The sequence below is a fragment of the Diabrotica undecimpunctata genome, chromosome 11 (assembly GCF_040954645.1).
Source record: "Diabrotica undecimpunctata isolate CICGRU chromosome 11, icDiaUnde3, whole genome shotgun sequence".
In the NCBI taxonomy this organism is placed as follows: domain Eukaryota; kingdom Metazoa; phylum Arthropoda; class Insecta; order Coleoptera; family Chrysomelidae; genus Diabrotica; species Diabrotica undecimpunctata.
The window spans coordinates 9579327-9651415 of NC_092813.1; the positions used below are offsets into that span (position 1 = coordinate 9579327).

At 34.7% G+C, this 72089-nt stretch overlaps 2 protein-coding genes across 2 annotated transcripts; both read right to left on the bottom strand.

Moving 5' to 3' along the window:
* Positions 1–20305: 20305 nt before the first annotated feature.
* LOC140452648 (uncharacterized) lies at positions 20306–21295 on the bottom strand. Its single transcript, XM_072546968.1, has one exon. The coding sequence runs from the start codon at positions 21293–21295 to the stop codon at positions 20306–20308; it is 990 nt and encodes a 329-aa protein (XP_072403069.1).
* A 5337-nt stretch (positions 21296–26632) lies between these two features.
* On the bottom strand, positions 26633–43519 carry LOC140452649 (uncharacterized). Its single transcript, XM_072546969.1, has 3 exons — positions 43187–43519; positions 39076–39263; positions 26633–27221 (listed from the first exon to the last, which is right to left on the bottom strand). Exons 1-3 carry the CDS (start codon positions 43517–43519, stop codon positions 26633–26635), a joined length of 1110 nt encoding a protein of 369 aa, XP_072403070.1.
* Positions 43520–72089: the final 28570 nt, after the last annotated feature.

Genomic DNA, 72089 nt, shown 5'->3' on the forward strand with positions numbered 1-72089 from the left:
TCTGGTTCCTATCCGTTTCGGATGTTGGAAATCATATTGGCAATCATGACCTTGCTCGCTGCGGCTCGAAACAGCTCCGTTGAGGTTTTCTTAAACCATGTTCTTAAATTCCGCAGCCATGATATTCTCCTTCTACCGGGTCCTCGCTTACCTTTGACTTTACCTTGCAATATAGACTGCAGCAGGGAGTAACGGTGCTGATTTCTCATAACGTGTCCCAGATATTGCAATTTTATGCGTTTGATCGTAAACACAATCTCTGGTTCCTTCTTCACTTTTTCTAGAACTTCCTTGTTCGTGATCCTTGCTGTCCATGATATTCTCAGCATTCTTCTATCAACCCTTACCTTCAAATAAAAATACACATTTGAATTCTCACGAACCCCAAATAACTTCGAACAAAGCAACCGGAAAAAGAACCCTAGAAGAAGCAATCACGCCACCCTCCGAAGAAAACTTTAAAAAACCCAAGCTTCAATTAAAGAAAAAAAAAACAAAACTGATGACAAAAACTTAAGAGATGATATAACAAATCTGCAAACATTACTAGAACCAGTTAGAGAATATGTAGAAAGGTAAAAGAAATTGTTAAGCTTCGATCAAGTAGTGGATCTATTCGAAAATATACAAGGATCAAAAGACATAATCAGCGTAACAAAATTGTACTCAAAAGACTTTCATGCACGTATAAAGTTTCTATCGGAATTACATCCATACTACATCGACAAAAGAATGAAAACCAAAAGCACTAAATTAATACGAAAACTTGGCAAACACATAGGTTTTCTCCCTGCAGTGAAAACTTCATTGTCGGAAGAAGATTCCGACTCATTGATAAATAATTTCCCTAAAGAATAATTACATTCACTTCTCTGCTTCAATGGAACTTAAATGGGTTTTACACCCATTTTGAAAAACTAAAACATATTATCTCTGAAACACACCCATCTATTTATCTGTCTACAGGAAACAAATTTCAAAAATTCAAACCATGTATATAACTTTCGTAATTATTCATGTTTTTATAATAACAGATTAAACCAAAACATTGCCAGTGGAAGAGTAGCAATTTACGTGGATGAAAAATTCATGAGCACACAGTTACCAGTGACTTCAAATAATATTGATTTAATAACTATTGCAATAAATATACCTCAAAAGATTTATATATATATGTAATATGTATATCCCACCAAATTAAATTATATTCCAAGAAGATTTAACAGCTATTTTGGAACAAAATTTCTTCACCTAGAATTATCGTTGGAGATCTTAGCTGCCACAATCCGATGTGGGGTTCCACAGAACTCAACCCGAAAGGGCGAATTATAGAAGATGTTATAACATCCCAAAATCTCAATCTACTTAACGACGAAAGACCAACCAAATTCAACATACATAATGGCACATCATCGGCAATTGATATTTCTCTGTGTGACCCAGTTCTGTCCACTACGTTAACATGGGACGTTCTACCCTACTTATATGGTAGTGACCACTACCCCATTATAATCTCTTTAACGCATCAAAAAACCACAAATATCGAATCGCCTATCTCAAAATGGAATATAAAAATGCTGATTGGACTAATTTTACCAAACAGATCGAACAGGACATTAACCAAACCAACTTTACATCATCAAACGACATTGACAAGTTTTTAATTACATTTTTACAAACCATCACAGCAGCCGCAGAGACGTATGCAAGAAAAACAAAAATGTTAAAGAAACATAAATCTCTTCTTTGGTGGACATTTGAATGCAGCCAAGCTACAAGAGCATATAAGCAATCTTTCAATATACTAAAGCATCATAAAACAGACGAAAATATAACGGACTACAAAAAACGAAGAGCTGAGGCAAGATACATTCGAAAAAAGAATAGAAAAGAATCCTAGAGAAAATTTATCTCATCTCTAAATACCTCTTCAAGCATAAGTACAGTTTAGAGAAACTTAAGGAAAATCTCTGGCAAAAGCCAACCATATAAGATTCCTTTTCTAGCAAAAAATAACAAAATAATTAGTGATAGAAAAGAAATCGTAGATATGTTAGGAGACCAATACGAATTAAATTCCAGTGACGAAAATTACACTGATAATTTTAAAATACATAAAAATAACGTAGAAAAAAACGTATTGGGATTCGTTGGACATGAGATTCATAACCTTAACGTTCCTTTTTCCTTCATAGAACTTGCAACTCTTCCAAAGATTCAAGCCCAGGACCAGACGGTATCCCCTTAGCATTTCTACTACATCTACAAGACAATGGGAAAAATTTATTACTAGACTTTATAATTTTATCTGGAGTAACCAGGTTTTCCCATCAACTTGGTCCGAAGCAATATTACTACCACTTCTTAAACCTGAGAAATCCCGGACATCACCTGAGTCAATCGACCAATATCTTTAACCAATATTATATGTGAAGTGCTAGGGAAAATGGTGAATAAAAGGCTAAGATGGTATTTAAAACAATGAAAACTCCTTATTCCACAACAAAGAGGATTTAGGCAAAATAGATCCACTATAGATAACCTAATAGACTTAGAGTCAGGAATACATAAAGCATTTGCAAATAAGCAAGATTATTTCGCAGTTTTTTTTTGATATTAATAAAGGTTATGATACTGTCTGGCGATACAATATCATATCAAAATTGCATAATTAAAATATCAGAGGTAATATGTTAAAATTTATTTCCAATTTTCTTCATTCTCGCAGCTTCATAGTTCGATCAGACAACGTTAACTCAGATAAAAAGTTCAAGAGAACGGAGTACCACAAGGATCAGTTATAAGCTCAACCCTTTTTCTAATAGCCATAAACGACATACTTTAACAATGCTCACCGATTGTTAAAGGAAGATTATACGCTGATGGCTTAGTTTTATTTGCCAAAGGAAAAAACTCTACATCTATTCAAAAACATTTACAACAAACAATCAATCAGTTAGAATCATGGTCTAGGACTATCGGATTACAATTTTCACCGACAAAAACTAAATGTATTTTATTGACACGAAAACATAACACTCTAACTCCACATCTGAAGCTATATAATCAAACCCTTAGTTTCACAAATAATATCAGATTTTTAGGTATGATTTTCGACCAAAAGCTCTCCTGGAAAAAACATGCAGAAGAACTTAAAAAATCATGCCAAGCAGGACTAAATTTTATGAAAACTATTTCCAGCAAAAACTGGGGAGCAGATCAAAATACACTATTACATGTATATAAATCTTTAGTTAGATCCAAACTCGACTATGGTGCGATAGTTTATTCATCAAGCAAAGTATCAGTATTAAAAACATTAGAAACTGTTCAAAACACAGCTCTACGAATAGCTACAGGTGCGTTTCGAACGACACCAGTTAGAAGTTTACAATGTTTAACAGGAGAACCACCACTAAGTTTACGATGCAAATACCTTTCTCTCTCATATGCTTCTAAAATAGCTAGTAATAAAGGACATCGTACTTATACCAATACGTTCACAGATCGATTTCCAGACACTTTCTCTACAAAAGACTAGATCCACCATTTTACCAAAGAGTTAGAAGAAACCTTCATGACCTACATCTTAAATTTCCTGAAATTCTCCCAACAAATTTCCTAACTTCTCCACCTTGGTTAATACCAATTTCCAAGATTAATACTAACCTTAGTATATATAAAAAACGTGAGACTATAACAGACTTGATCAAACAATCATTCTTAACAGAAATGGAAACTTATAAAAATCACTATAAGATATACACTGACGCATCCAAATCTTTAGACGGTGTTGGTGCGGCCATCCCTACACGCAATACATCCTTAAAATTTAAATTCAATCCCATTACTTCGTCATACACTGCGGAGTTGTTTGCAACGTTACAAGCACTTATCCACATAAAAGAGTCGAAACAGTCCCCGTCTCTCATAATAACCGATTCAATAAGCTCACTTCACACTATCAAACGTTTATATACCAATAATCCAATTGCCTCACATATCAAATCAGAAATAGAGATTCTAAATAATAATAAGATCACTGTTGACTTTATGTTTGTTCCATCACATTCAGGTATACAAGGAAATGAAGAATCAGATGAACTAGCTCGCTTAGCATCCTTCAGCCAGGACTCCATTCTTATTAATGAGGTTTCTTCAGATGACTTTAAGTCAAAAATAAAACATAAAGTATTAAGTGCGTGGCAAAATAAGTGGAGTACATCACAAAATAAACTCAAGGAAATCAAACAATTAGTGAAACCGTGGCTCCAACCCACAGTGAATAGACACGACCAAGTGAGAATAACACGTTTGCGACTAGGACACAGTAACTGTACACATAAACACCTCTTTACGCGAACTGTGCCGCCAATGTGTGAAAATTGTCAAGTAACACTCTGTGTGAAGCATATACTAACTCAGTGCAAAACATATGAAGCAGCAAGAAAGAAGCACACTATCCCAAATAATATAAAGGAAGCTCTAGGATAAAACATGACCATTAAAAACACAATAAGTTGTCTTAAAGACTCAGGACTGTATCAATTATTGTAATTTTTTCTAACTTCACCTGTATTATATTTTTTAGGTCGCTAATAACCCTAGTGGTTACAGCGTAAATGAATAAATAAAAAAAATCATTATATTTACCTTATTTGAACTGGTTTCTATGAAACATGCAATATGAGTTCGATCAGATATATGAGTTGAACAATGGTTGGATCTCGAGAATTAAGTAATAGAAAAACTTACCGTAAACCGTAATCCAATTTATTAAAAATGATTAACCTTTTCACTGCGGCTAGTTATAAAAGTAGTATGGTTTCCGGTGCGGTTGTTTCATGCCTGTGCTGATCAACACGGTTGCCGCAGTCAGTCGATGAAGTACTTTGGCGTATAAATACGGCTCGCGAATTATAACTTTGTGTTTTGAAAAGGAGTTTTTAAAAATTATTGTATTTACTTTTTGAACATACAAATTTATAATAATTATATAACTATTATTATATTATATAAATATTAATATCGATATCAACTCTAACCTGGTTGGACGTCTGGTATATCATCTGTATCAGGGTCAAGACGATTATTGTCTTCATTTTGTTGAACCTGCAAAACGTTTCTTTAATTAGATCTGGGTTTGCGAACTGTGCTTTTATGATACAATCCTTTATCTATTATCACTATAGGAAGTGCTTTATTGCGATTTCCACTCTTAATGTGTTGAAATGACTTGAATTAGTTACACTGTTTTATCAAACTTAATTACAATTGAAATTAACATTTTAATACATGAAATAATAATGGACTGTACATGTCTTCAATGCGGGACGTCAGACGGCCGCTAGCAGAGAGAGGGCTTGTTGTAGTTGACTTCTCGCAGTTGGCTGGAACACCATGTTGCCATGTTGATTTAAGTTTTCTCCATATTCCCCGCCTTGAACGGTTGGTTCAGTAATACTGGTAGCGGACAGATCTTAGTGACAGCTCGTTTTAAAGTTCCCTTCGACGTCCTTACTGTAACGACTCGTACTACGCCGTCTGGACCTGGGTGAACTTCACTGATTCGTCCTAAAATCCATTGACATGGAGGAACATTCGCATTTCTGATGGTGACCAATGTACCCAAATTCTAAATTGGGTACCTTTTGTTTGCCTTTATATCTGCTTTAAAGGCTAGAAAGGTAAGAAGAGACCATTGCTTCCAAAAACTTTGCTGCAATTGTTGAAGCAGCTGAAATCTTGTTAACTGGTTCAGCTTTACCGTTTCACCAAAAGCTGGATCAGGAACAGCAGTATGCGATCTTCCAATCAAGAAGTGAGATAAGGTTAAGGGTGAAAAGTCATTAGGGTCTGAGGACATAGGGTAAACGGGACGGGAATTTACCGTAGCTTCAATTTGTGTCAGTATCGTTACAAATTCTTCATACGTCAATAAAACATTTTTAATTGTCCTTAGTAAGTGATGTTTTACACTTTTAATGTTAGATTCCCACAATTCTCCAAATGACGGAGAATTCGACGGAATAAAATGCCATTGAATATTTTTATTTGTGAAAAAGTTTGAAAATGTATCATAAGAGGTAGACAAAAACTTAAATAATATATTTAACTCATTTTTTGCACCTACAAAATTAGTCCGATTATCCGAATATATGTGAGATGGTTTACCGCTGCGAGCAACAAATCTTCGAAATGTTGCGATAAATGCTTCGGACGTAAGAGCAGTGACTAATTCTAAATGAACTGCCTTTGTACTGAAACAGATCAACAAACAGATATATGCTTTATACGTTTTACAACCACGACCTTTGCGATCTTTAAGGACAAAGGGTCCTCAATAATCAACACCAGTGTGATCAAATGGAAATGAAATAGTTACTCTAGATTGAGGTAAATCGGCCATAAATGGAGTAATTTGAGTTGGTTTAAATTTATGACATGTTATGCAATTTCTTACAACAGATTTGACTGCATTCATGCCTCCTGTTGGCCAATATTGCTGTCTTACAGTATACAATAATCATTCGGGACCTGCATGAAATAAATTTAAATGTTCATCCTCAATAAGCAACTGAGTAAGCCGATGCTTACCATTTAATAAAAAAGGATGTTTGTGGTTACAATCTAACCCAGAAGGGGTTAATCGACCACCTAGTCGTAACAAATTATTACCATCAATAAATGGCGACAAAGCTAAGAGTTTGTGATTTCGTTTGACTTCTTTATTAGCTTTGATTAATTGTATTTCTTCCTGAAAACATTCATTTTGAGCTAATTTAATTAAACTTAATCGACCTTTTTCTAATTCATCTTGTGATAACAAGGGGATGTACTGGTTTTTGCGAGAGACATGATTGCTGGATGTTGCATCTGGTAGTTTTCTATTTTTGCTAGAATTAAGTGAGTTCCTTAAGTATCTTAAACAATAACTGTGTACTCGCAACAGTTTACGAAAAGTAGAAAATTTATTAAAAATAATAAAGTGATCTGTTCTTGAAATTAAGGAGATTGATTTTTGTTTGATTTCTGGAATAATAATAGAATCTGACTGTTAAGATGGTGGAGGAATTAAAGAGCAATCCAGTAAAAATATAGGACTATTCCACCAAAGACGTTGATTAAGTAACTCATGGTGATAAGAGCCTCTTGAAGCAATATCAGCTGGGTTATCCTTTGATGCAACATAATGTCATGAATGACTTTGTGAGAGACGTTGAATTTCACTAACTCTATTGCCTACAAACACTTGAAGATTACTTGGATCTGAGTTTAACCAATGTAGCACAATTTGTAAATCACACCAATAAATTGGAAGTATAGAAACCCTTATTGCTTCTATAACTGACTTCATTAATTTTGCCAATAATACAGCTCCACATAATTCTAATCTTGGAATTTTTTTTTTTATTAACAAAATCGCATCAGCCAAATTGGCTATTAGCGAAACAATGATAGTGAACAATAATTTGTATTACATTTATAATGTTAGTTTAGATAGCATTTAAAATGTTAATTGAGCTTAAGAAACTTTTTATGTTTGAAATATTGTACTGTAGACCTAAAATATCACTAAGTTTGTTTGGTATATTGTACAACATGCGCTTTGGCGTTAGTGCTGGACATTTCTCTAATATATGTTTGGTTGTTAATTTTTGATCACAGTTGTCACATCTTGGTTCTTGTTTGTTGGAGAACACGTAGCTATTAGTTAATCGCGTATGACCCAGTCGGAGTCGCGTTAATATTACCTGGTCTCTCCGACTTGTTGGTAATGTGGGCGAGGGTTTTATCGATTTTTTAACATCGCGTAGCTTGGCCGATGACACTTTCCACTTTTCTTCCCACATATATCGCACTTTATATTTAACCGCCGCTTTCACGTCCGCACTCGTAAATGTTTTAGTACACTCCGCACTATCACTACTTGCAGCTTCTTTTGCAGCATTGTCTGCCTGTTCATTTCCTGGGATTCCAATATGGGATGGTATCCAGAATAATATAATGTTTTTTCCATTCAGTTGGGCGGTGTGGATTTCTTCTTTTATCTTGATGACTAAAGGATTACTTGGATAGACATATTGGATTGACTGTACGGAACTTAGAGAGTCTGTGAGTATAATATAATTGGTATTATTGGATGTGTTGACAGCAATGGTGGCCTGGTATAGAGCATATAGTTCAGCAGAGTAAATGGAGTACTCTGAAGGGAGTTTATATTTATTTGTCGATGTTGGGGTTATGACTGCAGCACCAATACCTTCATTTGATTTAGATGCGTCTGTGTATATATGTGTATAATCCTTGTAGTTGTGAAGCATATCGTTGAACGCAGATTTGATTAACTGTGGGTTTGTTGAGTGTTTGTCGAAAGAAATGATGCGGGTTAGGCACTGAGGGTTCTTTATTTGCCATGGAGGAATTGAGGACGATTGGGAGGAAAAGCATTCTGGGAACGTGTAGTTTAATTGGTTTAAATAGCTTCTAATCCTTGCGTAGAAAGGTTTGGCAGTTCTTGGCTTATTTATGAAGAGATTTGGGAATTTTTCTGTAAAACAATTGTGAATAGTAGGGTTTTTTGGGTTAGACCTAATTTTTGCGGCGTATGCTACACTTAGATAAAGTCTTCTGTCTTCTAAGGACGGTTCACCAACTTCGCAATAAATACTTTCGATTGGTGTTGTGCGAAAAGCTCCAGTTATTATACGTAAAGATAGGTTGTGAAGACTGTCAAGTTTTTTTAGCAGTGTCTTAGTGGCTGTAGAATACACAGTAGATCCATAATCTAATTTTGATCTGATTAATGTTCTGTATAACATTAAAAGTGTTTGGCGATCCGCACCCCATTCTTTATTGGCCAGAGTTTTTAGAAGATTTAATCGCTTGTGACAAGATAAGATCAAATTTGTTATATGAAGTTTCCAGCTTAGAGTTTCTTCGAATGTCATGCCCAAGAATTTTATTGACGTTACACGTTTTAGGTTCTCATCACATAGTCTTAGGTTGGGGGTGTTCGTGATATTTTTCTTAGAAAACAGGATGAAACGAGTTTTTTCAGTGGAAAAACAGAAACCTGTTTTTTGTGACCAGAGTTCTAAGTGTTGTATAAAGTTCTGTGTGTGACAAAATATATTTTGTATGTTTTTACCTTTGCAAAAAACTACAAGATCATCCGCGTAGACGCGTGCTTTTATAGGCGATTTTAGATTTTTGAGAATATCATTGACTGCCACTATAAAGAGCGTAGGACTTATAACCGAGCCTTGAGGAATGCCATTTTCTGGATACATTATATCTGATGTTGTGTTGTTTGTCCTAACTCTGAAAGCTCTATTTTGAAGAAAGTTTTTAATAAAGAAAAAACAGTGACCTTGGATGTTCCAACTATGTAATTTTTTTATTATATAATCGTGCCAGGCTGTATCGAAAGCTCTTGATATGTCAAAGAAAACCGCTAGACATTTATTTCTTAGTGCGAATGCTTCAGAAATGTCACTTTCTAAATCTATGATATTATCTATGGTTGACCTTTGCTCTCTAAAACCACTTTGTTCTGGAATAATTAAATCTTGTCTCTCCAGGTGCCATCTTAGTCTATTATTAATAATTTTTTCTAGTAACTTACACATGGCGCATGTTAAAGATATCGGTCGGTATGACTCGGAACTTGTTTTAATACTATTAGGTTTTTGTATAGGTATAACAGTGGATTCATGCCATTTTTCTGGAAATTTGTGCTGTAGCCAAATAATATTAAACATATTTAGAAGTTGTTTGTGAGCGCTATCTGGAAGGTGTTTGATAAAAATACTAGGAATATCGTCGGGACCAGCGCTAGTTTCTTTGAGATTTGATAATGCTTCTGTATACTCTAATTGAGAAATGGGTAAATTTAACGGTTCACCTGTGTTAGGTATAATGCTGATTTCCTTATTTTCTTCTTGCTGTTTGTAATTAATAAAATATTTTTTATAATTAGTATTACTGGATCGGTTTTTGTATGTGTTAGCAAGGATTTTGACAATCTCAGTATTACTAGTAACTGCCTTTCCATTTATTTCGAGGCTTTTAATATTCTGATTGCTATTTAATCCGGATATTCTTCGGACTTTGTTCCATACTTCAGTCATGGGAGTGTTTGCATTTAACGTTGATACATTGAGTCCATGACTGGCGTTTAGCATTTCTAATTGTCTTTTTGGCTATAGCACGTTGTTTTCTGTATTCAATTTTATTCTCAACAGTTTTGTAGCGCTTGTATTGGTTAAAAGCTCTTTTGCTACATTCAACCGCTGTTTTGCATTCGTGATTCCACCATGGGACAGGGTTGCGTTGTTTTATGCATGTGGTCTTTCCTATTGCTTTTTCTGCTGCTTTTGTGATAATGGTAACAAGGTTCTCTAGTGTCTCTTCTATATTTGGGGTACTTTTAAATGTGGTCATACTGCTTTCGATTAAATTGGAAAAAAGATTCCAGTTAGGATTTTTTAAATTCCATTTTGGAGTAAATGTCTGTCTACCTTGGTTTTTGTTATTATGAATAAAAAGTGGATAGTGATCACTATTGTATAAAAAGTCGAGCCTATCCCAGGTGAGCTGTGGGGTCAGACCTGGTTCGCATATCGTAAGGTCTATACATGAAGATTCACCGTTCTGTATATTGAATCTAGTGGGCCTGCCGTCGTTTAAGACTGAAAGGTTGGACTGTTCAAATATCTCTTCTAGCAGTCTTCCCCTAGTATTTATAGTAGAGGAGCCCCATAAAAAGTTGTGGGCATTAAAATCGCCCAAAATAAGTCTGGGTTGGGGAATTTGTTGTAACAGTTCAGTTAATGCTTCTGAGTCGACTTGCGTTGATGAAGGTAGGTATAAGTTACAAACGTGAATATTTGGACTTGAGTTAAGTTTAATGCAAATTGCTTCTAGATTAGTTTGGAGAGAAATTTCAGTGGTTTCAATTGACTTTTTTACAAAGATAGCTACTCCGCCGCTGGCTTTTTCTTGGCTAGTTCGATTTTTGCAGTAACTTTTAAATTGTTTTAAAGCTTGTATTTTTTCATTTTTGAAGTTAGTTTCCTGAAGACAAATTATGTCTGGATTGTATCTACCCAGAATTATTTGGAGCATCGGAAGATTATTGTAAAAACCGTTAATGTTCCATTGCAAAATTGAAGAGAAGCCCGTGTATAATAAATAAAAACTGAAACTTGGGATTGTTACAGAAGTTTATGACTCGATCCCTGAGATAACTCACTTTCAGTCTCTGATGTCTCACTATCCGAGTAGGTCATCTGTAAATGTATCAGTAGTTTCTTTCTTATTTTTGTACATCTAGATTTAATGGATCTTTGTTTGAAGTAAGGGTATATTGCTGTTAGCATTTTCACTAAAGCTTCTAAATCGTTAGTGTAGTTTTTTATGACGCTGACTGGATCCTGTGCACCATAAACATTTTCAAATAGATCGGAAATTTGATTAAAATCAAGAATACATGGAGGGTTTTGCTCTGAGATGAATGCCTTGGCCGGTTCCATGAGTATGTGAGTTGGTGTCTTTTCCTTGCTTTTTTTTTGGTTTTTTGGATGGAGCATCATTTGGTTTAACAAACGGGTCTAGACTTGGCTTTTCTGAATCAGCATCTTGCGCTGGAGGAGGTGTGATTATTTCTTCCAAACTGCGTTTTGAGCTATTTTGTATAGACTGGGTTGTATCTATATTGATGATTGGTTGTACGGTTGGAGTTTTTGAGGGGTTAGTTGGAAGTATTTGGGTAGGTGTGGATTGCGAAGATGTTTGGGAGCGAGGAGTTTGGTTATAATTTTCAGAAACTGATTCTTGGGTTGTTTTGCAATTTGCTGCAGTATGGCCTTGCCTTTTACATGAAAAACATACCAAGGAATCTTGTGACAAAAAAATCCTATAGTTGGTGTTATCATAATTTATTAATATGGATTCAGGTATTGAGGAAGGTGGTGGTGTGATAAAAATTTGTCGTCTAAAACTATAAACGTGGCTGAATTCCGGCAAACCGGCACTTATCTTGAGAAATGACATGGGAGACATGGTTTTAAGGCCCAATTTTTCAATTTCTTGAGTTAGTAAAGCATGCGGAATGGTGGGACAAACGTTTGACAGAATTAGTCTTTCTGCTGGAGTGACGAGTTTGCGTGCTTGGACTCGTTGATTATTAATTTCGATAAACCCTCCATAATTATTTATAAAATGTTCAACAATGTTTTTGTTTGCAAGGTACATACACACTCTGTTGTTAGAAAGCCGTGAGGAAAATAGAATATTTTTGGGCTCGATCAACATTCCTAGTGGAATCAAGTAATCTTGAAGTTTTAGGTTTTCAATAGCTGGGAATGTGATAGCTTGATCTTTGGTAGGAAATTGTTGTTCAATCACAGCAGATGAATAAGTTTTAGTATGGTTTTCCTTTTGGGAGCTTCTGTAGTCAAAAGTCCCGTCAGTTGGATTTAACATCTTTTCTTTAAATTTAAAATTTAATTTAGACCTGAAATACGGACCTGTTTTACAACAGGTAATTTTATCATGTCGTTATAGATAACGAATAAACTTGTTTGGAGTTTTTATATCGACGAAGTCGACTTATGATAAATACAATAAATTCCTGTGGAATGACTCTGTTTTATATAATTTTAAAGAGTACTTACAGGATGGAAGAGAACACACTCTTATGCACTTATATTGATAAAATAAAAAAATTTTTAATCAATAACTACTATATAAATAACAGTTTTTGTTTGGAGCTGACAAATTCGCACTAATTAGTATACCTGTCAGGACCGAACTCTCTAATCTTGGAATTGTAAGTAGTTTTATAGGAGACACCTTTGTTTTAGAACATAGTAAACGAACTGTAATTTTTCCAGAGTTGTCGAAGCACCTGATACACAACTGCACTGTAAGCATTAAACGATGCATCGCTAAATCCGTGTATCTCGTATCGTTGATGCGATTCAGTTAAAATAAATCTCTTCAATTGAAATTTATTTACCAAATGTAATTTGAACTTAAATCGATTCCAGTCCTCTACTAATTCTGTGGGAATTTGATCATCCCAATTCAGTTTTTGTTTCCATAACTTTTGTAATAATATTTTGACCAAAATGATACATGGACTAAAAGTCCTAATGGATCATAAACTTTTGCAATCTCTGACAAGATCTGCCTTTTTGTATTTATTGTTTTTTGTTGTTCTGGAAGATTGTAACATAAAATATCGAGTTTAGGAAGCCATTGTATTCCTAGTGTCTTTACAGGATTTGAATTTCCCAAGTTTAAGACGCTAAGTTCATCGGCACACACACACACACACGCAGTGATCAACCCTGCCCCTAGGAACATGTGTATACCAATGTAAGAATGGGATCCACATGTCCGAAGATCAAACCGGTCACACCTCGCTAGTCGAAGTGGTACCTATCTGACCCCCAGGCTTTTTCACCACCCCTCCTCATCGTGTGACTTACGTGAGGAGGCTTATGATCTGAAATTTACTTAAGATGCCCTGGGTAATAGGACATCCTCGGTTTTTAGTGAATGTGGTTATGCCACCTAACTGTAGGGGTAGCCACATCTTGGCTTTTCTCCCAATTTACTTTACTGACTCTATTGATTTTACTCTAGCTTTACGTCGGGACTTGAGTCCCTAAAAAAAAAAGAAAAAAGAGCGTGTATTCCGACCATAGAGCCATCAGCCTGAGCTGATGACTCTATGTCCGGAAAAGAGTGTGGGCTCGGTCACTCAGCCGCCGATTTGACAAAATAAATTTTGTTCTCCTCGCCGGCTGAGCACTCGAGAGGGGTCCGGCCACCAAGCCCATGTATGCCGCACATGACCTCAGTGCTCGGATTTCGCGAGTAGATCTTTCATTCGATCTGCCTTAAGGGCCTAGTCCGCGGAGCGGTATATAGCCCTTCTATATTTGCTATATAAGGTAAATTTACGTTAAACGGTTTAATGAAAAGTATGAATATAACAATATGAATTTACGTTATTTTTTTTTTTTTTTGTGGACTTCCTTGTGGCTTCGGGACTATAACATGCCTGGGCAACAATTCTTTCCTTTTTTCCTTAATCCTATTTGTGTGCGTGTATTGGGGTGTGCATTCCCAAGTGTATAATGCTCTCACACACCCCGGTGTATAATGGACTTATAATTAACTAACAACCTAAAAACCTAAAAAGATAAGCGTACCCTCTCGCCAAAGTTTTTTTGGTGTGTTTTCTGATTGACTGCATTTCTTTGTTTGTTCTTCTTGCAACCATCTCATTCTTTATTTATTCGTTCGGGTTCTCCCTATATCGAGCTATCTGTTGTTTTGGTCTTCTGTGTACCGTCCTTATGTTTTCATTGTAGTTAGTCAGCTCTCTTAACATTCTGCTTGGGTGGTTTCTTAGTCCGTTGAAAATTTCATATGCTCTCTCGTCTAGCGTGCATAGGATTCTTGTTTGTCCTGAGTCTCTATATACGTATCTCAAGGGTACGTACCTTGGTATCTTGAGGGCATCTCTGACTATTTGATTCTGAGTGGTCTGTATCTTTTTCCTGTTTGTTTTACAGGTGTGTCCCCTTGCTGCGGATGCATATGTTAGGACTGGCAGGATAATACTATTCGCAACCCTGATTTTGGTTTTAAATCGTAGTTTACTTTTCCTTCCAATAAGTGTTGAGAGCTGACTTTTCAACGCTTTGGCTTTGCGTATTTGCTGATTGATGTGCTCAGTGAACGTTAGCTTCTTGTCTAGATGTACCCCTAGGTATTTAGCCTGGTTGGTCCAGTCTACTGGGGTGTTTTCAATTGTAATTTCGCGATTTGGTACACTTCTTCTGTGACTAAACATTATAGCCTGTGTTTTGTCTGGATTTAGGGCTATTTTCCATTTTATGCACCATCTTTGGAATCTGTTTAGTGCTTTTTACAGATGATTAGCTGCATGATCCGGATTTCTCCAGCTAACAGCTATTGCTGTGTCGTCAGCGTAAAGACTCAACAGAGCGCTTGGCTCTTTTGGCGTGTCGGCCGTATAGATGGTGTACAGGTAAGGAGACAGCACCGCTCCCTGAGGCACACCCGCCTCCAGGGTCCCGACTTCGGATAGGGTTGCCCCTATTCGAACTCTGAACGTTCTGTTGGCAAGATATGACGCAAGAAGGCATGTCATCGCCTCAGTGTAACCAAATTCATTTATTTTATTGATGAGTCCATAGTGCCAGACTCTGTCGAAGGCTTTGCTGACGTCCAGAAAAGCTGTAGCTGTGTACATTTTTCATTAAATCTTTTGGTGATAAATTCTGTAAGTCGTAGTACTTGTAATTCACAGGAGTGTTCGCTTCTGAACCCGAATTGAGCCTCTGGTATGGTTCCTACCATTTGTGATTCTTCATTGAGTCTTCTTAGTATGACTCTTTCCGCTATCTTGCTTATAGATGATAATAAGCTGATAGGTCTGTAATTTTGCGGAAATGTGCCGTTTTTACCAGGTTTTGCAATCATTATTACGTGTGCCTCTTTCCACCTATCTGGGAAATATCGTAGTTTTAGCATGCTGTTTATTATGTTAGTGATATAAACAATAGCTTTTGTTGGTAGATTTTTCAGCGCCCTGTTTGTGATGTTGTCGGGTCCTGGGGCTTTTTTGGCATTTGTCATTTTTATAAGTTCCTTTATTTCTTCGGGAGATGTGTGTGTAATACCTATTCTGCCCTTTTTCCTTCTAAGTCTTCTCGCTGCTCTTTCTACCTTTTCTTCAATGTCTATGTCATCGTCGGGGTGTTCGTTGTTTCTACACGCCCTTTCTAATTCGTCCTTCATGATTTCGGCTTTGTCGATTTCCGTATGGACAATCCCGTTTACTCTGTGTAGGGGAGGTATGGGTTTCTTGTCCTTTCGGAGGATTTTAGATAACTTCCAGAAGGCGGATTTGTTAGGATTTAGCTCATCGATATAGGAGTCCCAGCTTTCATTTCTATGATTTTGAAGTTGTTTTTTCACTTCCCCGTCTAGCTCATTTGCAATCCTTTTGTCTTCTACCGTTCTTGTGCGGTAGGCTCTTCTTCTTTTCCGGTTTTTCTCTTTGATTAGGTTTTGAAGTTCTATACTTATATCCCTGAATCTTCCTTTTTGTCTTGTGATTGTTTCGGTTTTGGAGCTGGCATCGATAGCATTGTTTATTGCTTGTTCTAGTTTTATTACACTATCTTCTAGTTTTGTAATATTATTAATTGTTGGGATGTCACCGATGTTCTCGCTCACAATTCTTCTGAAGTTTGGTCAACTTGTCTTCTTTCTGTTGTGGGGCTGCAAATAGTTCAATTCTAATGCACCCAGGGTCAGGACGATTAGATTATGTGTCGAATCGCCTTCATTTAGAGAGTGTATCTCGTATTGTTGACCCACGTTGTGTAGGATTGCAATGTCAAGATACGTAGGGAGTTCTCCGTGGAAACATGTCAGTTCTGTTGGTCCGATGACATGTATGTTCGGTCTGTTCTCGAGATGGTTGCAGAGATATCTTCCGTTTCGGTTGGTCGTCCTGTCAAACCAATTGGGAGATCTAGCATTTAGGTCTCCAATAATTATAGTTGGCTCTTCTGAGTTCAGTATTAGGCTTAAATCTTCGTTAAAAATCGGATCGTGTGGTCTGACGTAAGCTGACACTATTTTTAGTGTTTCGTTGTTGGCCTTAAGTCGAATAATTGTGGCTTCCATTGTCACCAGTCCGTCTGGTGTTGGGATGTGCTCGTGTTCGAGTCCCTTTTTGACTAATATAGCTGTTCCTCCTGATAATGCTCTATGATCCGTTCTATAGATATCGTAGCCTGGAAATTTTGTTTTTTTTTCTTTCCACTAGTTTGGTTTCTTGAAGGGCTACAATATCGAGCTCTAATCTGTTTATTATTTCATCCAGAAGGTTGATCTTTTTGAATATTCCGCCGGAATTCCATGACACAATGCGTAGATCTTCGTTTTGGTTTGCTAACATTTTCGGACGGCTTCTCCAAATTCAGTCATCATTTTTGTTGCTTTGTCCATCATGGACATCATTTCCATCATTTTGTTATTATACTCTGTATGGAAGTTTGCGATGAGGGTAGCTGCGTCCTGTACCGACACTTCTTGTGGTTGTGCTGGAGCTTCTGTGATGGTTTCAGCGGATTTTTTCGCTGCCTGTGCGTAGCTGACTCCTTTGTTGATTGGAGCGCTGTTTATGGGTCTTCCTACCGGTCTTGTTGGGGCAGGCGTTTTCTTTTTGGGGGCCTTTGAGCATCCTCTATAATTTGCTGTGTGCGCTTCACCACAGTTTGCACATTTGGGGTCGGTTTCCCGGCTTTTCTCACAGTCGTTACTGATGTGGTTTTCTCCGCATTTTACACATCTGGATCCGCAATGGCAAGCCTTTGAGCTGTGATAGAACCCTTGACAGTTATAACACTGTAGGGTGTCTTTTGTGATTTTGAATTTATCCTCCACATAGATGCGCATATAGCATATATCAAATATTTTTTTAATTTTTGCAACGTCTTCCTCTTTGAGGGTGACGATGAAATGTGGCAGTAATTTTTTATCAGCTTTTTTGGAGATCATATTGATCACCCTTGTTGCTGCTATTCCTTTATTGTATAGTTCGTCTTTAATTGCTACTGTGCTAGTAGTAGCAGATAGCCCTTTTATAATGACTCTTTTTAGTTTATCGCTATCTATGGGATATGCGATGAATTCTACTTTTGGAGTGTGTTCTTCTAGGATGTGTACCATTCCTAGGTAATCTTTTCTAGTTTTTGTGTTAATAACAATAGATCTGCCTGATCGTGTGCAAACTTATTGACTGATATTATGCCTTGGTTGGCTGCTCTCTGCAGGATTTTTTGGTGTTCTCCTACAGTTTTTAGGATTATCGCCGGTGGTTTCGGCTCTTTTACTATTGGCTCTTTTACTGTAGGCTCCTCGCTTGTTTGCGGTGAGTCTTTTGCTACGTCGTTTTCTTTTTCAACTTGGCTATTTTTGCTCAAGGTATTTTGGGCAGTTTTCTTTTTCTGGCTTCTTTCATGAGCCTCTTTCGCAGCCTTGTTAAATTCATTTTCTTTCCGCTGATTTATTATCTGCGTCTGCTTTTCGGCGACGCCTATTTTTGTTTTCACACTACTGTCTGATTTCTCAGTAGTAGTGCCTGTCTTTTTTCCTTTTTTGTTTTGGACTTGTGTCCAACCTGCAGGTTCTTTGGTTGTTATGATTCTTTCCGGCTCTTTAGGCTTGTCTTTGCTACCGGATGGCTTTGCGGGGGGCGGTGAACCGATTCCTAGTTCAACTAGCTTTACAACGTCGTTATCGAGGGAGGCTTTCCACGGGTCGATCTCCATTATTGACTCTTCTTTGTCCTTGGCTGCTGTTAATGCCATTATATGTTGTACAAGTTTTTGTATCTCCTTATCCTTTTCCTTATTTTCGTTTCTCAGCTCAGTCATCTGAGCGAGAAGGTCTTGGATTTGTTTATTCGCCTTTTCCTCGCGGATACGGCTTTATTCTTTTAGAGATTTGATCTGTTTCGTCAGTACATTGACCGACCTTAAAAGCTCATTGGCCTTTTCCCTTTCCGCCATTTCTCTGGCCTTTTTCTTTACTTCTTCGTCTTCCGGAGAGTCTTCTTTGGGCCTTAGCCTTTTCATTTTCTTGCCGATTTCGGGCTCGGCTTCATTTTTGGAGACGTTGTCCACGACGGGTGGTGTCTCCACTACAGTTGGAAGTTCATCGGCATTATTTTTCAAATGTGCTATAATGGCAGGATCATTGGAGACCCATTTTCGTAAATTAAAACCACTTGACTGCAGTATATTAGAAATGTTTCTGCAGGTTTGTTTCGCAACGTCACAATCATCAAAACCTGTAATCAAATCATCGACATAAAAATCCTCATGAATTAATTTGGATTCTAATGAAAAATTATCTTGACAATCATAAGAAATTTGTCTTAAACATCTCATTGCGAGATATGGAGCCCTCGTGGTACCTTATGTCACGGTATTTAAGGTCATAATTGAAATAGGATGATCTACGTCTTCTCTCCAAAATATTTTTTGTAAATGTCTATCGTCTGGATGGACATCAATACACCGATACATCTTTTCGATGTCTGAAATAAATACATATTTATGAAAACGAAACCTTAACAATATTGCAAAAATATCATCAGTTTGAATAGCTGTTCCTGCGTACTAAATAGAATTAAGAGATTTCCCAGTTGTTGTATTAGCAGAACCATTGAAAACAACCCTTAAACGTGTGCTAAGGCTTTCATTACGAAGCCCCCGTGATGAGGCAGGAAATATGAACAGATGTTGTCATCAAAATATGTGTCAATTGGCATATGGTTCAGTGCCTGGTATTCTTGCATAAATGAAACATAAAGTTTCTTTAATTTAATATCTTTTTCAAATTGTCTTTCAAGATTTAGAAATCTCCTCACAGCTAAGTTCTTTGAATCTCCTAACTGTTCTCTACTTTCTTTTAATGGAATCTTGACAAGGAATTTACCAGTTGAATCTTTAGAATATGTATTCTTGAAATGTTCTTCACATATGTAGTCTTCTTGAGAAATTAACTTTGTATTTGAAACTTGTTCTATTGACCAAAATTTTTCAAGATCCTTCTGTACTTGATCACTCTGTACAAAAAAACATTGGACCTTATCAACATTTTGTGACCACAACCCGGCAACTACATAACCAAATTATGTGTTTTGTAAGACAGGGAGATTTTTTCCAAGAGAAATTTTTCCATTTCCAAAGTATATCCCAGAATAAATCGGAACCAATAAGCATATCAACTGATTGTGATCTATGAAAAGAAGGATCTGCCAAAGAAATGGTTTTAGGAATATTTAATTTAGAACCTTCAATGTTATAAATAGGTAAATTTTCTGTAATTTTAGGTAGGACAAAACATGTTAAATTGAAGATATCTGAATCATAAGTAGATCCAATAGAAACATTGCATTTATAACGTAGGGTGGAAGTGACACGATTGATCCCTACAATTGAAAGATTTGCATCTATTTGCTTTAGGTTAAGTTTTTTGCATAATTTTTCTGTCAGAAATGAAGTCTGGCTACCACTGTCAAAACAGTTCTTACCTGTTGAACTTGACTATTATCATTCCATATATTAATGATGGCAGTAGACAGTAAAACATATGTATTATTAGCTTTTGAGAAATTAGACACAGCTAGCTCTGTAGCGTTATGTGATTCATGACAATTGGTGTCATTATTTGTTACTTATAATGACTGAGCTTGAGCTGGTCGCATATTTGAGCTTGTAATGTAATTAATTGAATCAGTTCCTTGATCCTGATAATGATGCAATAGAGTATTATGTTTACCTTTACAAACTTTACAGGACACATGTCTACAATCTTTACTAAAATGTCCCTTGCATAGGCAATTTGTGCATAATTTCATACCTTTAATCCGTGTCCATCTTTGAGAAACACCTAATTGTAAAAATTGAGGACAATAGTAAATAAGATGATCACTTTTACATAAATGACATATTTGCTTGGCATTAGAAAGATTATTTGACACTAAAGATACATGTTTTTTAAATGGTTTTCTCTGTTGAGAACGTTGTTGAACTTGAGAGTTGGCCTTTATTCCCCTCTCTTCAAGCTTTTCTAATTGATTTGCTTTATTATCAAGAAATTTAAATAAATCATTGACTTCTGGTAAAGTATCCTTATCGTATTTTTGCTCCCATTCTTTTAAAGTAACTTTGTCTAATTTGTCTGAAATAATGTGAATCAAGATAGCACTAGATAATGGATTTTCATAAGACAAGTTTAAATTCTTTAAAATAAGCAAATGTTGATTAACTGTATCTACTAATTCCCTTACAGCACTAGCAGTTTCTTGTGTGACTGATTTTAAATTAAACAATGCTTTAATATGACTATTGACAAGCAAATGAGGATTGTCAAACCGTTTGCATAAAGCTTGCCATGCTAAGATATAATTTTGTTTAGAAAATTCTAAATGCTTAACAATTTGTTGCACTTTGATGCCTAAAGAAGTTCTTAAGTAATGGAATTTTTGAATGTCATACAATGAAGAGTTTTGGTGAACTAGTAAGTCAAATGTCTCTTTGAATTCTATCCATTTGCAAAACTCTCCATTAAAGGAAGGAATCGTGACTGGAGGAAGCTTGACAAATTCTACTTTATTTTCAAATAACTCACTGTGAGTTGTATTATTTGTTTCAGAACTACTCATTTCATTTAATTTGGATACCAAACATAAAGCACTTGCTGTGAAAGTTGCATGGTCATTTGTAAAGTTTATTCGTTCAGCATATTCATTTTCTAAGTGTTCATCATCACATTCTTGTTCAATGTCGGTTTGTAAATCATTAAACTCATCATATAATGAACCTAATTTTGCAGATCTTTGTCGTAAATCAACCTATATTAAATTACCTATTGATCCGTAATGAAAATAGTAATTAATTTTTTGAATTGTGTATAAATATTTTAAATTCAGAGATGTTAAACTAATCGGCAACGCTGCACAAATATACTTTATGAACTGAGATTTTACCACAGCATAGGAAACTGGTTTAACAACAAATTTCGGCTACCGGTATGGTATAAGCAAGGTGAAGAAACACGTTTTGTAAATTTATGAGGTTAGGAAGTTCAATAATGAAAATAGGACTCACTTGTTTTTGCATGGCCAACAAGAACAATAATGTGGAACAGGAGGCAAATATAAACACAAACGTGCTGAATGAAAAACTAATTGCTACCTTCCAGGAGCAAATAAACCACGTCTCAACAATGTTTGAGAAATTAACAACCGTTATGAGCGCCTTGAGCAGTTTCGGGACAAACCAATAATGCCAGTACAATTGGACGATCTACAAAAAATTAACGATCTGGATGAGTTTACCAACAGGCTCAATCTAGACGTTGTAGCCTTACAAGAGACTCATCTGACGGAAAGGGTGAAAACCAAATTTCCGGGTTACAGCGTCTACAGGAATGACCATAGATCATGTTCTGGAGGCACGGCCATTATGGTGAAAAAAGGAATAGAACACCAATCAATTCCTACACCAGGTGGTCTGGTCACTATGGAAGCCACCATAGTTCGGATCATTACGGCCAACGACACGCTGAAGATTGTCTCAGCTTATGTCCGGCCGAATGAGCCGATCCAGGGCGAGGATCTGGACGCCATTCTTGATACAGAAGAACCATCCGTCATAATTGGTGACCTAAATGCGAGATCGCCCAATTGGTTTGACAGAACTAGTAATAGAAACAGGAGATTCTTGTGTGAATATCTGGAAAACCAAATAAATACAGTTGTCACAGGTCCTATGGAGCCCACATGCTTCCATGGAGGGGACAGACTACCTACCTATTTGGACATTGCAATTCTTCACAACGTGGGACAACAACACGATATAATCTCACTCAATGAAGGAGACTCCATCCACAACCTAATCGTGCTAACTCTAGGCGCCGTAGAAACAAACTACGTGCAGCCATACAAGAAAAAGAGGACAAGCTGGCCCAACTTCAAACGTATCGTCTCTGAAACAATAGAAATAGTTCCTGACATCAACAGCAAACGGAAACTAGAAGAGTATGTGTTGAAAATCGAAAGAACCATACAAAATGCGCTGGAAACCAGCACAAAAGAAGAAACCTCAACAACACCCAGAGGAAGATTCAGAGACATCAGCAACGAATTAAAAACTCTCATAAGAGAGAAAAACAGACAGCGAAGAAGGGCAAACAGGACTAGGAACATAGAAGATTAAAGAATTGCCAATGAACTAAATAGGGAGGTTAAAAAACAGCTAGAAATCCACAGAAATAACAGCTGGGACGACTTCATCCAACAGCTAGACCCTAATAAATCAGGTTTCTGGAAGCTTTCTAAAGTCTTGCGAAAGGATAAAAAGCCAATACCCACCTTACATGGGAAAAACGGCCTAGTTTATTCTGAACAAGACAAAGCGGAGGTCATGAAAGATACACTAAAAAGAGGATGCAGAAACAACTACCATCCCGATGAAGATCCAGACTTCGAAGATGAAGTAGAAAGAAGGAGCAGACGTCTAAAGAGAAGTAGAGGCGACATAGCTCTCAGGCATACCACCCCCGAGGAAATCCAGCAGTTTATCAAAATGACCAACGCTAAGAAGGCTCCAGGCCCAGATAACATCACAAACAGGGCCTTAAAAAATCTGCCAGTGAAAGCAATCGTTCATCTAACGAACATAATCAATCATATCATAAGATTAAGATACTTTCCTGACAGGTGGAAGGAGGCCCATGTTATAATGATAGAGAAACCGGGTAAAGACGGAACTTTTCCACAGAACTACCGACCCATTAGCCTACTATCATCAGTAAGCAAAATTGCTGAGCGAGTCATCTTGGCAAGATTAAGAGAAGAATCTGAGGTAATGGATGCAATCCCTGAAGCGCAGTTCGGATTCAGGAGCAATCACTCCTGCGAACTGCAAATACTAAGATTGACAGAGTACATCACTAAGGGGTATAATTAAAGAAAATATACAGCAATTGCCTTCTTAGATGTCAGTAAAGCCTTTGACAGAGTATGGCACGACGGATTGCTGTATAAAATGAACGAAATGGGGTACAGTGAAGCGATGACATGTCTCCTCTCCTCGTACCTAGCCAACAGAAGATTCAGAGTTCGAATAGGGCCCACCCTATCCGAAGTCGGAATCATGGAGGCTGGAGTGCCACAGGGAGCCGTGCTGTCGCCTTACCTGTACACCATATACACTTCAGATACCCCTGGTGGTGATCAACATACTATGCTCAGCCTTTACGCAGATGACACTGCTATAGCTGCTAGCAGCAGAAATCCTGATCTGGCCACTAGATACTTGCAAACGGCACTAGACCATTTGCAATCTTGGTGTGTTACGTGGAAAATTGCCGTCAACCCGGACAAAACTCAGGCAGTCATGTACAAAAGACGGCACGGAATCCCCAACAAGGAACTATCTTTCTTCGATACTCCGGTCGAATGGCAAGACGACGCCAAATATCTCGGAGTAACGCTAGATAAACGTCTCACCTTTACTAAACACATAAACAGAACAGTTCAAAAGGCAAAAATCCTTAAAAGTCAACTCTCCTCGCTTATAGGGAGGAAAAGTAATCTGAAAAATAAGAATGGCAAATGCCATCATTCTGCCAACCCTCACATACGCCTCAGCAGCGTGGGGGCATGCATGTGAAACAAACAGAAAGAAAATCCAAACTGTACAGAACTACATGATCAGAGAGGCTTTTAAAATTCCTAAATATGTGCCACTAAGGTACGTATATAGGAATTCGCAGCAAAAGAGCGTCCTGAACATGATGGTCGAACATGCATATGAGCTTTTTGAAAACCTCAGAAACCATCCGAACCGTTCGCTAAGAGAGTTGACAAACTACGATCCTAATATAAGGACAGATATTCACATGAGAAGCCCTAATCTATGGCTTAGCAGATTTGGCCCACAAAAACACAAAAACACAAAACAAAAATCAAAAAACAAAAAAGAGCTTAGCTCACCAAAAAATAACCCCAAATCCCAACCCAATCCCCCAAATTTTTTTTTTTGTTAATTCAGTTATACTTATTTCACTAACCAGTTAAAAACAAAACCAAAAAAACCCAAAAACATATACACGGGATGTGTGAGAGCATTATACACTTGGGAATGCACATCCCACCTACCCATTAAAACCCCTACCCCTATTATTATTTCACCCAAAAACCCACTAACAAAAATCTGTATAGGCCAATAAAGTAAAATCAATAAACAGGACAAAATCCTAATAAGTAAAGCCACAAGGCTGAGGCCCCTCAGGCACGCCCCTAAGGAAAAAGACCCTTCAGGAATAGCCCTTCAGGACTAAGTTGCCACAGGCAACTCGCGAAAACTGAGCATCGAGGTCGTGTGCGACAAACACAGGCTCGATGGCCAGGCCTATCGATCGCCCAGTCGGCAAGGAGACCAAAACTTGTTTTGCCAAATTGACGACTGTGTGACCGAGCACACAACAACCGAACAGGGGGCCCACAGTTTGCTGTCGATCCCCTGATCGGACACACATTTTTTTTTAGGGTCACAGAGCCCAAAGTAAAGCCATAGTAAACTCGGTAAAGTAAATAGGGAGAAAAGCTACACTAAGCTACCCCTACAGATAGGTGGCTTGACCACAAGTCATGGAAAACGGAGGGTGTTTCTTTTCCCAAATCTATCGACGTAACAGTTCAAGCCTCCTCTGCGTATGTTAGACGTAGAGGAGGGGTGGTGGAAAAACCTGGGGGTCAGATAGGTACCGAGCCAAAATGACTTGCTCTTTTGGAACGAGACCGGTCTGACCTTCGGACATGGGGGTCCCACTGTCTAGCAGTGGTACACTCATGTTCCATAGGGTTTGGGATAAACTCATGTGTGTGTGTGTGTGTGTGTTGTTTTTGCATCAATATTATCGCAATCTTCTATCCATGGGGCTCGGACGGACCAAAAATATATGTTGAAATGACTTGAATTAGTTACACTGTTTTATTGAACTTAATTACAATTGAAATTAACATTTTAATACATGAAATAATAATGGACTGTAATGTCTTCAATGCGGGACGTCAGACGGCCGCTAGCAGAGAGAGGGCTTCTTGTAGTTGACTTCTCGCAGTTGGCTGGAACACCATGTGGCCATGTTGATTTAAGTTTTCTCCACTTGGTTTAATTACCGTAATATGTTAAAGCAAAAAAGCATAAAATTCTTCAAATTTTGAATTATCAGATGTGTATGAGTTGGTGTTATTGCAATTTGAGAGAGTTCTAAAAGCGTCACAAAGTAGAGGAGAATTTTTGTGGATCCAATATTTATTTGTTAAATCTGCATTATTAAGTTTGGTAATACTGCAATAAAGAGAGAGGTTTCTATGACGAATATCAATCAGAAATTTTTGACTATGATATTCTCTTCTATATTTAAGTGGAAATTCTAGTGCTTCAACATATAACGAATTAGTTGAAGTTGATTTCATAGTACCTAGGCAAATACGTAATATTGTATTTTGAAATACGTCTATTTTCCTCAAGATATACTTAGCTGCTGAACCATACAAAACACATCCATAATCTATGATTGATCTTATGTACGATCGATAAAAAAGTAACGCAGTTTCTGCATCGGCTCCCCACCAAGTTTTAGAAATTGCTTTAAGGAAATTTAATCCCTTATTACATCTATTTAACATGAAGTCAATGTGTAACTTCCAAGTTAATTTACGGTCAAGAATCATCCCTAAGTATTTAATTGAAGAACAGAAATTATATTTCCGACTGTTCACTGTTAACATCAGCATATTGTATTATATTAAGACTGTTATTTACTAGGGAGACATTTTGCAAATCAGATGTATATAGATTAAATAATAAAGGGCTGAAAACTGACTCTTGTGGAAGTCCTAGGTTGTTATATCGAGGACCTATAAGTTTATTGTTATTTGATATCAAATAAATTTTTCTGCAGGTGTAAAAGTTGATAATGGTTTTCACTAATTCACACTTTTTTCCATAAGGATGTCCAGACAAACGTTATTATAAGCACCTTGTATGTCCAAACATATTGTGGGTAGGTATGTATTATTGGAAAATGTATCCTGAATGTCCGTTACTAATGTAGCAAGAGCATCTGTAGTACCACATCCTTTTTTGTATCCAAATTGAAGGTCTGGAAGTAATTTCTTCTTATCTAAGTACCATTCCAGTCTATGTTTGATCATTCGTTCTAATGTTTTTAGTAAACAAGACATCAGGGAAATGGGTCTGTATGACTCAGATAAATTGGGATTTTTTCCTGGTTTGAGAATAGGAATAATAATTACATCTTTAAATGCATGAATAACTGAATTATTGATAATAATGTCATTGAATATATCCAATAAAAATAGTTTAGCAATTTTTGGAAGAAACTGAATCATAGGATATTTAATATTATCCAATCCTGGACTTGAATTATTTCTGTTTTTGAGTGCATACTCTAATTCGGTAATATTTAATGGTTCTAGTAAAAATTCCTTTTCATTATTTGTAGAATGTATTGTAATTTCCCGTGGTATAACAGATGGTGGTGTTATTTGACACCTAAAAAGTCTCTAGGCATTTCAAGTAATTTTCAAAATTCGAATTATGTTAATATATTGGGAGAGACGGTCCTGCAAGTGACACAGTAGTTTCGTTGATTTTCACTTCGTAATAAACTTCAAATAATTGGGGAATTACAAGTTAGACAATTCAACAAAGTTCAAAAATAAGAGTTAAAAGTTAAGTGCATACAGGTGATAGTAGTAAATAAAAGAAATACCATCAGACAAGTAAGATATAACCATTTTAAATAATTTTAACAAGTTTTGAGCAAATAAATAATTGTGTGAAAGATTAAAAAAACTGGTTTTGGCGAATGTTTTAAGTCAGAGGGGTCGACCTGCTTAGGCATTTCTACGCGTTTTTTGGTTTCTTGCCTTAGAATAAATTAGTTTAAAGTTACGATTAGAATTAAATTAAATTAAAATAATAAAATTAATTGCTATTGTAATAAAAAAGTTTAATTAATATAGGAAAATACTGTATTAGTGTATATTAATATAGAAAATATATATTAATATAGAAGGTAACAAAATCGAATGAACAGCAAAAGAAATAAACCAGAACACGATAACTCATCCGACGTGGAGGAAGCCTTCAAAAGAATCAAAGATACGTTAAGAACACCTCCAAAGGATAACATAAAAAATCGCGAAATGAAAGAACTAAAGAAACTACTAGAAGAAATAAATAAAGAGATTAAAACGGAAATAAAAGAGCTGAAAACAGAAATGAAGGAAGAAAATAAGGAGATCAGAAGATATATAAATGAAGTTAAAGAAGAGATAAAACTAAATCATGAAGAAATAAAAATCATAAAGCTGGAAATAGAAAGGGTGAAGGAAGAATGGACAAAAGAGAAAGAAGAACTGAAAAGAGAAAACGAACTAACCAAAACCGATAACAAAAAGATAACGGAAGAATTAAATGATCTAAAACACTCATTGGAAAGATTAGATACAGAAAACAGAAAGAAGAATATAATCATTAGTGGAGCAATAATAGACAATGAAGACCAAAAAACATTGAAAGAAGGAATGACTACTATGTTAGAAAATCATCTTAAAGTCAAAACTAATATTAAAAGAGCACAAAAAATAGGCACAAAACATGCTTAATTGAACTAGAAAGCGAAGAAGAAAAAACAACAATCTTAAGAAACAAATACAAACTTAAGAATGTGAAGACCAAAAAAATATTGATTACAGAGGACCTCACAAAAGGAGAGAGAGAGAGAGAAAATGAAAGCTTTAAGAGATGAAGCAAGAGAAATGAGGGAAAATGGAAAAATGGTCAAAATAGGATACAATAAAATTACAGTAGATGGCAAGGAATGGAGATAGTGCTATAAAGAAGAAAAAGTAGTGGAAATAGAGAGTTCAAAAAACTACCAGAGCAACATAAAAAGAACAAAGGAGAGGCCAAGCAACGAATAGAGAAAGAAGAATTACAAAATAAACCAGACAATGATGATAAATGTTTAGTTTTAAGTAGTAATAGAAATAGGATTAGAAATGTAAATGATAAGTATCATTTTGGCTTTACAACCCTGTGTGGGTCCTAGCCTCCCCAAGAATTTTTCTCCAGTCGTCCCTATCCATCGCCTTCCTCCGCCAAGCACGTATTTCCATATTTCTCATGTCTTCATCGATGTTATCTAGGAATCTTGTTCTGGGTCTTCCTCTTCTTCTTTGACCAATAGGTCTATCAAGGAGCGTTTTTCTAGCTGGGTCGGTTTGCTCCATCCGCATAACATGGCCTACCCACCTTAGACGTCCTATCTTTATGTGTTTTACGATATCTGGTTCCTGGTATATCCTATAGAGTTCGAAGTTGTATCGTCTTCTCCAGACACCATTTTCATTTACCGCTCCATAGATGCGCCTTAGTATTTTTCTTTCGAAACATCCTAACATGTTTTCATTACTTTTTGTTAAAGTCCAGGTTTCTGAACCATATGTTAGGACTGGGCGTATTATTGTTTTGTAGAGTTTTACTTTTGTATTTCTTGATATAACTGTAGATTTAAAAAGGAGATTAAGCCCAAAATAGCATCTATTAGCCGTGCAAATTCTGCGGTTTATCTCTGCGGTAGTGTCATTTTCAGTATTGACGAGCGTTCCCAGGTATACAAATTCGTTAACTAAAAATAGAAATAGGATTAGAAATGTAAATGATAAGTATGCCATTAGGAAATATGACTTGTGATAGGAATATGGGTATTAAGCATACTAACAGTAGTGATAATATTATAGTTAGGGGGAATATCAAAAATGGGCATAGCATTAGTAATGAAGGTAGGGAAAAATTAAATATTAGTATTAAAAATCAAAACGGTAATAAAATAAATAACGGATATAATGTTAATACAAAAACCACGGAGCATGAAATCAACGTTAACACCAATAATGGAGAAGAAGAATACAGTAATAAGGAAATACATCTTAACAAGACAAATCATATAGGAATAGCGATATGGAATGTGACATCTCTGACCGGTAAGGAAATAGAAGCTACGAAAGAAATGGAAAAAATGAAGGTACAAATAATGGGAATAAGCGAGACAAAAAATATAGGGAAAGGACACATCAATATCAATGAGAAATATAGTCTATATTATTCTGGAGTACCACAGGGTCACAGAGCAAAAGAAAGAGTCGGTATAATAGTGAATAAAAGAATAGAATCAAGAATAACAAACTACGAAGCAGTATCATCTAGAATAATCACAGCCCAAATAGAACTAAAAGACAAGATAGGAATAATACAAATATACGGACCAACAGAAGGCAATGAAGAGGAGATAATGATAGAATTATACAACGAACTCCAAGACGCATTAGACAAATTAAGAGAGACAAGAGAAAAAATAATAATCTTGGCGATTGGAATTCAAGAGTAGGTAAGGATATTAACAGGGGATTAGGATGCATTGGACAATATGGGGAAAAAACATTAAATAGAAATGGAATTAAAATGCTGGAATTCTGCCAAACCAATGACCTGATAATTGGAAACACATTCAGTGAACAAACCATTAACGACAAATATAAATTTGTGGCTGAAGAAAGAAATCGACTATATAGTCTATACGAGAAACCTAGAACAAAATATAAAAAATATCTTTACGGAAAAGGAACCCGAACTATCTACACAACACAGGATGGTCACTGCAAAACTGGAGGATGAAAAAATGGAGGAAGTGGAAAGAAAAGAGTACAAGAAAGTAAATGTAAACAAACTAAAGATAAAAAGTGTGCGAGAATTTTACACGGAGGAAACTAACAAAAGACTGAGACAAATAGAGTGCCAAAAAGAAACATGGACAATGAAAGAAAAATGGAATACATACAGTGAAGTATTAAAGACAACAGCAACTGAAGTGTGTGGAATCAAAAAATATAATAAACAGTTGAAAAGGACAAGATGGTGGAATAAAGAAGTGAAGACAGATATAAAAAAGAAGAAAATAGCATGGAAAAAATACATCGAAACAGGATTAGAAGAGGATAAAAAAAATACTATATTCAGAGACGATTGGCAAAAAAGACAGTCACACAAGCAAAAGCAAAAACATGGAAAGAATTTGGAGAAGAAATTCAGGAAGAATATATACCAAATAATAGAAACTTTTGGACGACAGTACGATACATAAGGCAGGGAAAACGAAAGGAAATAAACGCAGTAAGAGATACTTCAAACCAAATACAAATAAGCCCAGAAAAAATAGCTAGGGTATGGAAAGAATATTATGAGAAAAAATTTGATACCGAAGTGATAAAGGAAGACAATATAATCAATGAAGGCGAAGAAAACACAGAGCCAGAGCAAATGAGTAGAGAAGAAGTAATAGAAGGATTATCAAATATAAAAATAGGCAAGGCAGGTGGAGATGATGAAATTGAACCGGAAATGGTAAAATACATGGGAGAAGAAGGAATAAACTGCCCATGGAAAATATATAAAGAGGCGTGGGAAAAACATACAATCCCTAAAGACTGGCAAAACAATATAATCGTGCCAATATACAAAAAAGGAGAACATGTGAACTGCGACAACTATAGAGCAATATGTCTGTCATCGGTATGCTTTAAAATATATACGAAAATAATAGAGAAGAGACTGAGACAAGAATTAGAAATGGTATTGGGAGAAGAACAAACGGCATTTAGACCGGGAAGACAGACAAATGACAACATATATATCATTAGAAACCTAATAGAAAGAAGCATAGATACGGGGGGGGGAACTAGTATTAGCATTCATAGACTTAAGTGCAGCATTTTACACGATAGAAAGACATATTATAGGGAAATGCTTGAGGAAAATAAACGTACCTAATGCATTGATTAAAATTATAGAAAGTACTTACAAAGAGGTAAAAGGAAGGGTACAAATAACAGAGGAAAAATCGGAAGTATTTAATTGGAAGAGAGGTATTAAACAAGGAGATAGTCTCAGCCCTTTGCTATTCATAATAGTAATGACCGAATTGATAAGAAACACTAGAGTCAGAACTAATCAACTACAGACAATAATAGGTTACCGCAGATTACAACCGGTAACAATAGAGTCCTTAATGTATGCAGACGACATAGTACTGTAACACTGCCGTGCTACAATGATATATACAAGCCAGAATCGCTCACTGTCGAAGAGAATTGGGCGGGGTTTTCTTAAACATATAGAAACTATATCGTATCATAAATTCAAGCACAATTAGATAATATGAAATTATAATTTATTATTGGACGCCACCCCTGGTTTATCCTCGAAGGGGAAAAGCAAAAAAAAAATTAGGATTTATTGAAAGTTTACAAGAAAACTATTCTTTATTATTTCTTAGTAATGAACAAAAAGAAAACATTAAAAGTTACGTCATCCCAAAGGGATTCCAAAATATTATTTTATGTTAACATTATCATAAACAAAAAATCTTTGTATCGTATTAAATTAAGAATTGGTTATAAAGAAAATGAATGTATATATATATATATTAACCCCAAATTTCGAAATTTGTTTACATTGAAAATAATATAGTTATTTATCAACTAGGAACAATGAAGAAAATAAACCTTTAAATTAAATTAGAACACTTCACTATATTTTCATTTTTTTGAGTTCATAATCATTTCTGTTGTCTTGAAAGTAGGTATATTAAAAATTGGTACAACCTTAATCTGCTCTGTTTCTCTTCTTATTTAATCAGTCACCAAATAAACCATTGATTCAGCTACGTACTATATCAAATCACCACCATCCTAGATAAGAGGGGTTAGGGATTCCATAAAAAGATACTGCTACTGGGCATTCCATGATCTGGAATAACTCCATAGCAATACTATCTTGCGACGAGTATTAGAAATAAAATATCAGCATTATAGCCTCTCCAATAAGGGTCTAAAAAAATAAATATCTATCTGAAATATGAACAAGAAAAGGATTGCTTAGCTCACCTCTGAAATTGAGAGAAAAGAGCAAAGCGCTATCATGGCGCCTGATTCTGGAAATTGGGCGTGAGTGACAAGTTGAAAAATATGCTCATCTACCGGATATATTTGGGAATTACAGAAGAATCCTTGTGTCGGCTACAGGTAGGTACTTGACAGATAGATGGGGTTAGAAGTTTTACCTATTTAAAAAAAATTATTGAAATTTATAATGATTTTCTTTTAAATCTTTTGAAACGGTTACACAGCCCTCCCCACGATTTCAACTGGGTACCAGCGTGGAATCGGACTAGGCATGGTGGCACACCATACTAACCTTTTCAAAAGTGGAAATAGATATACGGAGAGGTAAGACAAACAGAAAGGACAAATGTAGCTACAATCTGGACTCACAGAATCCTTATTTCACAACTCACGTGGGAACAACTCAAAGATTTCAGAACAAAGCGAAACAGAACGCATAGAATATTTATGACTCAACTATAAAAATGTAAACAAAAAAAAATTGCATTCTCACTCTCAAAATGCATAGGGTATTTCACCTATAACCAATATCATGAACAAAGAGGAATAAAACAAAACATATCTACAAATCATTATTTGAGACCAAATGCTCGCATTTAATCGAAATAATATAATTAAGATATTACCATTTGAAATTTCATAAGTAATATAAAGCAAAACATACTAGTGTTGTCACCAAGATACAAAACAGATAATTTACTGCGTAGTCGTTATGAGACCTAACACAATAAAACACAAAAAAAATAATGTTATCGTTTGCTCGGAAGCGTAGAGTCTTTCATCTATGACTTAATCCACGAATAACATAAGAATAATAATACAATCGTATCATTAACGCCATAAAATACAAAATACAAATGCGTCATCGTTTGTTCGGAAGCATAGAGTCTTTCATCTATGACTTAATCCACGAATAACATAAGGTAATAACGCAGCGCGTCATTATAGACACATTTAGAAATACGCAAAGAAAAGGAAAGAGTTGCTAATAGTTCAAAATTGGGTACATTAAAGTTCTACAAAGACAAGCCTTAATAAGTTTACTGGGAAAGGTAGACATCAGAATTTCTGTAAGACACATCTATATTTAGAAACAAAAAAAAAGCTGATGTTTAGTTATTAGTATGACAACTAGAATTTGTGATAACTAACGTGTATCATCCGCCTATAATAGGGACAACATCGGTAGGTCAACTTCGGGTAGGGTCTAAATAATTCTAGATTACATAACTAAACAAGTATTGGAGAACTAAAAAAGTTTCCTGACACGGGAGGCTGTTATTCTAGATTTATTACTGAAATACAATTATTTATGGCTTATCGTTCCGACGAGTCAACTAGCGGGAATCCGCTTACTTCATCCCTAGCCTTCCTCAGTGTCTGTCCATTCAGAATATAGGATGTTAGACAGCAATAATCTTTTCAAACATTATTTTGGGGGGTTTCGAATAGAGAGTCGAAATTCGAAGGTCTGCACACTAAGAGTAAAACTTAGGCAAATGAACAGATACTATAATGAACTATCATTGGTAACTAGACAGAGGAATCTTGATATCTTTGGTATAGATACCAAAAAAAATTACTTGGATTTATAAGTCCGTAAAATAAGATAAACTGAATTTTGTATCCACTTGAAGACAACTAAAGGTATGTACAATTCTTTGTAATATAAACTACAATAAGCATAAAAATATCACATTCTACTAAGGCATTCTAAAAACAAAATGAGATTAAATTTTGCAAACACCCTTAAAACCAATATAGGTTCTTGGTCGGGGTAGCATAAACTCAAGTTCTCGATCAATACAAAATAGAGAGAAAATAATACCGAAGTAGAATAAGATAAGATAAAAATAATATCTATGGGTTTATGGCATACAAGCCACAATCGCTACACAAATAGTTCAGTCTAAAACTGTTGTTTTCAAAAGAAACAAAAAAAAATCGTAAGAGTCTTCCACGAAACAAAAACTTACGATAAGACTTAAAAGCAACGGAAGAATCATTACAATCTTCCAAAGAAATAGAAAAATATTACAGTCCATCGTCAATAATAAAAAATCGTGATGTTGGATGTAACACACCGCAACAATAAAAAAAGTTGAACAGTAAAACATTTTTGACACCTAATTGAATCCAATATGGTCGTCATACAAATCACAAAGAAATGTTTACCATTCTTTAGCAGAACTCTAACAGAGTCAAAATAATATAAACTTTTAATTCTCAGTGGGTCATTTACGATAGTACCAGAACTACTTCAATTGTTAAACAAAGGTGGTCTTAACGTCGACATAAAGATAAAAGATAAATTCACAATAGGCGGCAGCGGGTTGTTTCACCTCTGTTTATACAAAGAGTCACAATAGACAACAGCAAACTACTTCAACCTTCACTTGTACCACATCGTGAACACAAGATAATAAATGAAAGCTTTTGAACCTTAGCCAAAAGTCTCAAAGCAAAAAGATATATGTGGTCTAATAAACTATTAGAAGACCACAAAAATGTCAACGACAAAAAAAAAGAAAGCTGCTGAATATACCAGTAGTCTGACATCAACACAAATAACTCAAGATACAATAATACAGGTCACGTGCCTGTACGTCCTACAGGACATCTCGAGAAAAGAAAAAGGTAAAACCACAAATAACAATAAGTTCCAGTACCAAAAACATACTTCTACTACATCTGACCACACAAAGACATAAAATTAACATAACAGAAGGAGAATAACAATATTTCCGCTCTATATTCTCAACAAAGACGCCTTAGGCAGAGAGAAACGAAGTCATATCATTACTTCCTTATACATGCAAAACAAAAGAACCATGGACTGTAAAATATAGAAAGTATAAAATTTTCTTTTCAAAGTACGAAAAAGTTAAACTATGAAAAAATAAATTTTTAAAATAAACGAAAGACAAATTAAAAAGAAAATTTAACAGATGACAGACTAAACATATTAAAAACATCCTAAGTTAAAGAGCTCAACTTCATATCCTCGCAAAAAAATATTTCGCGTAAGTAGTCTGCAAAAATCCAGATAACACATTTTAAAATTAGGTAGGTCGGGACAGCCTGTATATAGATATAATTCCCAGCTGTTTGCTGCAAATTAAACCATAAATCAATGTTAAGAAATAGAATTCGCTTAATTGATTTTTCAAATAACAACCGCTAAGAGCCATTTCGTTTATTTAAAACAAACACATTGAGGAATATAATTATTATGGTTCTATAAACAAATACTGAACTGCAAAGAAAAAGAATTGAGGACTATACAAATTGTTGAGACATATTAGCCGGAATAATTTCAAGGTTTCACTCAATCTAAACACTAAAAAAGAACGACGAAATATTATATTACTTACAAACGCTTCTAAGAAAAGGCCAGCGTTTAGATACCAAATCAATTATTTCATGAACGTAAACAAAATTTCTAACATGGAATGTTTATTTTAGATAGACGAGTCTGGAACTAAACAACTATATCATTCCAAATACGTTTGAAGTATTTCACAAAATTAAAAATACGACGAGAATATTTCTACGCAATTTTACGAAGATAAAAATGTCGCAAATCTAAAACATGCCACACGTCGGGGCGCCAGTGCTACAATGATATATACAAGCCAGAATCGCTCACTGTCGAAGAGAATTGGGCGGGGTTTTCTTAAACATATAGAAACTATATCGTATCATAAATTCAAGCACAATTAGATAATATGAAATTATAATTTATTATTGGACGCCACCCCCGGTTTATCCTCGAAGGGGAAGAGCAAAAAAAAATTAAGATTTATTGAAAGTTTACAAGAAAACTATTCTTTATTATTTCTTAGTAATGAACAAAAAGAAAACATTAAAAGTTACGTCATCCCAAAGGGATTCCAAAATATTATTTTATGTTAACATTATCATAAACAAAAAATCTTTGTATCGTATTAAATTAAGAATTGGTTATAAAGAAAATGAATGTATATATATATATATATATATATATATATATATATATATATATATATATATATATATATATATATATTAACCCCAAATTTCGAAATTTGTTTACATTGAAAATAATATAGTTATTTATCAACTAGGAACAATAAAGAAAATAAACCTTTAAATTAAATTAGAACACTTCACTATATTTTCATTTTTTTGAGTTCATAATCATTTCTGTTGTCTTGAAAGTAGGTATAATAAAAATTGGTACAACCTTAATCTGCTCTGTTTCTCTTCTTATTTAATCAGTCACCAAATAAACCATTGATTCAGCTACGTACTATATCAAATCACCACCATCCTAGATAAGAGGGGTTAGGGATTCCATAAAAAGATACTGCTACTGGGCATTCCATGATCTGGAATAACTTCATAGCAATACTATCTTGCGACGAGTATTAGAAATATAATATCAGCAATATAGCCTCTCCAATAAGGGTCTAAAAAAATAAATATCTATCTGAAATATGAACAAGAAAAAGATTGCTTAGCTCACCTCTGAAATTGAGACCCACTTTGGAAACACGTCTTAACGGTTGGACGGTCTTAACAGAAAAGAGCGAAGCGCTATCATGGCGCCTGATTCTGGAAATTGGGCGTGAGTGACAAGTTGAAAAATATGCTCATCTACCGGATATATTTGGGAATTACAGAAGAATCCTTGAGTCGGCTACAGGTAGGTACTTGACAGATAGATGGGGTTAGAAGTTTTACCTATTTAAAAAAAAATTATTGAAATTTATAATGATTTTCTTTTAAATCTTTTGAAACGGTTACAGTACTAATAGCAGATTCCGAGAATAAAATGCAGAAACTAATGGATATATGGGTAGAACAAATAGAACAACTTAAAATGGAGATAAACGAGGAAAAAAGTAAGATAATGATAATCAGCGGCAAAGGAGATAAGGAAGATAATCAAATAAAGATAAAATGTAAAAACTGAGAATTGGAAATAGTAACAACTTACGAATACCTGGAAAGTATAATAACTAATGACGGAAAAATAGACTGGGAAATAACAAATAGAGCAAAGAAATCAAACAAGTTATATTATGCCTTAGCCCCAATAATGGGAAAAAGAGAACTTGCACGAGAAACAAGAATAAAAATATATAACACAATAGTGATACCGACTGTGCTCTATGCAAGTGAAAACTGGACAATTCTGGAAAAACATAAGAGCAGGATAAACGCAATAGAGATGAGACATCTAAGAAGACTAGTTGGAAAGACAAAATGGGATAGATTAAGCAACGAGACTATTAGGAGAATGGCCAACCAGGAACCGATAATGAACAAAATAGCAAAGAGACAAATGAACTGGTATGGGCATCTGATGCAATCCAATAAAATAACAAGAAAAATTTATGAAGCAAAAACATCGGAAACAGAAAAAGAGCCAGACCAAGTAAAAACTGGATACAGCAAGTAGTAGAGGCAGGAAAACTTAAACAAAAATCACTCGAGGAATTGAAAATATTGGCAGGAAACAGAAAAGAATGGAAGAGGTGGGTAAATGGAAATTAAAATAGCTAGCCCAAATCCGACACCCTGATAGGGTAAAAGGAAGGGGAGAAAGAAAGAAAGAAAGTTAATATATTGAAAGGGATTCTTGCCTCTTACTGATGACTCTGTCGCAGTCTCTATTCCACCAAGGGGGAAGGTTTCGAATTTTGTTTTTAAAAGGTTTATACTGTGGAATTAAAATTTCTTCTACCTGGTTGATCCCATCTATTAAGAAACTGTATTTTTCTGATATATTTTCCATTTGGTACTGTTTATCAAAAAATTGTTCAACAGAAGATGCATATAAATACCAATTGGCCTTTTTTATGTTCCATTTGCTTAGGATTAATCTTTTCAATTTTATTCTTGCAATTCATTTCCATGTTGATGATAAAATGGTTTGAGCCTAAAGTATCTGGATAGACAGACCAGATTATTTTACTAGTTAGTTCAGGCGAGGAGAAAGTTACATCGATGGCTGAAATATTTTGATCAGGTCGGGTAAGAATATCTGGTTGGACGTTATTCATTACTATATAACCCAAATCATCTGCAGCTGTTATAAGATGTTTTCCAACTACGTCATTACAATTCTATCCCCAGATTGTATGATGAGCGTTGAAGTCTCAACCTATAATTGCTGGTTTACTTACTTCTGAGAAAATATTCGTCCAATCATATACTGTGCTTTTACTTTTAGGCGATCTGTATATAGATAATATGCTTAATTCACTTCTTCTACAGTTTTCTTACCTACATACTCTGTTGTTGATTCTTTTTGAATCTTACGCTTTGTTCTTTATATACTTAAAACTTTAGACGTACATTCAATATTCTCCATTAAATAATTAACATCGTACCGAGTATCTACGTCCCTAACTAACCCTTTCACTTCCAACAAGTGATTTGGTATATATGCTCTTAAATTATGTTCTTTTAATGACTTATTATTAACTAATTCATTAGCATCTAAATGAGAATTTACTAGAATCTTTATTCGATTTCGACCAATACTCTTAATTTCTTTTATATTACTAAGTTTTAATATCTTAAACAGTATATTATGTCCTACAGTCATGAGATGCAGCCTACCTAAGTTTTCTTCTCCAGTTTTTTCAAGATATACCCAAATATTATTTAAATTGTACTTATCTGATAGCAAATTAAAATGTTTTATCTCCATTGTCGTGGGCTGCAAACCATTTTTTTCCTGAGCTGTTTCATCATCAATTACCAATGCGCTGTTCTCACTAATCACATCCATATCAATTTCTTTCGTCGAAGAGGACGTCTTTAGATTTTTACCAATCCCCAATGGGGATTGCATTTATTTAAAAACACACAATATATGTATATATAAAAATACTCCACAACACAAGTAAAAAACTGGAAACTAATTAGCAAGGAAAACGATTAGTACGAATGTCCTTATCGTTTGAAGGTAAAATCGAGACTCAAGATATTCTTAAATAGGCTCATTTTCGAATGATATTCCATAATAAACCCCATCAAAAAATAGGGAGTAAAAAACTGTGGGCCTGAAACGAGACGAAACGAACATAAAAACAAACTATATGAAGTGCACTTTGAATATTTTGAACGCAATATATTCAGAAAGATATTTAAATCAACTCGTTGTACCGATGCGATGGTAGGCAGTAAAGTAAATTAAATCTCGAGCTAAAGAGATTGTTGCAGAAAGCGATATTTGTGAATAGAAAAAAAAATAAATAAAATTGGGTCATGCAGCAAAGAATAAACTAGCTTGGTCATTTATAAAAAATACCGAACAATTGAGCTGTAAAAGTTAAAAGATAAAAATTCCAAGGAAAAAGAATAAAAGGAACGCCCTGTTAAATATGGATATAAAGCCAGGAACACCGAGCAGTGGGGAAGGAATGTAGCCGATAGGGCAGAATATAGATAATAGAACAAGAAGTACATTATATGGGACTTTGATAGCTTTATATTTAGTTGTATATAGAATGAATAATTGGCGTTAAGATAAATATTTTTACATAAGAAAAACACTCTTTTACATAGCTTTTATTTTATGTAACCTTAGTTTAATATTTGATATCACTGTACTGATTATTGCTACCCACGACAAAATCGTTGAGTAAGCTTTGACAAACTGCCAACATGAAACAATCCAAACTGTTGTAACCAAGTCGTAGAAAAATTCAGTGATTATAATATATATAACTGTAAATACTATTATTGGAATATGAATCATAATTAGGCATAGCTATTTAGTATATAAATATTTCGCTTCTTGGTCGTTCCGTTAGTTCAGTGTAAAATGTAACATCGAACACAAATCTTCGGCAGTCTCATTCCTTTTAGAGCTGATATTTTAAGGGCAAATATGATTGTCCTTATTTATTCCTGAATTTTATTTAACTCATTTTTTATTAATTGCAAATTTTAAAAATTTTTGAGTTTTGGGAATTTCGTACAATTCATAATTAGTCCTTTTTTATAATAAATTATGCTTTAATTTGTCCAATTCTGTTTCTATTATCGATTTTAAGCCCAGGTGACAACGGCGAAAGTTATTGTGTTTTATTGTACTATTCTTTTTTTTTATTATTATTTAAAGGCAGCCGCATCAACCATATTGGTTATTAGCGGATGAATTTAATACAAACAATAATGATTACAAATAACAAATAAATAACATACTTATATGTGGTTCAATATGTTACAGTCTCTTAAAAATTTCACAATATTTTCACTGGTACACTCACTAAAAATGTCCCTTATAACTGATGGGATTTTATTAGTTATAGTTTGGCCGCTGAAAAGATGGAATGATCACGTGAATGGCACGCACTCTTAAATATTCCTCTCTCTATGTTATCACTTTTCCCACGTTTACACCGCTCAACAAAAACGAACTAAAACTCGCTATAATATATACCTTTTTTTACAGGTTATTGATTTACATGCTTTGGGATACATGGGATGCTTTTTTATAGGTGTTCATTATTACACCTTTTTCCTCAACAGTTAAATGTCTTTTTTTGATCTTTTTGTTGGAGGTGAAAGAGTGTTTACATCCATATTTAATAAACGTAAGACACATTTAATAAAATCGTTAATAAACCTAACTCACACAATAATTAATACAAATTAATATACTCACGCGTGAACTCTACAAACAATTTTTAGAAGTGCCAACAAAATTCACCAGACAGCGGAAGTTAAACACAAATAATGACAGTGTAAACAGTTTCTCAGAAGGTCTAGTTTTGACCGCCTCTCGATGCTTGCAATGAGTGATGATGCGACCTTGGATTCCATCTTTTAAACGGCCAGATTATAGTCTTTCAGCACTATATTTGGGACACTCCGTTAATACGTGTTTCACTGTTAACGGCACGTCACATCTCGTACATTTTGGTTGAGGTTCCTTCTTCATGAGGTATTCATGGGTGAGTTTGCTGTGTCCTAATCGGAGCCTGGTTAATACAACCTGAAGGAAACGGCTAGGGGCGTTGTTAGTCCATCGTCCAAAATTTGGTTTAATTTCTTTTAACTTTGAGGATTTTTCTTCCCAACATTTAGTCCAATTACATATCAGCTTTTGTTTAAAGTACGGATTGAGATCTTTTGCTAATGGTTTTATTATTGGTCTGATATTTGGGGAATTTGCTATTTCCCGAGCATTTTTATCAGCTAGTTCGTTTCCTTTAATGCCTATATGTGATGGTACCCACACGAAGACTAATGTTTTGTTTTCCAGCTGCTGCATCTTGTTTTTAATTAATTTAGCTATCGGGTTGCAAGTGTACATTTTTGACAGTATATGAAGGGAATTGATTGAGTCAGTAATAATAAGGAATTTATCTGGTTTGACTGTTTGTATGTGAATTAGAGCTCTGTATATTGCATACAATTCTCCAGTTATCACAGTGGATTCTGTGGGCAATTTGAAACTTTTTATTATGTATCTTATAACAAATGATGATCCTACACCAGAAGTTGTTTTAGATGCATCTGTGTAAACTTGGGTATATTCAGGGAAAGAAGAAAGTATTCTATTATAATTGCTTATAAATATTTGTGGATTAGTTTCAGATTTATGATATGATGATAGTTCTAAATTTAAAGTAGGCAAAGGTATTAACCAAGGAGGTGGCGTGTTTACGTTTGCTGAATGTGTTGAGGGAAAGTTGAAAATTTCAATAGAGTTTAAAATGTTTTTGATCCTTAATTGAAATGGTAAATGTGTTCTTATATTGATATTTGATAACGATGGCTGAGTAAGAAAATGGTTGTCAGGTTGTAGTGATGAGTGTTTTGAAGCGTAAGATAGACTAAGTAATTTACGTCGTTCATGTAATGATGGCTCTCCAAGTTCCCACTCGAGGCTTGCAACAGGAGTTGTTCTATAAGCTCCAGAGATTATGCGTAATGCATTGTTGTGTATAATGTCTAAGATTTTTAAATTTGACTTCGACGCTGAAGAATATGCAATGCATCTGTAATCCAATTTTGATCGAATTAGGCTTCTATACAACAGTAATAATGTATCTCCGTCAGCACCCCATTGTTTGTTGGCTAAACATTTAAGAAGATTTATACCATTTTGACATGATATCGCCAATTGTTTAATATGTGGTTTCCAACTTAAAGTTTCGTCGAATGTTATGCCTAAATATTTTATCTTTGTACTTCGTTTTAAAAACATTATGTGCCGAATTTTAAGGCAGGTATGTTTGTGTGAATAGGCTTTTTGGAAAAAATAATATATTGTGTTTTGTCAGCTGAAAAATAGAATCCACTCCTATCAGACCACCTTTCGATTTTATTTAGTTCTTCTTGTAAAAGTTTGACCATCGAGTTAATATTTTTTCCTTTGATAAACATTATCATATCATCAGCATATAATCTAGCCTGTGCAGGTCTCTTAAGATTTTTTATAACATCATTCATTGCAATTAAAAAAATTGTAGGGCTAATTACAGATCCTTGTGGTGTTCCATTGTCTTGAGACTTAATACTAGAAATTTCTCCATTACTACGTACAGAAAATTTGCGTTCATGTAGAAAGTTATTCAAAAATGCCAACATGTTTCCTTGAATTCCCCAAGTCTGCAGCTTTGTTAATATTCTGTGTCGCCATGCTAAGTCAAATGCTTTGTGGATGTCAAAGTAAACAGCTACGCATTTCTGTTTGTTACAGAAGGCTTCATTAATTTGACTTTCTAAATGTAAAACATTATCTATAGTAGATCTCAAAGGACGAAATCCAGCTTGTTCCGGTATAAGTAAATTGTGATGTTCCAAATCCCACATAAGTCTATTATTTATTATTTTCTCTAGCAGTTTGCAAGTAGAACATGTAAGTGATATTGGCCTATATGATTCTGCCGCTGTAGCCGGTTTCTTAGGTTTTAGTATAGGGATGACAATAGCTTGTCTCCATAAGTCAGGAAATTTATGTTTACACCAGATTGTATTAAAAAGATTCAATAGGAAGTCTAAAGCTTCGTTAGGTAACTGTTTTAAAAATATTGCGGGTATGACATCTGGACCTGGTGATGTGTCTTTTAACATTTGGATCGTTTCTAATAGTTCTGTTTTATTAATTGGAGTATTTATATCATCGTTATTGGCTATAATTTCTATTGGATTTGCTTCTTCTTCTTCCCGATATCGTAAAAAAGTATTGCTGTAATTTTCATTTGTAGATTCTTGTCTGTATGTTTCAGCTAATTCTTCTACAATTTTCTTGTTTTCATTAATTATGTTTCCATTTCGTTTTAGGTATTTTATTCCATTTTGTGTACTAACGCCAGAAATCTTCTTAACTTTTTTCCATGCTGATGACATGTTTGTATTCCTGTTAATACTTTGAACGTATTTTTTTCAGGACTCTTTTTTAGATCTAGTATTAATTAATTTTGCATGTGCCCTTTTTTTCTTTAGCTCTATTAAGTTCTCATTGGTTTTATGTCTTTTGAAAGTATTTAAAGCTTTTTTACTTTGTTTTATTGCCAATTTACACTCTTCATTCCACCAGGGAACAACTTTGTTTTTTGTTATATACTTTGTTTTTCCCATTGCAATTGTGGCGGCTTCGGTGATTAAGTTATTAAACAATTTTAAAGTTAAGTTTATGTCTTCTTCAATTATAGGGATATTCGGTATTTCTTCAGTAATTTTTGTTTTAAAAATGTTCCAGTTGGCTTGCTTAATTTTCCACTTTTGCAAAGGATTGGTTTTTGTTGTGGGGTTGGAAATTTTTGTTACTATTATTGGATAATGATCACTTCCATATAAATCGTCTACGGTTTGCCATGTGTGATTTAGTAACGTCGATGGGTCAGAAATAGACAAGTCAATAGCTGAAAAATTTCCAGTAGCTGCGTCGAAACGAGTTTTAGCTCCGTCGTTCATTATTGTTAAATTCATGCTATTAATTACGTTTGCTAGTACCTTTCCATTTTTAGTTGTTTTTCTGGAACCCCATAGAAGATTATGGCTGTTAAAGTCCCCGAGAATTAATTTTGGTGATGGAATTTGCATAATTAAGTCGGAAAGTTCATTTCCTTGGATATTTTGGCTCGGGGGAATATAAACGTTACATATGTTCATTTTTTGATTAGTACCTATTGTTACTGTTACTGCTATTGCTTCTAAGTTTGTTTTAATTGTTATTATGTTTACTTGTAAATCGGTTTTAGCATATATCGCAACACCGCCACTAGCGTGATTTGTTTGTCTATTTTGGTAGTAAACATTATATGACCTCAAGCTATACGCATTGTTGCCTTTAAAATTAGTTTCTTGAAGACATATAATATCAGGTGAATATTTCTTAATAAGGACCTGAAATAAGGGTAGGCGGGTGTAAAAACTGTTTAAGTTCCACTGTAAAATATTATTATACATGAATTTATTTTTATTTAAATAATTAGTTTTGAGATATATCGCTGTCTACGTCAGATGAGCCAACATGTTCGAGCAGTTGTTTGGTTAATTTTTTACTTAGTCTAGTACATTTAATTTTCATATTTCGATCTTCAGCCTGGGTATGTATTTCATTTATCATTTCTATAAGAGATGGAATATGTAGGGTATAGTCTTTAGCAATGCTTAATGCATCATTACTACCGTGAGTGTTCTCTAACAGATCAGTGAATTGTTGACTATCGAGTGGGAACTTGGGATTGTGATTGTCAATAAAATTGGTTATCTTTTGGGGCAATTCTGGAAATTCTAATGAGGGTTTATCTTTCGACTTCAACTTTTTCTTTGGAACTTTTGGAACAGGTGTTGGAAAGTAAGATTTTGGTTCTGAGGAATTAGTAATATCTGGTGTATCTTCTGGGCTAGGTGTTGCAATTTCAGATAAATTTCGTTTGGAGGTCTTAGGTTTAGTTATCGGAATTGTTTGAAATTCATTAGAAGCGGGTATGTCAGGATTGGGCTCATTAAATGTAGGAGTAATTGGTGTTGGTTCACATATCATTTCAGGGTTAGTAGTATTTGATATAGACTCACCTACATTATTGCTGTGTAAGGAATGGTTTAGAGAGGAACTTTCTTGTTGTGATCTAGTATATGAAGAAGTTGAAGTTTGGAGTTGAAGGCCGGCACATTGAGATGCAAAATGTCCTGGTTGCTTGCACTTATAGCATAATGAATCTGTTGTAAGAAATATGCGATATTTTAAGTCATCATGATTAATTTCTAGTGTATCGGGAATTTGGAAACTATCTTCTGGAGGAGATATGTACACCTGCCTTCGAAAACTAAGTATGTGACTATACGCTGGATCGGTTGCTCCAATTCGTAAGAATGTAAGGGGTGACATTAGCTGTAATCCAATGATTTTTAACTCGGTTTCCAATAAATTATGTGGAATTGTGGGACTTACGTTGGATAGAACAAGTCTTTGTGACGGGGTAACTAGCTTTCGTACTGGTATTACTGTGTTATTAATCTTAATAGAATTATGTTCTTTTAAAAATTTGTCTACAGCTGATTTACTTGATAAGTATACACAAACACGGTTGTTTAAAATGGTTGAAAAAATTATGTTTTTTGGATCTACAAGTGGTCCCAGTTCTAATAAATAATCTTGTAATTTGAGGCCCTCTATTGCAGAAAAGATAATTGCCTGATCTTTGCTAGGAAAAGTTGTTGGTGAGTGAATCAATGCTGTGGAGTATTTTTTAGTGTTTGGTGAGTTCTCAGTCTCAATAATAACATTGCCGTTATTACTATTCATTTTGGTCGTTTTCGATTTTTCGGTTTCATCAATTCGGCTGAGTACGGATCTGTTTTATTTAAAAGTTGACGAGCAACCAGATTTTGATAATTGCTCTTTTTATTTTAACCAAATTGTTAGGTTAGTTTGGACAATAATTTATTCAGTTTATTATCATGCAATCAAACAAAATCAAAGTTTTCTTTACTCACGTATGATTTCCTGCACTTAAACAATCACTATAATTACTTTAGTAATAATTTTAACTTGTTAATTATCGGTTTTTACTATTAATATTTCAGAGCTGTTTGTGAAACCAGTTGCTGGTAGCACGATCAGGACAGGAATCGTCTGTACTATTCTTATTTACATAACTTTGTATTCTGCTAATGTATTTCTCGTCCAATTTTTCTGGTACATGTTAATACACCATTGAGGTTTTTCTATTCAATTATTATATACTATTTATTTTTGTTTTTTATTTTTTAATGACCTTATAAAATGTTTGTGTAATTCTTTTTTTAAATTGGCTAGTCCGTAGTAAATTTATTCTCCCACTTTTCATATTAAATTATCTAATTAGTTTTTGTTTACATTTTTTCATTTTTCTTGTATTTTTCTGTATTCCCTTCATATGGATTTATCATTTTGCCTTTGACCTTCTTTTTAAACCGTTTTGCGTTTTTAATTATGCTACTGTTTTTATAAATTAAATTCAATTAAAATTATTATAATTATTTTCAAAAACGACTATCCTATGAGACATTGCTTCTTCAATTTCTTCTCTTTGTTTTTAATGTACTCAGATCACCTCTTTCAAGGTTTTTTTGCTACCTAATTTCTTTTATTAGTTCTAGCTCATACTTTTTTTATTTTTGTTTATGGCCATCTTCTATTTAAATTTGTGTGATCTTCTTTTAATCTTACCCTGCATTGTTTTTAAAAGTGATCTCGTTAATACCACATCAATTTGGTTTAATATTATGTATATTTTTGTGTGTGTTGGAAGTTCTAAAATTTTATTTTACGTCCAATGGCAAAATGAATAATATTTTTCCATTTTTGGTAGTTGTTTTGTATTAGGTGTATTTTCTACTGTCGATTAGCCACAATAGCCCTCTTAGGTCGAGTGTAAGGGAGGTTAAACGCCTACTCATATTGAAGCTAATCTACCTTACATACGTTTATATAATTTTTCATATTTCTTCTTTACTTCTAGTTTAAACTTTAAAACTACTGTTGGGTTAAATTTGGAAGTATTTCCACCATTGCATGTGATAGAACTTATTTTTTTCAACCTCATCCCCATTTATTGTTAGTTTAAAGGTCACAGGTTTTAAACGGGAATTTTTTAAAGGTTTTAAAATGGAATAATACTTTTTTCTATCTTTTCACTTAAATATTTTACTTTATTTGTTGCTTTGTTTAAATATTGATTTTATTTGGGTGTAATTATTTGCCTATATTTAAAAATTTACTTTTCTCAGTTCCATGTATGTCCAAAGTGTTTCCTACCAAAAATTGTTAATGTTTTTCATCACAATTATTACTTTCATTAGTTTTACTTTTCAACGCAACCTTTTTAAGAGTCCTTTGCTTTCCATTTTTCTTTCTCTTCTTTATAAATTTATTGTATTATGTTCAAATTTGTCGTTTTCATTAATGAACATTTTTTCTTTTTTTTTATATAAACTATGCTTTTTTATATACACCATTTCTCAGTTGTAGTACAGCCAAGAGAATTAAATTTAATTTAATCATTGTATTTGCTTATGTTATTAAATTCTTCGCATAATTTTGTGAACATATCATCTACCATTTTTGAGAAGTCGTCAGCATAATGGTGAAACTAATTATTTACAAAAAGGTAGGTATCTTTTTATTACTAGTATACGCTGACTATAAGTGTATTATAAATATTATTTTGACCTAAAATTTTATTTTGCTTCGTAGTTAAAAATCATTTTTTCATTTCTTATTTTATTTTCATGTTAGTTTAAAGTTTACCTCTTATATTTTAAAATAAATTATCTTTTAAATATTATGCTTGCTTTTAACTTATGCTATTAATTTTTGATAAGTTTAAATTCTTGAATTTTATAAATTTTTGCTTAGAACATATTCTTGATTTAAATGTTGATATGCTGCTTGGATTTTTATGTAATTTTCATTGTACATAACTATTTAGGGTACACCTTATAGTCTCTTTAAAACAGCAAGAGAACGGCGTAATAGATGGATGCTTCCCATGTTGTTTCTTATGAGACAACGATTATAAGATCCCTTTATCCTGGTTATTTTTGTCTCTTTTATGGTGGGACGTAAGGGGTCATCGTACTGTGACGTTAAACGGCTGATTAAAATTGGGGAGATGACGAATACAAAAACATAAAAAAACGAATATAGAGGCATTTCCAAAGGAACATTAGATCGTGTCTTTGTTGCTATTATTCAGACTTGGGCGTACGAGACGTCAAATAAATAAAAGTGTAACCAAACTGGAACCGAGGGTAACAGAGAAAAAAACATTACAAAATTGGGCAATATAGTTTTCTGCTTTACTTTGCTACATTTTTGCAGTAAAAAAAAGATTTCTTCGCATTATTTTAATGTGCAACGGCCTTTTGTATCGATTTGCTTATCTAATTTTTTTTTTTTATAACTAGTAAATTAACAATCAGAATAAAACAATGTATTCTATAAGTTAATGTGATAAGTTTAAATCCTGTCCCTTGGTTCTGGCGTGATGTGGTCCCCTTAAGTGAGAGAATCACGGGTCCATGTTACTGGTCTGTTGGCCAACGTCGCTTTAGTCTTCTGATAACTCGATGTTGAGGTATTGCGGAAATTAATGGATTGGAGTGTGTGTTCACTTTTTGAATGTATTGTAATTTCTTTTGCTGGTATACTTCTTTCACTGTTGAGATATTGAGATCCTCATAGATTCTTTGGTTGGTTACGTATCAGGGTGCATCAACAATTGCTCTTAAGATTTTTGATTGGCATCTTTCCACAATAACAATATTAGATTTACTACTACAGCCCCATAGCTCTATGCCATATGTCCATATTGGTTTGATAACTGTTTTATAAATTAGAATTTTATTATTTATTGACAGCTTGGAGTTTTTTCCAATTAACCAATTGATTTCTTTTTGTCTTAGTTGGTGGTGTTTCTCGTCGTAAAGTAAAAGTTACGTGGGTTGACTTGTTTTCATTTATTTTTATTTTCCATTGTTTTAGCCAGTTTTCAAGCTCATACAAATAGTCTTGGAGTTGTTGTGTAGCTATGTTAATGTGTTTGTGACTTGTAAGTGCTACTGTGTCATCTGCAAATGTGCCAATTGTTACGTTATGTGATGTTGGTAGATCAGACGTATATAATATATATATTAAAGGTCCCAGGACGCTTCCCTGTGAAATTCCCGCCTTAATGGGATGCGTTTTGGATATTTCTCCATTTACTTTTGTTTTAAAGTGTCGGTTTTCCAAGTATGATGTAAGTATTCGAAAGAATGGTGGTAATATTTGTTTAATTTTATAAAGAAGTCCTTTATGCCAAACCTTATCAAAAGCTTGACGTATATCTAGTGATACCATTGGGCAATATTCCTTTTCTTCTAATGCGGAATTGATTTTATGGGTTATTCGGTGGCATTGCTGGATAGTTGAGTGTTCTCGTCGAAATCCAAACTGATAATTTGGTATCCAATCTGCGCCTGTAAAGTCTGGATCTATTCTTTTTATTAAAAGTTTTTCTAGTAATTTGGAGATTGTTGATAACAGACTGATAGGTCGATAGGATGAGACTTCACTTGGATCCTTTCCTGGTTTTGGGAATAATAGTATTTCTGCAATTTTAAGATTGTTAGGCCAATAATTACATCTTAATATTTCGTTAAATATATATGTAAGGATTACTATACCCTTTTTTGGTAATTCTTTTAGCATTTTTGGTGTTATTAGGTCAATTCCTGGTGACTTTTTGATATTTAAGATTTCTTCTTTAAGTTCTGTGGGTGTTGTTAATTTTATTGGATTTACTGATGGTTGTTCTGCGTTTAAATAATTAATAATTTCTTGATCTTCTTCATTGTTGTGTGATTGAAATACTGTTGCTAAATGTTCAGCAAATAATTCTGATTTTTCTTTATCGCTTCTTGCCCATTGGTTCTGTGTGTCTGTAGTTTTTCTTACTGGTGGGGATATTGCTTGAGGTTTTAAGGATGATTTGATTGGTTTCCATATTGAATGGTCGTATCTATTAAGTTGTGTTACATATTTTTTGACTGACTCTTCTCTTGCAATTTTTAGTTGTGTTTTTAATTTATTGGTTAAGCGATTGTAAAATGTTTTATCCGCTGGGTTCCGACTTTGTTGCCATTTGGCTCTTGCTCTTCTTTTTTCAGCAATGAGCTTTTTAATTTCTAATGGAACATTTATTCTTTTCTCGATTTTATTTTTATCTGCATCGTTCGGTGTCGCTTCTTTTGCAGCGTTTTGCAATAAAGTTATAAGGTTGTATGTAGCTGCTTCTATTTCTGAAGGGCTTTTTAGTCTTACATTTAGTTTAATGTTTTCATCCAGTATTTTTTGGTAAAGGTTCCAATCTGTTCTAGGTCCATGCAGTTTTGGAGTAGGTTGTTTGTTAATAACGCATGTGCTAATTGTTGCAATAATTGGTGAATGATCTGAAGATAGCTCATAACTTGGAACTATGTCCATAAAGGTGTTAGATATTCCTTTTATGATGCAAAAATCTAAGAGGTCTGGTCTTTTTTTGTGCTCCGTTGGCCAGTACGTTGGTGTTCCTGTTGATAAATATGAGTATTTATTTACTTGCATTAAGCTATAGAGCTCTCTCCGCTTTGTTGTTATTAATCTTGATCCCCAGTAAGTGTGTCTACTATTAAAGTCACCAGCTGCGATAAATGTTGGACCTAGAGTATTAAAGAAGGATCCGAAATCGTTTTTTTTTAAATTGTGCTTTGAAGGGCAATATACTGCTGCTATTGTTATTTCGTAAGGTAATGAGCACACTTTAATTACTGTAGCTTGGATACAGTCTGTTATATAACTTTCCATCATGAAATGTTTAATTGATTGTTTGATCAAGATTGCTGTACCTCCATGGGCTGTCTTGCCTTGTATCGATTTGCTTATCTAAAAATGTTAATTTTTCCTGCCAAGTTCAAATATTTATTTACAGCTAGTAATCATATTAAGTTTACATTTTGCTCAAAATTTATTTAAATATATATTATAAAATTTTATAGAATCTCCTTTGGCACAGATACATACACAGATTTGTTTCACACTATATTGTTGACTAAATGATATAGTTTTATTATTTTTTCAAATCTGTCATTTCCGTTCAAAACGACTCCCAAGTTACTACTATTTCGGTGTTCTCCAATATTATGACTTTTATGTTTGTCTTCTGCCAATATTAGATAGATTTATTTTTGTTCTCTTCTTCTAACATTAGATACATTTGTTTTTAGTTTATTTATTTTCGTTTCATACCTAATTCGGCATTCTTCGTGTTTTTAGATATTATATGTAGCTCTTTCTTATTATTAGCTGCCATCAAGTACCAAAATTAGAGAGTAATACTTGTTGTGGTTTTTAAATCATTAATGTACCTTTTTTTGTATTTATTTACGCTGTAACCACCAGCGTTATTAGCGACCTAAAAAATACAATACACGTAAAGTAAGAAAAAATTACAATAATTGGTACAGTCCTGAGTCTTTAAGATAACTTATTGTGTTTTTAATATTCATGTTTTTTCCTAAGGCTTCCTTTATATTATTTGGGATAGTGTGGCTCTTTCTTGCTGCTTCATATTTTTTGCACTGAGTTAGTATATGCTTCACGGAGAGCGTTACTTGAGAATTTTCACACATTGGCAGCACACACACACACACACACACAAACAGTGATCAACCCTGCCCCTAGGAACATGTGTATACCAATGTAAGAATGGGATCCACATGTCCGAAGATCAAACCGGTCACACCTCGCTAGTCGAAGTGGTACCTATCTGACCCCCAGGCTTTTTCACCACCCCTCCTCATCGTGTGACTTACGTGAGGAGGCTTATGATCTGAAATTTACTTAAGATGCCCTGGGTAATAGGACATCCTCGGTTTTTAGTGAATGTGGTTATGCCACCTAACTGTAGGGGTAGCCACATCTAGGCTTTTCTCCCTATTTACTTTACTGACTCAATTGATTTTACTCTAGCTTTACGTCGGGACTTGAGTCCCTAAAAAAAGAAAAAGGAGCGTGTGTTCCGACCATAGAGCCATCAGCCTGAGCTGATGACTCTATGTCCGGAAAAGAGTGTGTGCTCGGTCACTCAGCCGCCGATTTGGCAAAATAAATTTTGTTCTCCTCGCCGGCTGAGCACCCGAGAGGGGTCCGGCCACCAAGCCCATGCATGCCGCACATGACCTCAGTGCTCGGATTTCGCGAGTAGATCTTTCATTTCGATCTGCCTTAAGGGCCTAGTCCGCGGAGCGGTATATAGAAGGCCTGGCGGGCCCCTTCTATATTTGCTATATAAGGTAAATTTACGTTAAACGGTTTAATGAAAAGTATGAATGTATCAATATGAATTTACGTTATTTAATCAGAAAACACTTTTTTTTTTGTTTTTGTTTTTTTTTTTTTGTGGACTTCCTTGTGGCGTCGGGACTATAAAATGCCTGGGCAACAATTCTTTCCTTTTTTCCTTAATCCTATTTCTGTGCGTGTATTGGGGTGTGCATTCCCAAGTGTATAATGCTCTCACACACCCCGGTGTATATTGGACTTATAATTACCTAAAAACCTAAAAACCTAAAAAAGAAAAGCGTACCCTCTCGCCAGAGTTTTTTTTTTGGTGTGTTTTCTGATTGACTGCATTTCTTTGTTCGTTCTTCTTGCAACCATCTCATTCTTTATTTATTCGTTCGGGTTCTCCCTATATCGAGCTATCTGTTGTTTTGGTCTTCTGTGTACCGTCCTTGTGTTTTCATTGTAGTTAGTCAGCTCTCTTAACATTCTGCTGGGGTGGTTTCTTAGTCCGTTAAAAATTTCATATGCTCTCTCGTCTAGCGTGCGTAGGATTCTTGTTTGTCCTGAGTCTCTATATACATATCTCAAGGGTACGTACCTTGGTATCTTAAGGGCATCTCTGACTATTTGATTTTGAGTAGTCTGTATCTTTTTCCTGTTTGTTTTACAGGTGTGTCCCCACGCAGCGGATGCATATGTTAGGACTGGCAGGATAATACTATTCGCAACCCTGATTTTGGTTTTAAATCGTAGTTTACTTTTCCTTCCAATAAGTGTTGAGAGCTGACTTTTCAACGCTTTGGCTTTGCGTATTTGCTGATTGATGTGCTCAGTGAACGTTAGCTTCTTATCTAGATGTACCCCTAGGTATTTAGCCTGGTTGGTCCAGTCTACTGGGGTGTTTTCGATTGTAATTTCGCGATTTGGTACACTTCTTCTGTGACTAAACATTACAGCCTGTGTTTTATCTGGATTTAGGGCTATTTTCCATTTTATGCACCATCTTTGGAATCTGTTTAGTGCTCTTTGCAGATGATTAGCTGCATGATCCGGGTTTCTCCAGCTAACAGCTATTGCTGTGTCGTCAGCGTAAAGACTCAATAGAGAGCCTGGCTCTTTTGGCGTGTCGGCCGTATAGATGGTGTACAGGTACGGCGACAGCACCGCTCCCTGAGGCACACCCGCCTCCAGGGTCCCGACTTCGGATAGGGTTGCCCCTATTCGAACTCTGAACCTTCTGTTGGCAAGATATGACGCAAGGAGGCATGTCATCGCCTCACTGTAACCAAATTCATTCATTTTATAGATGAGTCCATGGTGCCAGACTCTGTCGAAGGCTTTGCTGACGTCCAGAAAAGCTGTAGCTGTGTACATTTTTTCATTAAATCCTTTGGTGATGAATTCTGTAAGTCGTAGTACCTGTAATTCACAGGAGTGTTCGCTTCTGAACCCGAATTGAGCCTCTGGTATGGTTCCTAGCATTTGTGATTCTTCATTGAGTCTTTTTAGTATAACTCTTTCCGCTATCTTGCTTATAGATGATAATAAGCTGATAGGTCTGTAATTTTGCGGAAATGTGCCGTTTTTACCAGGTTTTGCAATCATTATTACGTGTGCCTCTTTCCACCTATCTGGGAAATATCGTAGTTTTAGCATGTTGTTTATTATGTTAGTGATATAAACAATAGCTTTTGTTGGTAGATTTTTCAGCGCCCTATTTGTGATGTTGTCGGGTCTTGGGGCTTTTTTGGCATTTGTCATTTTTATAAGTTGCTTTATTTCTTCGGGAGATGTATGTGTAATACCTATTCTGCCCTTTTTCCTTCTAAGTCTTCTCGCTGTTCTTTCTACCTCTTCTTCAAAGTCTATGTCATCGTCGGGGTCTTCGTTGTTTCTACACGCCCTTTCTAGTTCGTCCTTCATGACTTCGGCTTTGTCGATTTCCGTATGGACAATCCCGTTTACTCCGTGTAGGGGAGGTATGGGTTTCTTGTCCTTTCGAAGGATTTTAGATAACTTCCAGAAGGCGGATTTGTTAGGATTTAGCTCATCGATATAGGAGTCCCAGCTTTCATTTCTATGATTTTGAAGTTGTTTTTTCACTTCCCTGTCTAGCTCAGTTGCAATCCTTTTGTCTTCTACCATTCTTGTGCGGTAGGCTCTTCTTCTTTTCCGGTTTTTCTCTTTGATTAGGTTTTGAAGTTCTATACTTATATCCCTGAATCTTCCTTTTTGTCTTGTGATTGTTTCGGTTTTGGAGCTGGCATCGATAGCATTGTTTATTGCTTGTTCTAGTTTTATTACACTGTCTTCCAGTTCTGTAATATTATTAATTGTTGGGATGGTACCGATGTTCTCGCTCACAATTCTTCTAAAGTTTGGCCAACTTGTTTTCTTTCTGTTGTGGGGCTGCAAATAGTTCAATTCTGTTGCGCCCAGGGTCAGGACGATTAGGTTATGTACCGAATCGCCTTCATTTAGAGAGTGTATCTCGTATTGTTGACCCACGTTGTGTAGGATTGCAATGTCGAGATACGTAGGGAGTTCTCCGTGGAAACATGTCGGTTCTGTTGGTCCGATGACATATGTGTTCGGTCTGTTCTCGAGATGGTTGCAGAGATATCTTCCGTTTCGGTTGGTCGTCCTGTCAAACCAATTGGGAGATCTAGCATTTAGGTCTCCAATAATTATAGTTGGCTCTTCTGAGTTCAGTATTAGGCTCAAATCTTCGTTGAAAATCGGATCATGTGGTCTAACGTAAGCTGACACTATTTTTAGTGTTTCGTTGTTGGCCTTAAGTCGAATAATTGTGGCTTCCATTGTCACCAGTCCGTCTGGTGTTGGGATGTGCTCGTGTTCGAGTCCCCTTTTGACTAATATAGCTGTTCCTCCTGATAATGCTCTATGATCCGTTCTATAGATATCGTAGCCTGGAAATTTTGTTTTTTTCCTTTCCACTAGTTTGGTTTCTTGAAGAGCTACGATATCGAGCTCTAATCTGTTTATTATTTCATCCAGAAGGTTGATCTTTTTGAATATTCCGCCGGAATTCCATGACCCAATGCGTAGATCTTCGTTTTGGTTTGCTAACATTTTCGGACGGCTTCTCCAAATGCAGTCATCATTTTTGTTGCTTTGTCCATCATGGACATCATTTCCATCATTTTGTTATTATACTCTGTATGGAAGTTTGCGATGAGGGTAGCTGCGTCCTGTACCGACACTTCTTGTGGTTGTGCTGGAGATTCTGAGGTGGTTTCAGCGGATTTTTTCGCTGCCTGTGCGTAGCTGACTCCTTTGTTGATTGGAGCGCTGTTTATGGGTCTTCCTACCGGTCTTGTTGGGGCAGGTGTTTTCTTTTTGGGGGCCTTAGAGCATCCTCTATAATTTGCTGTGTGCGCTTCACCACAGTTTGCACATTTGGGGTCGGTTTCCCGGCTTTTCTCACAGTCGTTACTGATGTGGTTTTCTCCGCATTTTACACATCTGGATCCGCAATGGCAAGCCTTTGAGCTGTGATAGAACCCTTGACAGTTATAACACTGTAGGGTGTCTTTTGTGATTTTGAATTCATCCTCCACATAGATTCGCATGTAGCATATATCAGATATTTTTTTAATTTTTGCAACGTCTTCCTCTTTGAGGGTGACGATGAAATGTGGCAGTACTTTTTTATCAGCTTTTTTGGAGATCATATTGATCACCCTTGTTGCTTCTATTCCTTTATTGTATAGTTCGTCTTTAATTGCTACTGTGCTAGTAGTAGCAGATAGCCCTTTTATAATGACTCTTTTTAGTTTATCGCTATCTATGGGATATGCGATGAATTCTATTTTTGGACTGTGTTCTTCTAGGATGTGTACCATTCCTAGGTAATCTTTTCTGGTTTTTGTGTTAATAACAATCGATCTGCCTGATCGTGCAAACTTTTTTTCTTTTTTTTGGCTTAAGTGATTTTGGGCAGTTTTCTTTTTCTGGCTTCTTTCATGAGCCTCTTTCGCAGCCTTGTTAAATTCGATTTCTTTCCGCTGATTTATTATCTGCGTCTGCTTTTCGGCGACGCTTATTTTTGTTTTCACACTACTGTCTGATTTCTCAGTAGTGGTGCCTGTCTTTTTTCCTTTTTTGTTTTGGACTTGTGTCCAACCTGCAGGTTCTTTGGTTGTTATGATTCTTTCCGGCTCTTTAGGCTTGCCTTTGCTACCGGATGGCTTTACGGGGGGAGGTGAACCGATTCCTAGTTCCACTAGCTTTACAACGTCATTATCGAGGGAGGCTTTCCACGGGTCGATTTCCATTATTGACTCGTCTTTCTCCTTGGCTGCTGTTAATGCCATTATATGTTGTACAAGTTTTTGTATCTCCTTGTCCTTTTCTTTGTTTTCGTTTCTCAGCTCAGTCATCTGAGCGAGAAGGTCTTGGATTTGTTTATTTGCCTTTTCCTCGCGGATACGGCTTTCTTCTTTAAGGGATTTGATCTGTTCCGTCAGTACATTGACCGACTTTAAAAGCTCATTGGCTTTTTCCCTTTCCGCCATTTCTCTGGCCTTTTTCTTTACTTCTTCGTCTTCCGAAGAGTCTTCTTTGGGCCTTAGCCTTTTCATTTTCTTGCCGATTTCGGGCTCGGCTTCATTTTTGGAGACGTTGTCCACGGCGGGTTGTGTCTCTACTACAGTTGGGGGTGGGGCTTCGCGCGATTCTGCAGCTGGGCTCGGCTCTTCGTCGATGGCGTCCATCGTATTGATATCGTCATCGGTGTCGATTTCGCTTTTTTCTTCCTCCGACTCGGGCAGATAGGAGTCATCGTCAGATATTACGATTTCTATGTCGTCGATCGCGGGATTAGTCGATTTAATAAATTTATTATATAGCTCGATCGAGCTGTCAACAGAGGGGTTTGATGATTCGGCTAAATCATTCTCTTCTTCTTCTTGTGTTGTCACCTGCGTGACAACACTTTCTGGGGGGGGAATATCACTCATATTGCCGTAAGGCAGTGAACAAATAGTTCATAAGATATAAGAAAATTCTACTTAGACGACTCTGTTTTTTTTCCACCGACTGACCGCTGTCAGTACGGCTTACTGGGTGCCGTCCCAGGTACCTCGCGGTAGTTCACTCCCTGTATTCACAGTGAGGGATCCTCTTCCTGTTTCTCACACCTCAGGAGCAGGGGCCGTTTCTGTCCGACCTTGTCAAATGTCAAGGCCTTACAGTGTCATCCCTGACGACACACTGAGGTGATCCCGAATTCTTCGCAAACGCGAAGCTATTATAGCATCCGCGAGGAGCCTATAAAAACAGCTCCTCGACGGTTTAACTAGTAACAACCTCGCATCCGCTTTTCGCTAATATGTAGGACAAGTGCCTATGCCACACTCGGTGTCTTACCCACCGGGAGCTGAAAAGCTCCGTTGACAATAGGTCAGTCGCCCCCACCTAAGCACGCTTCTCTCTCACGTCCGTACTGTTCAGCTGCTCGAGTCGAACTAGAATACATTGGCAGCATAATTCGCGTAAAGGGGTGTTTATGTGTAAAGTTACTGTGTCCTAGTCGCAAACGTGTTACTTTCACTTGATCGCGTCTATTCGCTGTGGGTTGAAGCCACTGTTTCACTAATTGTTTGCTTTGCTTGAGTTTATTTTGTGATGCACTCCACTTATTTTCCGACGCACTTAACACTTTATAATTTATTTCTGACTTAAAGTCATCTGAAGAAACCTCATTAATAAGAATGGAGTCCTGGCTGAAGGATTCTAAGTGGGCTAGTTCATCTGCTTCTTCATTTCCTTGTATACCTAAATGTGATGTAACAAACATAAAGACAACGGTGATCTTATTATTATCTATAATCTCTGTTACTGATTGGATATGTAAAGCAATTGGATTATTGGTATATAAACGTTTGATAGTGCGAAGTGAGCTTAGTGAATCGGTTATTATGAGAGACGGGGACTGTTTCGACTCTTTTATGTGGATAAGTGCTTGTACTATTGCAAACAACTCTGCAGTGTATGATGAAGTAATGGAATTGAATTTAAATTTGAAGGATGTATTGGGTGTGAGGATGGCTGCACCAACAACTTCTGAAGATTTGTATGCGTCAGTGTATATCTTATAGTAATTTTTATAAGTTTCCATTTCTATTAGGAATGATTGTTTAATCGGGTCTGTTATAGTCTCAATTTTTTTATATATACTAAGGTTGGTATTAATCTTGGAAATTGGTATTAACCAAGGTGGAGAAGTTAGGAAATTTATTGGGAGAACTTTAGGAAATTCAAGATGTAGGTCATGAAGGTTTCTTCTAACTCTTTCGTAAAATGGTGGATCTAGTCTTGTTGTAGAGAAAGTGTCTTGAAATCGACCTGGGAACGTATTGGTATAGTTAGGGTATTTTTTATTACTAGATGTTTTAGAAGCATATGAGAGAGAAAGGTATTTGCATCGTAAACTTAGGGGTGTTTCTACTGTTAAGCATTGTAAACTTTCAACTTGTGTCGTTTGAAACGCAGCTGTAGCTATTCGTAGAGTGTTTTGAACAGTTTCTAAGGTTTTTAATACTGATTTTTGGCTTGATGAATAAACTATCGTACCTTAGTCGAGTTTGGATTTAACTAAAAATTTATAAACATGTAATAGCGTATTTTGATCTGATTCCCAGAATTTGCTGGAAATAGTTTTCATAAAATTTATTCCTGCTTTACATGATTTTTAAGTTCTTCTGTATGTTTTTTCCAGGAGAGCTTTTGGTCGAAAACCATACCTGAAAATCTGATATCATTTGTGAAACTGAGGGTTTTTGTAATCCGATTGTCCTAGGCCATAATTCTAACTGATTGATTGTTTGTTGTAAATGTTTTTAAATAGATGCAGAGTTTTTTCCTTTGGGAAGTAAAACTAAGTCATCAGCGTATAATCTTCCTTTAATAATCGGTGAGCATTTTTGAAGTATGTCGCTTATGGCTATTAAAAAAGTGGTTGAGCTTATAACTGATCCTTGTGGTACTCCGTTCTTTTGAACTTTTTTATCTGAGTTAACGTTGTCTGATCAAACTATAAAGCTGCGAGATTAAAGAAAATTTTAAATAAATTTTAGCATATTGGATCTACTATTCCAATTATGCAATTTCAATATTGAAACACCAGACAGTACCATAAGCTTTATTAATATCAAAAAAGACTGCGATACAATCTTGTTTATTTGAAAACTCTTGATGTATTCCTGACTATAAAGTCCATTAGGTTAACTATAGTGGATCGATTTTGCCTAAATCCGCTTTGTTGTGGAATAAGAAGTTTTTGTTGTTCTAAATACCATCTCAGCCCTTTATTTAATATTTTCCTTTATCACTTTACATATAATATTGGTTAGAGATATTGGTTAATATGACTCCGTGGTGATGTCCGAGATTTTTCAGGTTTAAGAAGTGGTAGTATTATTGCTTCGGACCAAGTTGATGGGAAAACCTGGTTACTCCAGATAAAATTATAAAGTCTAGTAATAATTTTTTCCCATTGTCTGGTGGATGTAGTAGAAATGCTAAAGGATACCGTCTGGTCCCGGGCTTGAATCTTTGGAAAAGTGTAAGGCTTCAGCAAGTTCTATGAAGGAAAAAAAAAACGTGTTAAGGTTGTGAGTCTCATGTCCGTCGAATCCCAATATGTTTTTTTCTACGTTGTTTTTATGTATCTTAAAATTATCAGTGTAATTTTCACCACTGGAATTTAATTCGTATTGGTCTGCTAACATATTTACGATTTCTTTTCTGTTACCAATTGTTTTGCTATTTTTTGCTAGAAAAAGAATCTTATATGGTTGGCTTTTGCCAGAGATTTTCCTAAGGTTTCTCCAAACTGTACTTGTGCTTGAAGAGGTATTTGGAGATGAGATGAATTTTTTTCAGGATTCTTTTCTATTCTTTTTCAGAATATATTTTGACTTAGCTCTTCGTTTTTTGTAGTCAGTTATATTTTTGTCTGGTTTATGATGCTTTATTCTATTAAAAGCTTTCTTATACACTCTTGTAGCTTGGCTGCATTCAGGTGTCTACAACGGAAGAGGTTTATGTTTTTTTTTAAATTTTTATTTTTCTTACATACGTCTCTGCGGCTGCTGTGATGGTTTGTAAAGATGTACTTAAAAACTTGTCAATATAGTTTGATGATGTGAAGTTGTTTTTGTTAATGTCCTGTTTGATCTGTTTGGTGAAGTTAGTCCAATCAGCATTTTTATTATTCCACTTTGAGATAGGCGATTCGATATTTGTGATTTTCTGATGCGTTAAATAAATTATAATGTGGTAGTGGGGTAAAATGTCCCATGTTAACGTAGTGGACAGAATTTGGTCACACCGAGAAATATCAATTGCAGATGATGTGTCATTTTGTATGTTGAATCTGGTTGGTCTTTCGTCGTTTATTAGATTCAGATTTTTATTGACAATTAAGTTTTCACTGCAGGGGGTAAACCTATGTGTTTGCCAAGTTTTCATATTAATTTGGCGCTGTTGGTTTTTATTCTTTTGTCGATGTAGTATGAATATAATTCCGTCAGAAACTTTAAAAGTGCATGAGAGTCTTCTGAGTACAATTTTGTTAAGCTGATTATGTCTTTTATCCTTGTATATTTTCGAATAGATCCACCACTTGATCAAAGCTTAACAATCGCTTTTCCCTTTCTACATATTCTCTAACTGGTTCTAATAATGTTTGGAGATTTGGTTTTATCATCAGTTTTGGTTTTTTCTTTATTTGAAGCTTAGGTTTTGCAAAGTTTTATTCGGCGGGTGGCGTGATTGCATCTTCTAGGGTTCTTTTTCTGGTTCCTTTGTTCGAAGTGATCTGGAGTTTATGAGAATTTATAAATGTATTTTTATTTGGAGGTAATTGTTGACTTGTTTTATTTGAGGATAATTAATGGTTCTGGGTATTAGAGGATGACTCACAAGATGTAGATGTTGCGATTGTAGTGTTAGCTGAAGAAGTGGTCAAATGTATAGATGTATTTTGTTGTGAGCATGATTGGTTTGGTTTATTGATAAATTTGAGATTGTTGCTATTTGTATTTTAGTTTAAAAAGACGAAGTAAGTGTGGAGAAAGTGGTATTTGAGATTATGGGAGTATTTTGTAGATTATCTTGTTAAGTATGATTTATTGATGAATTTTGTCTCATTTCTTTTTGCATTGCACTATCATTGTGAGGATGGCTGGAAGGTGAAATATTTGGACAATTAGCTGCCTGGTGTCCAGTTAAAATGCATTTCAAATTTATTTCGTTTTGAGCTTTAAAAATTATGCGGTATGATGTTTGTTCCAACTCGATGATAAAAGAGATTCAGGTAGTATAAAGTTGTTTGGAAAAGGTGAAACGAAAATTTGTATTCAGAAGCTTAGAATATGACTGAAGGCAGGATTGGTTGCTCCTATCTATAGGTATGATATGTCTAAGAAAGGATTTAAACGTAGTTTTATTAATTTGTGTATTATTAAGTTAGAGTGTATGCTTTGACATGTATTGGACAGAATTAAGCGGACTCATAGAGTTATTAATCTTCTTTGTTTCTAGTATGAATTTATCTATTAGGTTTTTAGATGATAGTTATATGCATATTCTTTTGTGTGATATACGAAATGCGAAAATTTATATTCTTTGGTTCTATATGTTGACTTAATCTTTCAAGATAGTCATTAATTGTGCAATTCTCTAGAGTCTTAAATAGAATAGCTTGATCTCTGTTTGGGATTAATATACTACGTGGTTGACTGCTGCTTTTGAGTATGATGCATTTTGTGGTAGCTGACTGGAAGATGACATCTTTTAAATGGATTTAAAATCCAACTAAAACCGGTGGTGTTTCACAGCTTTCTCCATGATACCAGTTCACGGAAATTGGATAATACTTATAAGTAATGGCAGTGATTTACTTAAATATCTAAATTCAAATATATGAAAAAAGTATATTTTATCTACTCACGATTCTAATATTTAATATACAAATTACTTTCACTTAGTTTAATACTTAATTACTTTTAAATTTACTTCAATAATTACTATTTAACTAGCGCTAAAAATGATTACCTAAACACGTCTTTCTTGCTTGCTGGTCAAACATAGAATCTCCTAAATGTACTTTTTTTCATATTGTTAGTTCATTTGGTCACCAATTTTATAGATTGGTCCCCATCTTCCCCATCGTCTATTGTTTTGAAAATAATTCTTCAGTCCAGGCTTTGTTATCATATTTATAAGAATACTTCCTCCCGTGTGTTACACGAGCATGAACATTTTATTTCTTTAGTGCATATTTTTTATTTTAATTCTTCTTCATTTCTTTTTCTACTTTCTTACAAGTGCTGTTGATGTTCAGAATCCTTTCTTTCTTTTTGTCTTTCATGCTGACTACACGACAGATTTTAAAAAAATTATTTTATCATCTATTAATGTTCCTTATTGTTTTAGTAGGTAAGCATTTCTAATTGTCATTATCTGAGAGGTTTTAGTTTTTCTATATGATTTAAGTACCCTACAACATAGTTTGCCATTTTCCTTAGTATTAATTACTGTTTTTTTTTCGTAAAATCCCGCAATGAGTTTTCCTTTGCGATTTGCACTTTGTGTTTTAGTAATTTTTTTTGTTGTATTTTACATCCATAGTATTTTTTGATTCTATTATGTTTTAGATATTTTCGCTACATAGGTATTTTTTTTTAACTTAATAAAATAAATTAACGAATCAAATTAAATCACGAGCTAAAGAGATTGTTGCAGAAAGCGGGATTCGTGAATACAAAAAGATTAATAAAACTTGGGTCATGCAGCCAAGAATAAACTAGCTTGGTCATTTATAAAAAATGCCGAATGATCGAGCTGTAAAAGTAAGACAAAGATAAAAATCCCAAGGGAAAATAACTAAAGAAAGGCCCTGTAAAATATGGATATAAAGCCAGGAACACCAGGAATATTTTTTAAACAAGAAAGACACTTTTACATAGCTTTTATTTTATATCACCTTAAGTTAATATTTGATATGACTGTACTGATTGTTGCTAACCACGATAATATTGTTGAGTAAGCTTTAAAAAATTGCCAACATGAAACACTTCAAACACTTGTAACCAAGTCGGAGAAGAATTCAGTGAATATAATATCTAAATGTTAATAATTTAATTGGAATATAAATCATAATTAGGCATAGCTATTTAGCATATTATAAATATTTCGCTTCTTGGTCGTTCCATTTGTTTAGTGTAAAATATTACCATGGAACGCAAATCTTCGACAATCTCATTTTTCTTAAAGCTGGTATTTTAAGGGTAAATATGATTTTCCTTATTTATTACTGAGTTTTAGCTAATTTTTTTAATAATTGTAAATTTAATAATTTTGAGTTTTGGCTATTTCGTAAAATTCATAAGTAGTCCTTTTGTTTCATAATAAATTATGCTTTCATTCGTCCAATTCTGTTTCTATTATTGATTTTAAACCCAGGTGACGACGGCAAAAGTTATTGCGTTTTATTGTACTGTCCCTATTCACATAACTAAGTACCTATTCTGCTAATTTATTTCTCGTCCAATTTTCTTGCCACTTTATTATTATACCATTGAGGTTTAGTCTATTCAATTATTAAATACTTTATTACTCAATCTCTCGATACTTCTCATGGCTGATACATTTTGTTAAAAGTATCTATTAGTAAGTCTATATTATTTGTATCTATCAGCTATAAAATTTCTTTGGTTTCGAAGATTTTTCCTTTTTTCATTTTTTTATAACCTTATAAAATGTTTGTGTAATTCTATATTTAAATTGACTAGCCCGTGGTAAATTTTATCTTCTACTTTGCTTATTAAATTATCTTGTTATTTTTTGTATAGATTTTTTCACTTTTCTTGTATTTTTCTGTATTCCCTTCACTTGAATTTATCATTTTTGTCTTGCATTTCTTCTTTTCAAATCGTTTTGAGTTATTTATTAAGCCATTAAGTCTTTTTTTAATGATTATAATATAATCGATTAAATTATCATAATTCTCTTCAAAAACGATTGCCCTATGAGATATTGCTTCAATGTTTTCTCTTTATTTTTAAGGTCCTTCGATCACCTCTTTCAAGGTTTTCTTTTACCTATTTTCTTTTAGAAGTTCTAGCTCATAGTTTTTTTAATTTCTTTTTTTATTTTTGTTTATGGCCATCTTTTATTTAACCCGACAACTGTGTTGTGGGGTGAAAATCCACCACGTCGTTAATTAGCGCTTGTTAAAATAGTGGCAACATCGCCAGATTCATCTGGCGCCACGAGTACCTTCCCATAATATAACAGATTATGTATTGCATCACAAATTTCAGTATATAAATAAGATTTGAACGAGTGGTGTAGCGTTCTTTGGACTTTTGGGTAATTTTAACCCCACCACACAGTTGAAGTGCAGTAATATTTAGTTTTTGGGTAATTTTAACCCCACAACAACGGTTAATTATTAACAGGTAAGTTCTTATACTAGCACAATTTATCTTTATTTTTTTAACAGAAACATAATTTAATTGGTAGTAATATTGAAAATTGATTAGATATTTTCAATTTCAGACATATAGAAATATGTGTAGTTGGGAGAAAGAACAAGTAGCTCTCTTGAAGCTTTGGCAGGATGAATTAACTGGATCAGAGTTAGGATCAAAAAGCGAATCTGAAAATGAAAGTCAGCAGGTTAGCCTTCGTCCCAGTGAGGATGTTTTAGAAAACCAACTTCAATCAGTGGAAAATTGTCAGCCTGGAAGTTCTAATCAGAAAAATCAATCATCGGCAGAAGATTCTTCTCAAGACAACAATAAGTTTGAAGATAATAAAATAAGGCAATCTAAGTTTTTTTATCAGACGGGATAGGAAAACAAAATGGGCAAAGAACTGTCCTAATAAATCGGTTAGAACACGACAAGAAAATTTAATAACTTTACTTCCCGGTGTTCGAAATAATGCAAAATATTGCAAGTCGCCCATTTCTTGCTGGGAATTATTCATGGATAATATTATTGTGGAAGATATTGTCCAGTGCACTAATAAAAAAATCAATTTAGTCGCTAAGAATTATAATGACCAATATAAATATATCACCAAGTCTACGGACGCAGAAGAAATTCGTGCAGTTTTCGAATTATTATATCTATCAGGTGTTTATAAAGCCAATAGGTTAAATGTGGAGGATCTGTGGGCTACAGATGGAACAGGAATTGACATTTTCAGGCTAACAATGTCCCTGCAAAGATTTATATTACTGTTAAAATGCCTACGATTCGAAAATAGAGAAGAACGAAAAAGAGTCGATAAACTGGCAGCTAAACGAGCTGTTTTTGATCGATTTGTATCCAATTGTCAACAATATTTTATTCCTAGTCGATACTTGACGATCGATGAAAAATTAGAATCTTTTCGGGAACGTTGATTCTTTCGGCAGTATATCCCCAATAAGCCGTCCAAATATGGAATTAAAATATTTGCCTTAGTGGATGCCAAAACATTCTACATTTTAAATTTAGAGGTATATGTTGGCTCACAGCCTGAAGGACCTTTTCAATTTAGTAATAGACCGTTTGATGTAGTAAACAGGCTTGTAAATCCAATCCGTGGTACTAACCGCAACATTACATTCGACAAATGGTTTACCAGCATACCGCTAATGGAACATTTGCTTACTGAACATCGGTTAACATATGTTTGAACTATTCGCAAAAACAAGAGGGAAATACCGACAATCTTTTTGAATTCCAAAAACAGTGCTGAAAACCACGCAATTTTCGGATTTAAAAAAGACATTTCTTTGGTGTCCTTTGTCCCGAAGAAAAATAAAAAACCTTAGATTATAGACTTTTATAATCACACAAAAGGTGGCATAGATATGGTTGACGAAATGTCTGCGTTATATAATGTGTCTCGTAATAGCAAGCGATGGCCTCTAACAATTTTTTTTCACTGCTTAATAATGCAGGAATAAATAGTTATGTTATTTATCAACATAACAAGCCAACTGAAAAACTAAAACGCAGATTTTTTTTAAAAGAACTTGGTTTGGCACTAATTAAACCATATATTGAAAAAAGAGGTAAAAATCAAAGAATACCATCAGACATAAGAGCCAAACTAAAAAGAAATGATGGCGGAGAGGACTCTCAAGGACCTCCAACCAAGAAGCAACGAACAACACCCAGATGTGGAGTGTGTCTCCGTGGAAAGGACAGAAAGTGCCAAAAAAAAATGTGTGAAATGTGACATTTTTCGTTGTCTTGAACATTGTGTATATTTTTGTTCTAAATGTGCAAATAATTGTTAATTATGCTATTTAAACAAAAGTTTATAGTTACTTTTTATAAAATTTGTATTTTTTGTTATTCTATATCTTTAATAAAAATTTTGGTAACAAAAATTATGATAGTGGTTTAAATATAAACTAAATTTTAGTATATTTTTTAAATCATTGAATTTTTAACGGAAATTTTTTAAATTAATTATCTTTGAAAAAGATTATATAACAATAAAACCATGATTTAAAATCTTAAGGTTGCATGTAAAAATAAAATATTTTCTCAACTTTACAAATAAAAAAAAATGGGGTGATAATTACCTCAACACACAGCTCCTGTCAGAAAATTTCACCACACAGTCGCCGGGTTAATGCTGGATTTGTAAGTGTTCAAGCTTCAACCCCATACAAAAGGATAGAGAAAATATAACATCGAAGCATTCTTATTCGGAGCGATATATTGATATCGCGATTACAATAAAGTAAAGAGAAATATTAATGGCCGTCTTTAGGCACTTTGGAGATATACCCTTTTCAAAGGAATCATTAATTAGTGAGACCAGGACTTCCAACACATTTTTTGAAAGATTTAAGAAAATTTTTGTCGATAGTCCATTAGTACTACAGGAAGATTTACTTTTGATGTAAAAGATTGTAAGGATACCCGTTCGAAGAATATTAAAACTACATAATTTTGACCTTTATATAATAATTAGTTTACTACACAAAATATATGAAGATGATGATCGGAGATTAGAATTTTGTGAGAGCATCACACATTATATTGACAATATCCCTAATTTATGATGAGCAGTATATTTTCTATTTAATTACTGCTTAGTTGTATTTAGTGCTACTTAAACATGTATTTATTCGATATTTTTGTGCAAGTCTTCCCTATATTTGTATATTAAAATATTAAATTAAATTAAAAAATATTAAAGTGTTTCTCTTTTCAACTAGAATTCATTACAATAAAGTATGCAACTATGTTAAGTTCCAACAATAAAATTTAGACAGTAACTGATTCTACCAAGTTTTGAATATTAGTTATTTCTATACGAAAAGAAAAAGTAATATATTTTCAGTTCCTTAAAAACGAGTACTCATATTCTTTCCAAGAGGCAAACATATCAATCACTTAACACTTCACATTTTATGGGAGTAATTTATGGGTTAAAAGAAAGTTCCAAGTAATTATCATAATTAAATATTTTGGTCTAGAGTAAAAATGCTTATAAAGGATTTTAAATAATAAACTTACTTTATTTATGTGTTTTATCAACTATAAACAGACAGGGTGGTCCTGCGAAATCTTTTCACTTAGGATTTTGTTCTTTTTTTGTTTTTATTCTATTTAATTCATTAGATGTACAATATTTATACAATATTTATTTAATTTTAACACAATAATAAATATGATCATAGTTCTATTTTTTTAATTTTTAATCTCTAAGCTTTTGAAATCTCAGACCTATTAATTATTATGTATTACAGACCTATTAATTCTAACAGGCAAAATTTTCCATTCATCAGGATGTCTTAACTTGTAATACACCTGGATTAAAACGAAGGCCTTGAATGTTCAGTACAGTTAAGTCACCTACTATTTTCCCGGCCTTATTGTATACCGGAGATTTGAAAATATTATTGTTTTAAATTATTTTAAGCAAACAATATTTTACTCTATTATAGACCACAATATTCAAGAGATACTCACTTTGAAGCTAATCTATCCCATAAAAAATATATAATCATTTACATATTTTGTAAATACAATAATTCTTAAATTTCTCAGTTTATTTCCCATGGCCAGTTCTCGAGAAATTAGTTGGTAAATGGTAAACATTTTAACAACTGCCACAATGTGCATCAAAATACTAAGAAAAAAGTAGTTTTGGCTTCATTCGTTTCTTTAAGTGAAATAGTTTATTGTTAAAGGAGTGTACAATATTCAACAAAGAGTTGAATGGTTATATATATATATATATATATATATATATATATATATATATATATATATATATAGGGATTCTACAGTATTCACTGCCTTCCCTCGCTCAACCGTTTCCATCTCTCTCTGTTGTTCCATTCTCCATCGTTTAGTCCTCTCTTACTCATGGCGTCATCTACTTCGTTCCTCCAGGATTTTCGGGGTCGTCCTCTTTTCCTCCTTCCTATGGGGCTCCATTCGGTTATTCTTTTTATCCATCTCCTGTCGCTAGCTCTTCTTACATGTCCATACCACTTTAGTCTTTTTTGTTCTATATATGTTAGTATGTCTGTTTCTATTGATGTTCTTTGCTTTATTTCGTCATTACTTCTCCTATCCATTCTTGTTACTCTGCAGCATCTTCGCAGGCATTCCATCTCTGTTGCTATTATCTTACTGCTGTTTTTCTTGTTTATGATCCAATTTTCGGCCCCATATATCATAATACTTCGCACTAATGTTTTATAAATCTGCGTTTTTGTCTTCATATTTAGGTGTCTATCCCACCATACTGAGTTAAGTTGTCGGATTGCTGTTCTTGTTTGTCCTAATCTTTGTGTAATTTCTTCCTCTGTTGTTGCCTTTTTCGTGATTATAAACCCCAGGTATTTGAATTTATCCTTTCCTTTGATTGTTACGTTGTCATCAATCTGTAGATCTTCTATGTCTTCTTCACTTGTAGATAGGTACTCTGTTTTCGCGAGGTATATATCTAGGTCAGCCTTGGTATATTCTTCTTGTAGTTTCTTCATCATGTAGCTGAGGTCGTTTTGGTCTTGTGCAATCACTACTTGATCGTCTGCAAAACTTAACGTATATAGGTATTCGTTCCGTACCGGTACTCCCATGCCTTCGCATTTTCTTTTCCATGTAGTCAAGGCTTTCTCTAAGTATATTTTGAATAGGGTTGGAGATGTGGAACAACCCTGCAGGAGCCCTTTTGTTGTGGTGAAGTCTCCTATGATTCTTGTTCCCATTTTAATAGACACTTTATTTTCTTTATACAGAGCTTTTGTAGCTTCTATGAGTTCCGTCTGTATTTCTAATTTGTACATTGCCTCCCATAGTTCTGACCTTGGTACAGAGTCATACGCCTTTCTCAGATCCACAAATTCCAAGTGTATATCTCTATTTTTTGCTTTTTTCTTTTCCAACAGTTGTTCCAGTGTGTATATGTGGTCTATGCATGATCTTCCTGCCGTGAAGCCTGCCTGATCCTCCCCGATTTTGCCTTTTATCGCTTGCTCTATCTTTTCTCGCAGTATCTTCCCATATAATCTTCCTATTGATGATATTACGCTTATTCCTCTGTAGTTTTCGCATCGTTTTCTATCTCCTTTCTTAAATATAAATGTCATATATACCGCCGTCCATTCCTTTGGGAGCTTATGGTTATATTGCACTAAAATACCTTCAGTACATGAAAATTACAAATGTTGCAGGTATTCTACGGACACCTGTTCGAAGAATATTAACACCACATCATTTTTACCTTTATGAAATGATCTAACATTACTACCAAAACATCAGTTTGGTTTTCGGGAAAATCACTCCACTACACAACAAGTCCATTGAATAATAAATGAAATATCAAAAAGTCTTAAAGAAAGGACATACTACAACGTTCTATATCTATACATCTTAGAAGCGTTTGACAAAGTCTGGCACAAAGGTCTGCTTTACAAAGTAAAAATAGCACTATCCAGTAACTATTTTCTCTTACTCAAATCCCACACACCAAATAGAAATTTCTCTGTAAAATTGAATGACCAATAATCCAACCTCCTTCCTATCAATTCCGGAGTCCCTCAGGATAGTGTTCTAGGTCCGCTGCTTTTTTCACTCTACACAGCCGATATACCAGAGACTAATAATACTACAATCGCTTCCTTTGATGGCGACGTAGCAATACTAGCTGAAACTGAAGATTGCATACAAGCTACACAAAACCTGAACATACTCAGTGATATTTATACAAAATAGAGAACAAAAGTAAACAAAACAAAATCAACTCAAATAACATTTACCAACCGCCACAACATATGCCACCTGTATGAATGGAAAATGTAAGAATACCAACAGTAACAGACGCTAGATACCTTGGCCTCCATCTTGACCAACGTCTCACTTGAAAGAAACATATCAAGACCAAAAGTAGACAGCTTAAAATTCCGGCAAATGTATTGGCTCCTTGAACGTAAATCAAAACGTAATATCCAAAACAAAATTCTTTGTTTTGGATATTACCAACGTCGCTAAATGTCATCCAAAGTATCCAATCTAAAGTGCTAAGATCGATAGTGAATGCGAGCTAGTAAGAGAATTATTCAACAATGGTGCAACCACAAGAAGACTAGATAGAACATGGCCCAAGACCTACTTCAAAACTTAACCAATACAGAGTAAGGTAAGACGTCATTGGATGTCTCGCCTTCACGCCCACAATAAGTAACACCTTTACTTAATACTCTGTAATGAAGTAGATTCTAAATTAACATAATTATATAAAAAAATTATTGGGCTAATACGCTACATAAGCGAATTTTAACATTTTAAACATTTACTTCCACAAGAGCGTATAATACCATACATTACAAATTGTAGAGAATAAAATACCATTACACCAATCTCTGTTTAATATTAAATGCCGAATTGGTATTGTAAATTGTAAATTCAAACCAGACCACAAACAGTTAAACAACTTTGAGTATCCATCATCAGCGTACATCGCAAATCGCAACTATGTATAATATAATTCACATGCACTGAAAATGACAAAAAAGTATTTATCTAC

Excerpts from the sequence above, each read along its gene's own strand:
- LOC140452648 (XM_072546968.1), bottom strand. The coding sequence starts at position 21,295 with ATGAGTAGTTCTGAAACAAATAATACAACTCACAGTGAGTTATTTGAA.
- LOC140452649 (XM_072546969.1), bottom strand. The coding sequence starts at position 43,519 with ATGTGGGATTTGGAACATCACAATTTACTTATACCGGAACAAGCTGGA. Across the intron at positions 39,264-43,186 it reads ATGGAACACCACAAGGATCT|ATATTAAAACTTAGTAATAT; the intron begins GTAATTAGCCCT and ends ATACTGTTTAAG. Across the intron at positions 27,222-39,075 it reads GTTAGGGACGTAGATACTCG|GTGTCAAATAACACCACCAT; the intron begins GTACGATGTTAA and ends GAGACTTTTTAG.